Source organism: Haemaphysalis longicornis, unplaced genomic scaffold (genome assembly GCF_048455015.1).
Source record: "Haemaphysalis longicornis isolate Haplotype H1 unplaced genomic scaffold, Haemaphysalis longicornis Haplotype H1 scaffold_7, whole genome shotgun sequence".
NCBI lineage: Eukaryota > Metazoa > Arthropoda > Arachnida > Ixodida > Ixodidae > Haemaphysalis > Haemaphysalis longicornis.
In genome coordinates this window covers 8,585,156-8,657,049 of record NW_027526422.1, presented here as the reverse complement: position 1 = coordinate 8,657,049, position 71,894 = coordinate 8,585,156, and the positions used below count along the sequence as shown (strand labels likewise).

General features: G+C 48.3%; 2 protein-coding genes across 3 annotated transcripts; both read left to right on the top strand.

The window, feature by feature from the left end:
• Positions 1-11,270: 11,270 nt before the first annotated feature.
• On the top strand, positions 11,271-35,797 carry LOC144144983 (scoloptoxin SSD14-like). Its single transcript, XM_077676484.1, has 6 exons — positions 11,271-11,434; positions 26,524-26,646; positions 32,001-32,101; positions 33,459-33,651; positions 34,791-34,859; positions 35,617-35,797. The coding sequence occupies exons 1-6, from the start codon at positions 11,271-11,273 to the stop codon at positions 35,795-35,797; spliced, it is 831 nt and encodes a 276-aa protein (XP_077532610.1).
• Positions 35,798-43,946: 8,149 nt separating this feature from the next.
• LOC144146926 (glutathione hydrolase 1 proenzyme-like) lies at positions 43,947-69,326 on the top strand. 2 transcript variants are annotated; one of them, XM_077678886.1, is made up of 6 exons: positions 43,947-44,007; positions 50,368-50,440; positions 51,713-51,897; positions 57,818-58,055; positions 67,231-67,359; positions 69,136-69,326. In XM_077678886.1, the coding sequence occupies exons 1-6, from the start codon at positions 43,985-43,987 to the stop codon at positions 69,277-69,279; spliced, it is 792 nt and encodes a 263-aa protein (XP_077535012.1). In that variant the 5' UTR covers positions 43,947-43,984; the 3' UTR covers positions 69,280-69,326. The 2 variants fall into 2 exon arrangements, with proteins under 2 accessions (XP_077535012.1, XP_077535013.1); XM_077678887.1 differs by lacking the exon at positions 43,947-44,007 and adding an exon at positions 50,068-50,261.
• The last annotated feature ends 2,568 nt before the right edge of the window (positions 69,327-71,894 follow it).

Below are 71,894 nucleotides of genomic sequence, written 5' to 3'. Positions count from 1 at the left end.
GGAGAATAAAAAATATTCAGAAATGGATGCTTTTGGAGGGCTCAGGTGAGGTGCGACAATTAGATGCGAATATCCCGTTTCTGAAGCCCCAAATGTTAAAAGAGCTGGCACTGATAATGCCAACCCCAGGCGATGAAGCGGCACTTCAAGGAGCTGACGTCTGAGGCTTGAAAATCGTCGACAGGACAAAAGGAAATGGTCGACAGACTCTTCTTCATTACAGTACCTGCCCATGGCAGACTGCGCCAGACGAGACCTATGGAGGTATCTATTCAACTGGGGCACACGACATCGAAGGCTCGTTACAATCACCTCCAGGTCGCGTGAGGGGCACCAATTCGGTTTCCAGGAGAATTTTAGATGACAAAAATCTTGCAACGACAATAAGACTGATTCGTGCTGCCCTTGCCGTTTCAACAATCTACGGAATCTTACGGCGGCTAATAAAGGCGTTGTCTCAATGACATCGACAACAGGCCCGGAGAGTGCTACCCTTGCCAGTGAATCTGCGGTTTCATTAAAGGTGATTCCCGCATGCCCAGGGACCCAAAGAAGGTCAACTTCAGTAATATGAGGTGGCAGAAGTGATCGAAACGTCCGTAGAAGAGCTGAGTCTTTAGGAGAAGAAAGGGCTAAGCCTACAGATAGGGAATCTGTAATTATATGTGGAGATGGTGGTGGTGGTGATGATGTTTATTGACGGGTGGACCTAGCCTTGCGTGGTATGCCGGCAATTGCTCACCCGATCAGCACCTTTTTAAGTGCGAATGCACTTCTTAAGCGAGCCTGAATCGTCCGCCGCCGTCGTCCGCATAGCAACAGCTGCGGGTGCGCGCGCTCCTTGTCTTCCTCCTCGTCTTCCCTAGCAACGGGGGGAGATGGGCGCGCGCTACTCTCCTCCGCCTCTCTCCGCTCAGTGACTGCGGGTGTTGGGCGCCTCCTCTCTACTTCGGGCGGGAGAGCTCTCGCTCGCGTAGCGGGCGCTCCGCATTCCGACGCGTGAGGGCGCTCGTGTAGCCCTCGCCGTAACGGCGGGCGCTACTCTCCTCCTCCTCTCTCCGCTCAGTGACTCCGGGTGTTGGGCGCCTCCTCTCCACTCCAAGGTCACGATATCCACCGTAATCGCGCAATCAACAACCGTGCATTCGCACTTACACACTCTCCCCCTCGGGGAAGTGCGAGGGAATCTTTTTTACCTCTATGCGCGGGATTTCACCATGACTCGCTGAGGCTTGTGACACGTAAAAATTGCAGGATCAAACGAAAGATGTCCCTCCCCGTGATCCAATGGCCTTCCGGGAAAATTAAATCGTTCAAAGAGGCATGCGGAGCGGCCATCCTTCGCAGTTCTTTAAACAAAGCTAACCGCTCCTCCGCATGCTCTCGGCAGTCCATAATAAAATGACCGATGTCGCCTGTAGCACCACACGTTCCACACAGAGGTGAAGCGATAATGTTCAGCTTATGGAGCCACGCCGGTGTCCGCGCTGAGTTGGTCCGGATGCGGAACAGTAAGGTTGCCTCTGTCCTCTTCATTCCTTTTGTGACACAAGGTCGATGTTGTGGTCGCCAAAGAGAGCGGAAATGATCTTGTATGATTGTTTTTAAAATGCGCCGTTCATCTGGAGCCACCTTCAGAAAACGAGTACACGATGTCGCTTCACGAGCCAATTGGTCCGCAGCCTCGTTTCCAAGCACTCCTACGTGGGAAGGGACCCACTGGAAGCGAACGAAAAATCCGTTTTCCTTTATCTGCTGAAGAAGACGCAGGGTGCGTTGGCAAATTTTATCTGCTGGAAATCCAAGCTGCAAGAGCTGTAGGGCCGACTTGGAATCCTTAGAATGACCGCATGCTGCACCCGAAGCGATTTGATCTTTTTCAAGGCCGCCTCGATCGCTATGCACTCTGCCGTTGTTGATGACGGCAACTGGTCAATGCGAGCCGCCCAGGAAACGTTCATGCCGGGAATCACAAAGGCCGCTGCGCTGGTATCGGCCTCTCTGTCGACAGATCCGTCCGTGAACACATGAACACGATCTCTGTACGACCGGTCCAAGTACTCAAGTGCTAACATTCTCGCTTCCGCCACTGGTGTATATCTCTTCGAGCGGATGCCCGGGATGGTGAGCTGACACTCCAAACTCTCGAAAGACCACGGTGGCTCCAAGCGATGTTGGTTCTTCCGCCGTTGCGGGTAGAGAATGCTGAGAGTGTTGAGCGCCGCGTATATGCGAGATTCCACCCTTAGACGGAGACGCCTGAGCAAGGCCTTTCCGGCTGCAGACTCTCCCAGCCGGACAAGCTGCAAGAGCAACCGCTGAGACGCCATCAAACGAAGAGGTGGAAAATGGGACTCTTCCAGGACTTTTTTGTTTGCCGCCGCCTGGGGAACTCCTAGGGATATCTTAACGCCCTGTCGGTGCAGCGCTTCCAGACGAGCATACTGGGACTCCGAGGGAGACAAAACAGGTAGCTGGTAAAGAACCCGATTCAAGATGAGCGCCGAGTGGAGCCTAAGCATAGAAGATGGGTGACTCCCCCAGTTAGATCCAGCAATTCGTCGAAGCACATTTAAGCGGGGAACCATGGACGTGACAAGAGAATCCACGGCCTGCCTCCAGAATAATTTATAGAAGATGGTGACGCCGAGAAACTTCACGCGAGTAGCTTGCCGGATTGGCAAGCCACCTAAAGTTAACTTGAGGCGCGTCGCTTTCCGTTTCTTTCCGGGAAACAAAATAAAGCAAGACTTTTCCGCGGAGACTGTTAGTCCCACCGACGAGAGATACGCTTGTACCGTACGAATCACTCCTTGAGCAATCACAGCCAACCGCTTGTGTTGATAACCTGAGATCCAGATGCATATGTCGTCGGCATATATTGATAGGTGCACTGACTTGCAGTCCTTTTTTACGGCTCGAGGGAGGCCCGCCATAGCCACATTGAAAAGTGTAGGAGACAGAACACTTCCCTGTGGCACACCTCGCGATACACTTCTATACTCGGGGACAACTTTCTGTGGCAATGGAGCGAAAGCTACGGAGGGAGGGGGAGGGGGAAGCTAACTGCTCTGTATTACTGCGCAAAGTAGTTCCCAATAAACTAGTTTCGGTTTCAGTTTCGGCGAGACCGATACGCATTTGATACAGTTCATTCCTTCGCACAATCTCCGTAGTTAAGTGCGCTGAACCGCGATCACCGAGCATGCAGCGACATTAGCGTCTCCTTCCACACACTTCATTTGTTTCTAGACACAGGCCAACGCTTTGACTGGACACGGCCCGAGCGGCCGTGCTGGAGAACTCAGACCGACTGTGGACTCTGTATCGTTCAGAAAAGAAGTGAATTTTGTAAACGCTGAAGTTTTGACGGAATGCACCGATCTGCAAACTCTCCTACTGGGCAGCACTACCGGCATGTGCGGCGTACTTACATAACGCGGTCGCGGTATACCGAAAGAGCAGCATGCACACATGCTAACGCACGCGCTCGCTTACGCCGGGAAACTAGTTGACAAACGGAACGGATTGCGAAAACGGCGGAGAGTCCCGGTTGCATCAGTCTGACTTGGGCGTACACTTTGTAAACCACTCGCTCCGTTTGTTTAGACAGCGAAGCTTTACAAATCCTATGCGGAGAATGAAGTGGCGGGCTGCTGATAACCGTTAACAAAAACGCCATTTTTTTTTTCGAGAGGGAACTGTTGCGACGCCAGCGACGACAACCGCAACTAAAAATATCCGAAAATGTAAAAAAAAAAGATCTCTGTTTCATATATTCGGCCTAGCAATTTAGAGGAATTATCAATGCAAGTCTAAAACTTAAGAATTAAATATCCTTGAATTGCCGAGGTTACCGCTAGCCAATTATTTTTGTTGAACTACTTCCAGGTGCGCAGTGAAAAGGCGTGGTCCGGCTCCGTAGCCTTGGCTGCATTGCCACAGAACGTTGTCCCCGAGTATAGTGCTACTTAAAACGTCCCCTAATCGCACCTGCATAGAGCGACCTGTGATGAAAGCGTGCACGAAGCGGAGGAGATTTCCTGTCACGCCCATTTGTGACAGCTTTGTGATGATGCCGCTTTGTACGACATTGTCGTAGGCTTTGGACACGTCAAAAGATAGCGCCAGTGTTCATAGTCTATAGGATCGCTGGTGTTCCACATGACTAACAAGATCGAGGACGCTGTCTTGTGCGCATAATCGTTGCCTGAAGCCAGTGATGCATGCCGGAAGCTTTCTCTTACTTTCAAGCGACCACATCATCCTAGCATTCACCAGCTTTTCTATAAGTTTAGCGACACACGACGTGAGTGAAACGGGCCGATAAGAGGCGGTGTCTGCCTGGTATTTGCTGGGCTTTAGAAGCGGTGCTACCCATGCAAGCTTCCACAAAGCGGGAATATTACCATACCTCGTTAAAGTGCAGCAGCAAGTCTTTTTTGCGCTCTAAAGGCAAACTGACAAGCATTTGATTGCTTATCCTATCAGGACCCGCTGCGCACCGTCGGCGCAAACTCTGCATGGCGGTCAGTAGCTCCCGGAAGGTGAAGGGAACATCCATGACAGACGAACGCAGAGCTAGGAGGCAATGGGCCGGCCGGGCTCTTTGAATCCCCAGAAAAGCTGTCCACAAAATCCTCAGCCAAGACTTCAAGGGTCATGTTATTCCGTAGGGCTAGAGCAATGAACGGCTTGTGCGACCGCTGGTTTCCGGAAAGCCCATTGACAACGCTCCAAATGCGTGTTGCCGGGGTGAAGACGCTTAGAGATTAGCAAAATGCAGCCCATTGCGATCTCCATAACTTCTTTGTGTACCGCCTAATGGCCGAATTTAACCTATTGAAACATGTCTTAATAGAAGCGTCATTTTTATGTCGTGTTAGCTGACGTTCAGCCCTCCGCCGTGCGGCACACAAGTTCCTGAGCTTGAGGTCTGGTGCTGGGAAGTGAGCCGGTAGCTTGAGCGTAGTAGTTGCTGCTGCCTTTCCAGCGAGCATGGAGTGGAAGATATCGCCGCCCGAAGTGCTCATTTTTTCTCTATAGCAGTCCCAGTTGACGACACTGCCGACCCTGCGCTCGTTTGGTTGAAACCCGGCCGCCCCAATAAAAATGGGGAAATGATCGCTGCCCATTCGGTCTGGGGCAGTGTTCCAGGTGATATGTATATCACTAGTATGTAGTGATAAATCTATAGCGCTGGCAGAAGAGGGAGGCCGGAAGAAGGTGGGTGACCCATCGTTTGCAATGCACAACTCCAGTCGGTCGACAGCTTCAACGATGTGCTTCCCACGAATATCTATTTTCTTGTCAACCCACAGCGGATGGTGCGCATTAAAGTCCCCACAGATAATCCGCGGAGCTGGGCAATGGGCACACAACTTTTCCAAGAAATACCTCAAATTCACGTGTGATCGTGGGGACACGTACACAGAGGCGATGCTTACTTTCCGGGTGCCCATGCTGGAGTCTCACAGCTACAACTTCGATGGATTCAGTGCACAGGTCGCTCACACACAAAGATACGTGGGGGATTCCGCGCTGAAACGTATAAAGCAGCACTCCCGTCTGGAAAAGTTGGAATGCTAACGTTCTTATGACCAACGTATCCGGGTAGCGACCTTTTCATGAGTAATCCTGCTTCTGACAAAGCCAATACCGGTATGTGGGATTCCTTCAAAAACAAGTTTAGCTCCGATAGACGGGAATGTAGGCCGGCACAGTTCCACTGTAAAATCAAGGGCACTTTTGAGGAGCGAGTTTTGTTCTCAGAAGGCTGCATCGAGGGATGCTCTGAGCTACTTAATACCACAAATTCTAGGGCGAGTATCGCTTCAAGCACAGTCTTGCTTACGCTTGGAGGCATGGTTGCAACGTGGGACCGCAGGGCAGCAAAAAGGACTCGAAGGATCTCCTTGCAGTCATCCACCTTGTCCTGCCGGACATCATTGGTTTCCTTGTTTCGTGTGCTTTGGGCCTTCACTGCACCGGCGTAGGGTTCTCGCTGACGTTGCACCGGTGCCGATGGAAGCTGTTCAGCAGAAGAGCAATTGCCCTTGAAGACACCTCGTTGGTCTGGTATCCGAGGACTCTTGGGAGTTTGGGCGTCGTCTGCCTGATTAACAGGTGCCTGGTCATTTAATGGTGGAAAGTCCTTGTTACAAGGGAGCCGAACATCGGTAGATGGTGGTGTTTTGGGTCCCGTGATAAACTGCATACGTCGATGTAGGGCACTGATCCGGAAGGGACAGCGACTGAAGCTTGCAGGGTGGTCACCATGGCAATTAGCGCATACGATGTCTCCTTTGCACTCCTTAAAGTCATGGGTACCTGCACATCGCTTGCAACGCTGTTCACCTTTGCAAACCCTTGCGACGTGGTCGAAACGTTGGCACTTGAAGCAGCGAGAAGGCGATTCCGTATACTCAACAACTTCATGCCTCGTAAACCCAAGATTTATCTTGTCGGGTCGTTCACAGTTTGGCGCAAATGACAAAACCACGCGGTCTGTGGGCTTTGTTTTCCACTCCTTCGGACTCCCGGTCGATACGACGGAGGACTCTTCTTACATGAAGAACCCCTTGCGGCTTCAGGTATGCAAGTAGCTCCTCCTCAGTATGCCAAGTCGGGAAGACGAAGATCAGCCCTGAATAGCTGCTATCACTTTCGGCTCTTCAGTTTTGGTTTTTCTAGTGCTACCGACGACTTTTTCGACAAAGACGGCAACGCACTCAAGAAGGTTTTCTCCGTATGCGCCCCATGGGTCGCAATCAGCGGCCAATTTGACGAGAGGGCATCGGAAATCAAGCGATGGTACCACCTTAGACCCCGACATGGCCGCTCAGAGCGAGAAACGGGTGGCTCTCACCGTGGAGGACTCCCCAGGGCGACAAGCAGTTAAGGACGGCACCAAGCGTATATCGGACGGCGTTACGTCTGAGGACGGAGAATCTACCTTTGTTGGAGACGGCGAAGTAGTGGCAGAGATGACTGATCTTGAAGACCAGGGCTTCAAGGTGGTGAGTCACCGCAAAAAGCGAACTGTTGGCATTCCTGTCATTATCTCTACTGTTGACGGCGATCAGGACTTGAGGAAAGCAAACCCCATTGCTTTTTATTCGGCACTCGAGACTTTACTGGGCAAGGCGCCACTACGCAGCCGTTTCACAGCACAGGGAACTTTGCTTCTCGACGTGGGAACCGAAGAAGAGGTGAATACTCTTTTAAAATGCAATCGAATCGGAGGCATTGCTGTGGTTGCCCATTTACCTCACTCGTACCTGCAGAACACTTGTATAAGTGGAGACGATACCAATATGTCAAGCTTTCGTAGTGCCAAGACAATTGCCAAGAATTCCGCGTAGAATATAGGGATAAAATCCACCAGACGAACCGTGAAGTACCAATTTAGGGAAGGGGAAACTATACCTATTTCGGATTTTTCATATCGTTGAGAAGCATCTGTATAAATGATAGTATCTTGCTGAATTTAGGCCAGATGATCTTGTAGGATACCATTGAGCAGTCGGGCAAGTAGCATTTTAGTATTTTGTGGAAAGATGTTCCGGAAGTTGACCGTTATCGTATGACCCCTATCAAGAGATGGAAGTACGTTATTGAGCGCAACCCCTAATGGAGACACTAAGCTTTGTGCTAGAATAACTTGCGGTCGATAGGACCTGGGCCACTGGGCCGCCAGAAACACAGCTGGCTCAGCTACAAAGATAAATTGGGCCCTGTTAACCGCCGCGCCATAGGCTCTCAGGAAAGTATCCACAGTGAGTATTCGAAATCGGTGTATCAGAGGGGGAACTCGGGCTCCCAAATAAAGTAACCCATTAGATGCATTTTCAGGTTGCCCTAAACAGCAGCGAAGAGCCTGGCGTTCCAGAAGAATCTGGCGTTCCAGAAGCTTATACGTAGCCACTGGGTACCGCTCCGTTTTCTTCGTCTAGGTCATTTATCCCGGGGAGTTTTCTTCCATGGAAATATTTCCCCGTCTACATTTTTTTGCTGCCACAAGCAGGAAGACGAAGTGGCACGTGGCCAACTTGCCAAGCTATTAGGCGCCATCCTCATCGACAGCATCAGCAGCAGTAAGAGCAGCTGAGTTCAGGGCTGGGAGGACGAAAAGAGAAGCTTGGCCATGAGCGAACTGCTGTCCGAAGGTGCCGCACCGTTGGGTATATCGGGGTCAGGCGGGGATCAACCGCTTGTTCCGCCATCGCAGGGAGCAGCTGCAGACGACGAGTGCGGCTTACTGGGGACGTAAGTTCTTAAGTCTGAGCAAACGCGGGAAGCGCTGTTTCTAGGGTGCCGTCCCATGACATTCGAAATCTGGAAGCCTGGGCTGGCATGGGTGTTGTAGCGATGCTGTCTTAGCTGCGTGGTACCGAAGGTTCGATTCCGACTCTTGCCGCCGTTATTCTTTTACAGCCTTAGCCTGGCTTGGGTTAGTGATCAGCGTGTTAAATGACTGGAAGTTTCTATTATCCCGGCAACCGTGAGAATTACCGGCAGAAATTTCTCACGGCAGTCGCCTCTCATTGGCTAAGCATGCTACCCGGAGTTTCTACGGTAAAAATGTTCCCTTCAAAGGAGTGTTTTCAGCTGCCCTTGTAGCGCTCAGGTATGGACCTATTTAACTTCTTCGTACTGCCAGCTGCCATTTTATCAGTGGGCTGTGCTAGCGGCCCTATAATTGGCGCAGCCGACAGGAAGCAATGACTTCGCATGCGCAACACAACCCGGAACGTGCCCTGATCTTATGAAAGATTAACGGGTGATAAGGATTAAAACGAGACTGCTCAGGTTCGAGTCCCACATTGCGATGTTCTTTTTTTTTTAAGTTTTCAGAATTTTTTGGTCATCGTGATTTTGTTAATACTTTGTTTACTCTGGTTTTTACGATATCAAGAGATCGACGCACAGGACTTCTAGAATGGGTTGAGTTACGTTTAATATAGGCTGTGTTGTGTGTCGTTGGGCTGGGTTAGATTAGGTTTGTTGCAGTTGGGTTGGATTTTGGTAGGTTATGACGTGTTCGGTTAGGTTACGCTAGCTTCGGTGAGGTTATGTTCTGTTAGGTTACGTTGGGACGTAATATTATCTCAGCAAATTTTTGGGCCAGCCAGCTTTTATGGAAACTGCGTGAGGATTCCCCGGAGGTAATTCTCACGGCTGCCGTGAGATTAGACGCAGCCTAAATGACTGTTTGCTTTTCTTTAGGATAGGTTGGGCAATATGCGTTACGCCACGTTACGTGGACGCGACATTTCATTGCAAAACACCAGTGGATTGAGCTTTAGTACAGTGCTTATAGCACGGTTTGGGGCCACTCAAGACACAGCGAATCAAAAAAGGTTTTCGAGAATATTCGACTACAGTTTCAAGTTTATGTTATTCGCAGATAGTCTTTATCTTTTGTAAGGTGCGCGCTCTGGGTACAAAAAACCGAGCTATCATCTGACAAACTTGGTTTAACCGCGTTCAACCACGGCAATTTTCTTCATTATGCCTGAGCGATTCTTCCGGACCTTTCTTGCTCACGAACAAGTGACTTTCTACGCGGCCCTTTCACCGGTTAGCGCTCTACGCGCCCTATGCCTATGTGTGACGTCCGTGCTTCGCGTGTAGCTGACTTCATCGCGCACCAGCGCAGTTCCAGGCCAAAGAATTCCACCTCGCCAGTCATCCGATGTTTGCTTTTAGAACGAAAGCTCTACTACACTGCACCTTTCAAGGTCGTTCGCTGCGTTGCAAGCGGCCTCTAGCCGCTAGCCCGCAAGCTGCGCCTTTCTTTTTATCGCTTCGCTCGTTCCGGGCCTAGCTGCTGCGCAAGCACGTGACTAGGCGAAGGTGAAACGGCCGGCTCGTCTGCGGCTGAGCCCTTAGCACCGGCTGTCTCTACGTGCCCTTCAGCTCAAGCGAAAGGCTGAATCCAAACATCCAGTGAATACAGCCAGAGAGCAGGCTGCGAAATCTCAAAGGCACCCTTTCACGAAATACTGTGTGCGTAGGCGCCGCTTTCGCTCGGTAGCACTAGACTCGGGAGTGTTAAAGGAGCCATGAAGAGAAAACAGAAGTTTGGTTCATTCAAAAGATTGCCTCGTTAGAATCATGCTGACACCACTTTTAACGTAAACTTCCCTCAAATAAGCTACATAATTAGGAAAAAAGGGAATGGCCATGCGACCCACCAGTTCATTTCCCGCAACAGAACCTATGATGTCATTCGAGCCAGCTCGGCGATTGGCGGAGGCCGGCAGAAGCAGGCGCAAATTAGGTAGAGCGTATAGGGTAGCCGAACGAGCGATTTGCGCTTAAATTTAGGGCACATTCTTTGCAAAGCAATAAGAATGGTGAAACAAACAGTGGAAGTTACGAAAGCACATGTAAACATAGAAGTACTGATGCGTACTGCTGTTGGTACCGCGCGCACTGTGCTTGGTTTAGCTGCACAGCACTGCGGGGCCGCGGGGCTTTGGGGTTGTCTCAAACGACACTGGCCGATAGACGCAAGCAACGGTGTCTTACGTGACCATATTTGTCGAGCGAGCACTGTTTCAGGGAACGATTATTTTCTCCCAGAACAAAAACAAGCCAGGTTTAAATACGTTCGAAAACAAACCAAAGGCAGAAAACGGCTTGCCACGGTATGGTGGCGCCATCTAGGTTGCAGTAGAATACTTCGTGCAATACTGCTGTACAGGGTAGAGACACCCTTTGAACGGTCCCGTGCCACCACAATTGGGTCAACGTGCTCAACACGTTGTGGTTTTCGTTTCCCACGAGACCTAGCAACGCGAAACAGGTAAGATGATTCAAACTTCGCTAGTAAACCGCGTTGCGGCGATAATTTTAGCGCGGTTTTGACACAATGACTTGCTTCGGCGGCGAGCCAGCGACCCACAATGGCGGCGCCAGCGTATGCGCGTCTCTACTTTGTACGGCGGTCGCGTGAATCAAGGTATTCCAGGCTGCAGAGCAGAGCGGTCGGTTCCTGTGATCTCATTGCAGACCGCGAAAACAAACGATTTATCGGGAAAATCGAAATTTTTACTTAAATTGAATAATTTCTCAGTGAATAAAGCATCGTTTGTATTCAGACAAGCGCTGGGGGCACTATAAAAAAACGAAATCTCTCGATTAAAACAAACTCGCATTTTCTCTTCATGGCTCCTTTAATCCTGAACCATTGTCATCCGCGCGTCGCGGCGTGCCAGTGCCAAGCAGTGCTGATGATGCGCAGGATATGCCTTTGCCCCTTCATGGCGGCGATATGCGCCTGCTGCTGCTGCCTGCTGTGCGTGGTTGTGGTCATTGTGGCCATCCTGATGGCGCTGGGCATCATCACACTCCCTGTGCCCCCCGACGCCCCCTTCGAGAAGTGGGCAGCCGTCTGCGATGCCCCGCTCTGCGCCGACGCCGCCACGTAAGCGCCCAACTATAACGGCGTCAGTCACTCTGCCAGTCGCTATGAACAGATCGTTTATTAGGACAGAAGCTGTATACGTCTCGGGCGGTGGGGCCCTTTAACGCCCTTGAAAACGTCGACCCAAAACTTGAGGAAGGACTCGAAACGTACCAAAAATACCACTCCTGCACGCGTGAAATGCCAGCCGTGTATCAGAGTCATTATAGAGGGTCATAGGAGCACTAGTGACAATGATACTATTGACTAACTCAGCATTATTACTAAATTAATTACAAAATAATGATGGCGTAATCACAATAACACCAAATAACAATTGATGTAACATGGGTGATGGGTGTATACATGACTTAGCACAATGATAACTATAATGCCAATAACTCGGCACAAATTACTTAACAAAAGGAATATTGGCTGTACTCATGATTCAATACATCATAAGGACTAGGACAAGGACAAAAAATCATCGAAATCGGAAGCGCGTGACTCAGCAGAAATGCGACCACCATCATGGCCGTGACGTAAAGGCTATCACCTTTGCCTTTGGCGGGTAGCTAAGGACCGCTGTGAATTTTCAATTAATTAAAGAAAACATTAATAGCGCTAGAGAACCGATAGACCAACTTACTAGTAGTTTCACGAAGCGTAAAACGTTTAATAAGAACGCGCTATAGCCTGCATATTGAGTTACCGTGCGTGATATGAGCTAGAACGCAAATGATGCGATGGTGAAATGACGTGATGATGAACTTTGCTAATGCAGATGGGCCACTACGTGACAAATTTGCCGTTTCTGTGAAACGGGCTCACATATGGACCCGACACTAACCAGCTGCGTTAACACCAACGAACAATTCATTAGTTGGGTGATACTGCATAAAGGTTCGCGTGTAATGTCCGTCGGAATTTTCAAATTACAAACGAAAATTAGATCAGTGCATCAGCCATAGTGAAGTTTAAAATGTCTGTGTACAATGACTCGAAACCTTCCGTTACGGAGGTACTTTGAACAAAAAGTGATTGCCCATTAGGTAAAATGTTAGCCTTTCAGATTCACAAAATTGCGTGCAATTAAAAACACAAATTCATTTGGTGGTGACTTGTGGACACACGTACCTCCAGATTGATTGATTGTAGGGTTTACCGCGCCGACGAAACGCAGGCGATGAGGCGCGCCGTAGTGAAGGGCTCCGGATTAATTTTGTCCACCTAGAGATCTTAACGTGCGCCGAAATCTCGTACACACGGGCGTTTTTGCTTTTCGCCTCCATCAGGAAAGCGGCCGCCGTGGCCGGGAATCGAACCCGTGACCTCGTGCTCAGCAGCACAATGCCTTAGCCACTGAGCCACCGTGGCTGGTACATACATACATACATGCATGCATACATGCATGCATACATACATACATACATACATACATACATACATACATACATACATACATACATACATGCATGCATGCATGCATACATACATAGATGCATGCATGCATGCATACATACATACATACATACATACATACACACATGCATGCATGCATACATACATACATACATGCATGCATGCATGCATGCATACATACATACATACATACATACATACATACATACATACATACATGCATACATACATACATACATGCATGCATGCATACATACATACATACATACATACATACATACATACATACATACATACATACATACATACATACATACATACATACACACATACATACATACATACATACATGCATGCATACATACATACATACATACATACATACATACGTACGTACATACATACATACAACGTGTTACATCGATAAATTGGACAGTTAAAAACTCCGAGGCGCAATTGTTGGAACGGTGGTATTGCAAAGAAACAAGCCAGGGTACAAAAGAGCAAGACTCCTCGTAGGTTTGCGAAGTAGACGCGAATATGGCTTACGATAGATTTTCAAAACTGCTTTAATTAGCCTGTGTTAAAGGGACCCTGCAACACTCTTTGAGCAGTGCAAGTAAACCTGCGCAACGTTTAGATTACACTGCCAGGAATACCTGAGCCAAATATTACACGTGCACGTGAAGCGGTGAGCGTGCAAATCGATGTGAAAGACGCGGAAAAACAAACCGCTCTCTCTTCAGTTGTCGTCATTATGCATGGCCTGAGGGACGTCACATAGGCCATGGCTGCCCGATCGGCTGTCACTGGTCAACTTCGCGGGTAGATTCTCCCATTTCCGTCGTCGTAATCGCTGTGTACGAACCTCTTCTATGCCTGAACCTGTAGGCACAGTTTTGCCGTTTCTTTTGTGTTTTGAGTGCGCGCGGAGTTTGAGTGATGAGCTCAATACCTCCCTTTCAACGGGACCACTCGACTACAAACGTTTATTGCTTCAAAAACGCCCTACCAGCCCGAGCGCGCACTTGCGAGCAGGCACCCATGCCTGCTTTTTTGAGGCACCAGACCGGAAATAGGCCCCTCCGCGTTGCGGAGAAAAGGAGAAAACTACCCGGCATGTGATATATCGAAGGCCGCCGAAGAGAACGCCGCGAGCCGCCCCCCTCTCCGGGAGAGAGCGCGCAGCTTTCGTCGCGTTGCCCGCGGTCGAGTTGAGAGGGAACGATTATGCGCGATTTCTCATCGCGCGTATTTTCATTAATTGTGAACGGATTTTCGTAATTCTTGCGGGAGGAGATTTCTGGGACAATAGACTTTATCCCAAAATACAATAATAGTAGTCGATGGCAAGTGTTGCAGGGTCCCTTAAAGCTCGAGACGTATTCCGGCAGAGCGACATACGTTTCCGTTCCAGTTTGTCCATGGATGACGGAAAGAATTATCAGAGTTATCAGGCGCAAAGAGCCCTGGCGGAATAAAATGAAAGAAAACAAAGACTATCAAGCACAATATCGGTTTGCGCTCAACTTATCACTGGCCGTCGTGCGCAAAAAGAAAAAAAAAACAAGAATACTACAACCACCTGGTCCTTAAAAGTAATTGCAATTCAAAGAAATATGGCGTATAATCAGCTCGGTCACAAAATCGTCCCAGAAATGAACACTCTGCCAGATTTTCGGATATTCCACTGCAGTCACGGTGGTGTCGAGGAAACTTAAAACGATTTCTTTATTAACCTAGCGAAGTACCCCCTACCAGTAAGAGTGATGAGCACGACCCTAACTTACCTGCCCCGTAAGCCGACACATTTGTATTTAGTGATATACCAATAATGGAAGTTATAAGCACGGCAAGACAGATGAAATCAAATAAGGCCATAAGAAATGACGCAATTCCTGCAAAAATTATAAAAGACAACACCTGCGTCCTTGGTCCAGCGTTAGCAACTATGTTTATTCAGGCATTTCTTTCTGGAACTTACCCAGTAACGTTGAAAATTGGAAGGGTTGTGCCCATATGTAAAGGAGATGATCGTAATGACCTGGCCAACTGCCGTCCCATAACAATTTTCTCCTGCATCAACAATATATTTGTTAAACTATTAGCGAAGCATGTAATGAACTTTCTAGAAAAATTCGACACAATAGCGGAGCACTAACATGGTTTCAGGAATAAATACCCACTTAGTACCGCTGTTACCGCAGTTACTGAAAAAGTAAACCAGTCCCTTAAAAGTAATAACATAGTAGTTGGTATATTTTCGGATATCAGAAAAGTGTTCAACCATGTAAACCATAACATACTACCACAAGAATTAGAGCGTTAAAGTTTTCGAGGTTCAGCAGCTAACTTCTTCCGCATTTGTTTGTCCGACCGGAAACAATATGTCCACATAGCAGGTAGCAAATCTTCACTCAAAGATGTCAAAATGGGCGTGCCTCGAGGTTTTGTATTAGGCCCCAGTCTTTTTTCTGTTTACAGTAATGGCTGCGCGCTAGTTGAATGCTGCTCTGTGCGCGGACGATACAGCCCTTATGATCGCTAGTCAATCCTGTCCAGAAGCAGAGTTGCTTGCTAACAGAAGCTTCGAAACACCTTAAGGTGGTTCAAAGCTAATAAGGTGGAATTAAACACTAAAACAACCAAGATTATAGTATTCGTGTCGAACCGCATGAACCTCGCAGAAACAACAACACAACAGGTCACCACCCATAAATACTTGGGTCGTCTTTGCACTGGGCCCGTCATATAGATCAATTAACAAAGAAGTTAGCATTTGGCTGTTCCTTACTGGTAAAGACATTTTTCCGCACATGTTTTACGCCTCATTTACTTTGCCATGTTTCACAGCCTAATGACCTATTGCATCGAGTCATGGCGGTTCACCTACGCGTTTCAGTGCCGATCGCTCGTTGTTATTCATAAAGCACTAACCACATGGAGCGATTTTGCTAGCGACTTGGGGAGCGACGCGACTAGCGACGAACTACTTTTCGCCGCGGACTAAGTCGCTCATCGAATCGCTCGGTTCTGGGTCGCCAGAAACAGTCGCTCGCCTCCCGGAAGTGGCCTCAGAGAACGCGGGGAAGGGGGGGGGGGTAGATTTGGCGCGTGCGCAAAATACGCGCAGACGGCTTTTGCGATGGAGCGGTAAAGAAAGCTTTGCATGGTAAAACTTGTGTACATGCTGAAGCAGAAGCGAGAAGGCTTCTGCACACACTGGGTGATACCCGTGGGGCAAAAACGACGTCAAGAAAGCGAATTCTTCACGGCGTTCATGTTGGAGCCGAGAGACGAGGCGCAGAAGCAAAAGCGCGCGCTATCGCTAAACCAAACCAGTTTTAGAGATGCAATGAAGTGCAAAAAGCAAGGAAGAAAGGCGTAATACTTTTAGATGCAGAGCATCTGATTCACTCGCCTTGTCCCTCCGGCGTCGTCGTCGTCGGCGTTGTCTGCCCCTCCCCCATTCTCCTCGCCGCGCCAGCTGCGCTCTCCGCCGCTCACCCCCTCTCCTCTCCGATAGCGAACACACTCTCGCGAGGGGCATTGGATTGGATTCGATTGGATTGGCTTGGCTTGGCTTGGATTGGATTTGGATTGGATTAAAGTGGATTGTGTTGGATTGTATTGCGTCATAGCCGCGGCAGGGGGTTCACGGCACGTTTCATGCGATGGGAGAATCAATCTAACGGAAACAACAACGGAACCCCCTATGCGTCGCATCTACACTGGGGTTCCCGCGAGGGGAGGTGGGAGTTTTCTTTCTAGTCATGTTTTCTATGACAAATGAACAAAAAAAAGTGTTTGTAAACAACCAGCGTACCAAGCGCGTTACTATGCGCAGTGCGGCAACATTGAAATCGCCGTCCTCAGTCGCTCGAGCCGTCGCTGTCATGTGGTTGCCTCGGCGAGCGACTTCGGATCAGCGACTGCAGATCCTTTTTTTTTTATCAATCAACCTTTTATTTAGCCATCTTTTTATAAAAGAGTGCTGGGACAAGAACAAAAAGCCGCAGTACAGCAGCTTGACGAGGTCCTTGCCCCGTTGTCTTGGCAACGGGTACAGCGTATGGATTCGTCGTAGATACAAAAAATACAGTAAAACTACAACAAACGTGTACAGGTACAGCGTATGGACTCTCCTTCATAGATACAAGAAATACAGTAAAACTACAACAAACGTGTGACAGATACTACAGATACAGATACGTCATCGATGCTAGGCTTTGCACACTAAGGGCAGAATTGAAAAGCACATACATTATATATAATGCACAGCAATACTTCACGAAATATCAACCAGAGAAAATTGGGTGTTTGAAATTATACAAAGATACATAGGCCGCAGCCCGAGTCACAGGTATATAGGCTTGAAACGCCGAAATACAAGCCAATGACAAACACACAAAAGATTTTAGGCAAGGCCTCCATTTTTAATCATATGCGATTTCAATCGTTTCCTCGAAATACTACTTAAATCTACGCCAATTCTGTGTAATTTGTTTAATAAACACGGTACACGATACTGCAATCCTGAAAATCCGTAGTTCGTACGCGAGAAAGGTTGTGACCACACGTTTCTCTCCCTAAAGCTATACGGTACTAGAGTTGGCTTATTTAGGTTACACAGGTCTATAAAGGCTTTGTTGTTATATTGGAAAAATTGTTTGCATTTGAGCATGAGGTTAGTTTCATATAAATGCTGAATCGGTACTACATTAAGGCTGCAAAAAATTTCGTAGGTATGTGCATCATATGGTACGTTAGCTATATTTCGGATTGCTCTTTTCTGCAGTACACCTAGCTTGTGTATGTTGGTTCGTGATGTTGTTCCCCATACAAGAGAACAATAACTTAAGTGAGAGGAAAATAATGCATGATAAATTAAAAGCTTAATCTTGGACGGTAACACCTGTCGCAATTTGCCCAATACACCACACGTCCTGGCCAGAAATCTAGCGGTGCGCTCAATATGGTCATCCCAAGTTAAATGGTTATTAAAAATTACCCCCAAAGTTTTAACTTCTGTCGACAACTGTATGTTCTCCGATCCAAGATAAATTGCAATATCTTGGTTAATACATTTTTGCGGTGGCGTAAATAGAAGAGCTTTTGTTTTTACTGCATTTATTTCCAGGGAATTGATTTTACTCTATTTTAATAATTTACTCAAGGCATCATTTGCTAGATTTTCAAGATAATTAATATCGCTAGACTGTAGAAACATACTTGTATCATCTGCATAAACTATGAAATGAGCATGTTCAGTAATATTGACAATATCATTTATGTAAATATTAAACAAAATTGGACCAAGAATGCTTCCCTGCGGAACACCTTGCGTTATTCTTTGCATGGTCGATTGTTCAGTTTTAATTGAAATGCATTGCTTTCTATGCATTAGATACGAACGTAAAAGGTCGAGTGAAACGCCGCGAAATCCGTAGTGTTGCAGTTTAGCAAATAGAGTTAAATGGTTGATCCGGTCAAATGCTTTTGAGAAATCCACAAAGATACCTAATGTTAGTTTTTTATCCTCAAAGCCGTTCAAAATTAATTCTTTTTGCGCCAACAAAGCTAACTCTGTCGACATTCCTTGCCTGAATCCGAATTGTTGCGCCGATATAACGCAGTGTTTTTCACAAAATGAAGTAATGCGCTTACAAATAATTTTTTCTAAACTTTTGGATATAGCAGGTAGCACCGAAATTGGACGGTAATTTGATAGCTCGTTTTTGTTTCCGGACTTAAATAAAAAACTACTTTTGCATGCTGCATTTTTTCAGGAAATACACCTGTGGATAAACTAAGATTAAAAATGTGGGTAAGAACCGGTAACAAAAGATCAAGCACGAACTTAATTGGTCTTATTTGGATCCCGTTTATATCACGTGCCTTACTGTTTTTCAATGACATAAAAGCAGTATAAACTTCTCCGGGAGTGGTTGGTTGAAAAAAGGCCGTGTGTGAGTTGGGTGTGTTTAAAAACGAAATTGCTTCTTCATTGTGATGGCTTGTTACTAAGGATGTGAAGTAATCATTAAACTTATCGGCTAATTCTTTTCCTTTGTGTAGTTTATTACCTATCGTTAACTCAAGCTCATCGTTATTTTAAGCGTTAGGTTTTAATAGCTTGTTTATTTCACGCCATAATAAATCACTGCGACGGCTCACTTCTGAGAACAGACCTTCGAAGTATGCATTTTTCGTATTTCTCAATAACTTTGTCACTCGATTTCTATACTTTTTAAAATCAGAGAAGTCAGCGGAATTCCTTGTTTTAAGAAACTTCCTATACAACGCGTTTTTCTCGCATCGCTCGTCACGTCGCCGGGAAAATCGCTCCATGTGGTTAGCCCTTAAGAGAGTCGTTAGAATATTGGCCGTAGCGCAGAGAAATGAGCTATCAGCTGCCCTCTCCACCGAATTTAACACATTGCCGTTTGACAGAGCCATGGACTATAATACTGCTGTAATTATTCACAAAATACTTACCACAAACAATACGTACCACTCGTCAACGCTAAGCACACCCAAGCGAGATACAAGGCATGCTCAACAGAAAAAAATATCTTAACCTGCCGATCGTACATTGTCTGCGCCACTTGTCTTTCGTGGGAGCAGAAATATGGGATAACATACCAAGCTTTATCAAAACATTGCCAAATATGTTGCCGTCCCTAAAACGTTACTTCATAACTCAAGTACAATAAACCAGAACCATTAATTTTAATGTAAGAACTGTGAAAACACAAGAGTGTAGCGTGCTGCCAATTATTTTTACTTGTTTACTACCAACCATTTTTGCGCAGGATTGTGTTTTTGAAAACACTTTTGTAATGGATTCAATGCTAGCCGTACAGGCTATGGATCCAGGTGCCTCATCGATATGTTTTTGTGATGTATGTCGATAGAATAAACTACTTTCTTCTTGTTCTTTCTTGCTATTTAGCGAACTGCTGCTCTGTTGGCGCTTAAACTTTACACGAAGGTCGTATTTTGTGGTTATTTTATTTGACACTGGGAACAACGACGGCACTTACCTGTTTATTTTGAAAATAAATAAAAAACGTTTTTTGCCTAGGGGAAAATGGGGGGCCAATTTGGACGTGCCAGCTGATCTCGGAACAACGGCGCCACCTGAGATACTCAAAACGTAACGCGCGATGGCGATTCACGGTAGGGAGGAGCCAAATGGGGTAGCAGACGATCAGAAAACCTATTTTGTCGATAGTTTATCATGGCTACAAATAGTTACAAAAAAGTTCATACAAATCATAATAAGATATGTCCGAGCATCATTGCTGTCAATACCATTCATCTGGTTTGAGATCATCTGTCGTCTGCTGTGCCAGGTTACCGCGCTTTCCAAAATAAGGCTATCATGATTACTTCTTGACGTTTGTTGCTTTATTTCTCCTTTTACTTTTATTATTTTGGGCGTGCGTGTCTGCGCTTGTGATGTGCATGGTGTCATGATATCATTCTTTTCGTCTTCAGTGAATGATTTCGTGACGCCATGTCACAAGCGCCGACATGCATGAACAGAATGATAAAAGTAAAACGAGGACGAAATACGTGATCAAAGAATCGTGAGCCTTATTCCGGAAAGTGGGGTAACCTGGAACAGCAGACTACAGACGATCTAAAGCCAGATGGTTGGTATTGACAACGATGAACCGCGTGAATTGGCTTCGAGGCCATACCGTAACGCCACCTACGAATGACGTCACTTGTTGGACGCCGGTTCGCGTTGTCGTCTGCTACAACGCATTTCCTGTGCGTATGCGACCTAGTGATGTTTTTTAGGGGCGAAGCTCCTAAAGTCATGGGTCTGTCCATCCCTTGTGTCTCGTGGTACGTGACCGCCGCATGCTTTCGGAGATGTCGCAAAGTGGGCCGCGTTACACGCGCAAGAACCGGCTGCAACCGGCAGCGCAAACTCGGCACCGGGAGCGCGAGCTTGTCTGTGTTCGCCAACGGAGGCGCGAGCGCACGTGCACTGCGAGGGGGAGATCACGCAAGAGATCACGCCACGAACGCAGGCAGTCGTTCTCGGAGATCGAACGAGACGCAAGGACCTTTGCTCGTTTCCTCTCGTCTTGTTCGGGCACAAGTTCGCCCTAAATAAAAGTTCTTTCTTTACCGTTGAGTCCCATCCTACGTGACAAATTGTGAGGTGCGGGGTAGTCCTCGATGGCGCGGGGTCTTTCACCAGGTCTGGGCCTAGGAGCATTGACTCCGAAGCCCCGTATCCCGAGTTCCCTGTAGGGACACCGACAGTACATGTGTCCTGCCTCGCCACAGTGGTAACAGAGGGGGAGTTTATCGGGCAACGAGTCACCGGATGGAGGAGGTGGTTGTTGACAAGGCTGCGGAGCGGACGGCGCGCAGGGCGGCGGCAGCGCGCGCTCGCCGACAGGATCCCGCCGTGCGCGAAAGAGAGGCCGAAGCATCTCGTCTAGAAAGTCGCGCTTAAACCGCGCGTCGGCAGCTTCGGGCTGAGCTCGCTTGATGCGTTTTGCAGCCGCCTCGCGAGCTCTCACTGCATCGGGGTTTGCCTGCCGATACGAGTGCTTGCTTGCAGCCTCACGAACCCTACAACAACAACAACAAACGAACAAGAACAAAATAAAAGAACAAAATAAAAGTTGGTTTGTACAATGTACGCACACAGTCTTACGTCTTTCTTAATGATGTAATGGGCGAACTTTCACGGGAGAGTTACGGTTACCGATGATCTCCCCCTCTCGAGCTTCGCCCCACTTATCATCATTCATTCCGTGGATATGGCGTGATTTTTGTGGTCACCGTCTCCTCTCCTTGTGGATTTGATGCAAATTACCCAAAAAAGTGGTCTGCATATCGCATAATCCCGGCCAGCAATCAGCGACTCGCTTGTTCCCGGCGACACCGCCGCGTTTAGGTGGTTGCTACCATCGCGACCCACAGCTTGTACGCAGCCAGCCAACGGCAAGGACGATGCAACTGATGCCGAGAAAAGTACGCTGTAAATTCATTATGATAATACCTGAGACGTGACATGTACCAGACTCTGTGTGCAAGGAAACACCTTGTAACAGGCGGAAATGCGCCGCTTACTTGTGGTCTCACCGCGCGAACTGCTCGCATTGCCTGGTAAATGAAGGACTACGTGAGAACGGTAATCGGATTGCTCCGCCGCACATGCTTAATAGTGCTGCCATGATCTGCAGTTTGGATTAAGCAGGGCCTATTGCCCATACAATGTTTTTTATAGTTATGCCCGGATTGGATTAATGATCACTGCCGTAGCCTGCACTCGCCACTGCTGATATGTTTACTTTTCGCAAAAACTTGTCTGCAATGTATGAATCGCACCATCGCGCAAAAATTAAACAAGGACAAAGAAGAAAACGACGAGGATGAGCTCACTCTAACAAAAGTTGTTAGAGTGCGCTCGTCCTCGTCGTTTTATTCTTTGTCCATGTTTGTTTTTTGCGCAATCGGTGCCATGGATTAGTAGAACGGAAATTTGAGCTAGTTGGATCTGATTCATGCTTGAAGCGCGGACAGACTAAACACAAGAAGAGGACAACACGCGGGCCGGCTCACGGTGTTGCTACATGTATAAATGGTATGAACGCGAGTTTTCAACGCCTTCGAACTGGTTTAGACATGGCTATATTTAGTTTTCATTAAGACCTCGGCGTGTGAATTTATAAGTGCAACGTGGGGTATTGTGTGTTTACACTGAGCCTGCCTTTCTGTAGCATCAATTTCGAAACTCACGACTGCTCACAGAAGGCGAGGCTGTGTACGAGGCGAAACACGTCGTTAATGATTTGGGGTAATGGGGAGTTTTAGAAGAGGACAACCGAACATTGGGGCCCCCAAGGAGTTAGGGAAACCCAAACGCAGCACGCGTGCGCGCGCGAGGAGGTCTTCTCCAACAGCTCGCCTCAGGCTTCGGGTGCACGGAATCGAATGTTAAAGGGACACTGAAGTGAATTTGTCAAGCTCCCGTTTTTGCTTGAACTGCGTAGACTGGCTCAAATTAGCACACTTTTCATCGTTTATCCGGTTGACAAATCGGTAATTATTTTACAAAGCGCGAAAGAAGAAAAACTACCATGCGCGGTTAGCGGCGGCCGCACCAACTAAGGCTGTGACGTTGAGAGGAGGGGCGCCGTGATTGGACGATGCCCAAGGTTAGCAATCACACAAGTTTCGGTTTCGGTTCTGTAAAACATAACCAATGGCTTTGTTGGATGGGCATTCTCAATATCTCAGTAATCATCGTACCGCGCTTCTGCCATGTTGTCGGCTGTAAAATGCACAAGATAAGCCTCCCAAATAAAGTCCTATCCAGTCCAGTCCAGGACGGCTTGTAGTCGTAGCATTCACTAGCCGAGACCTACGCAGTGCATGAACGCCCTCCGCGTACCCGCAGACGCCCAAATGTCATGCGCTTTTCCCCCATATTTGGAGCTTGCCTCCCTCATGCCTGTATCGTAAAAAGCGTGTCGCACCAGGCCAAGGGTCTGTTCATTCTGGCCTGTGCCCACTGCCTGCAAGCAGTCGGTGCTTATGGCAACAGCACGCCAACGAGAACTCGCTAGCGCGCCAGTGCCAGCCTGCGCGCGTTTTGTGAACTAGTTCGTGTAGCCATGAACGTTGCGGCCCCCAAAAAGGTGAACTCAATATAGAAAACATCGGCGGAAAACAAAAAAAGTTAACTTACAAAAAAAAAAAACACGTACCCGCGGGGATTCGAACTCGTGACTCGCAAAACATTTGCGGTAAATTCCGAGCGCCCCTGACCGCTAGGCCACGGAGCGGGACGCAATTGCTTTGCTAACATAGGGTATATATTGTACAACCGGTTTACACTTTTATTTAGTTTTGGCATTTCAAGCCGCTTAGGTGACTATTTGTTGTACTGCGATCGTGCAGTAAGCATCGCCCGAGTTTCCACAGTAGCTCACGTCTAGCAATTGCATTTCGTAGACAGAAAAGCGTTCGCAGATGCGTAGTCGTGCTGCTGACCGCTGTGCTTGTTCGCCCAGCGCAAAAAAGTGCTTCCCGCGCCCTAGTTTTACGCTGTACGGTAAAAATATCAGTTGATTTTATTTGCTTAGTACCTATATTGACTTCGCTGACTCTTCTCCCGCCTTCAAGAGGCCTTATATTTTCCTACTGGCGTACCAGTCAGCGAAGCGTCGCATGTGCAGCGCTTGTGTGAAGCGACCTTGACTTGGAGCTAGATACAGTGTACAAACAAACCAAGTAAAGAAAGGCACATTCTTCCATTCACAAACGTGTCCTGGCTTCGTTTCAACTAAGCGAACGAATTGCGACCAAGCAATTTTTTTTTAACCTCCTTGATTGCGACGACCCGCCGGCGGCCGGCGGACGAAACGCTGGGCCGACTGACTCTGTCGGCCGGGGAGCCGTGCAGTAGCGCAGCCGTGGCGCAGCCAATTGCCAGCTCATCCCCTCCTGACGTCACACGAAAACGCCACAGAAAATGGGCGAGCGTAAAGAGAGGAGGACAGCGTTTTCGAATTAGTTTTTCTACTAAATAAAATCGCGTAAACGCGCCTAGAGTGGTCGAAACATGGCCTGGGGACTCCGGACTACAATTTGCGCTAGTAATCCCGCAATGTTTACATATCACTTCAGTGTCCCTTTAAGAACTTTAAGCTTAGCGTCGCGGCAGATATTTTATCGCCGCTACCGTTACTCTTGCGAATGACAGTCCCTAACACAACTTCTCACCGAACTGTCACCCCGTTTCTCCTATGCGGAACTTCGTATCCGCGTTGATTGCTGTTTAAGCGATCAATAGTCAGCATACCTACCACAGCATCGGCCGATTCTTGCGCGCAGGCATCGCCATCTTTCGTCCACTCGCCACACCGCGCGTGAACGGGCCGGCGGTGCAAAGACCGACCTCCGCGGCCGGTCGGCATAGATCGCAATTCGCGTAGATATTTGAGCATAGCTTTGAAAACCACAGCGGATGACACTACCTAGCACAATTTTTCATCACACTAACATCCATTTTCACCAATGCGGAACTACTTTTTCATGACTAATGTTATTTTAAAAAGCGGAGACAGGTTGTTTCTGCCGCGATCTGCGTCGGGTCGAGCCGCTCTGTCGGCCATGCGAGCAGCCACGGCGGGTGTGTGTGCGGAGTGTTTCTGCGAACAGTTAAGGCTTCATGATTTCGTGCTTTACACCTTTCTTACAAACAACGGAAATCTAGATACTTAGCTCGGCGGTCACCGTAGTCTACATGGTTTATCGGGAAAAGGACCCGCGGCTTACGCTTCGGTCGCATATGTCGTACACCAAACACCACGCTCAAGTTGTTTGGGGAGAATGTACCACAGTTGATACGGTAATAAAGTCCCCAGGAGATCAAACTGCGCTGCACGCAGTGAGAATGAATTTCAAACAACGGTCATTAACATGAAAATACTTTCAGAACGCGCTTCCTAAGCGAAGTGTCACGCGCGCCAAGCGAACTACGCAGCAAGATAGGAACGGTGATCCTACAAGTGACGTAAAACGATCGTAGCGCCGGCCTCTTCAGTAGTGGTGCCTCGCGTCCATATTATGGTTCGTATGAGCCCTTGTATAGTTATTTGTGGCCATGATCAACTATCGGCAAAAAAATTTTCTGATTGTCTTCTAGCTCATTTGTCCCCTTCCTACAGTGAATGGCTACCGCGCATTTCATTTTGAGTATCCCAGGTGGCGCCGTCATTCCAAGATCAGCTTGCTCGTCCAAATTGGCCGCCATTCCCCGAAGGCCAAAATAGTTTTTATTTATGTTCAGAATAAACAGGTAGGTAAGTGCCGTCGTTGTACCCGGTGTCAAACAAAAAAGGCCACAAATGCGACCTTCGTGTAAAGTTTGAGTGCGAATGGACCAGCGGCTCGCTTAGTAAAAACGTTTAATGTTGCATTTATCGATGTAACATGTATACATACATGCACGCGCACACACACACACACGCGCGCATACTCACTCTCTTTGACCCTGTAATAACCCGCAGAGAGATTTTCCGCCTTTTGTAGCGTGAGCTACACTGGCCCGGGTTAAGCAGTTTCGCGTGGCTCCTAGAGAGCCGTGTTGCGCATGCGCGAGGAGCAGTGACGTCACACGGCGCACAGAACGTTGCTCCCTCCCCGGCGTCTCTCACACACCCCAGGCGCCCAGCGCCTTCGCCGACCTCCGTTCCGCACGTGGCTGCGCGGTCCACTTGACGATCATGCGAGGTGTGGCCGGGTGTGAAACCGATGGCTTTTGCGTCGCAACAACACCGGCGTGTGGCTGTGGAACCAGCTTAGCTCTGGGGCAACTGGTGACGCTGCGGCGGAGCCTCTTGATAAATATACATGTCACATGATTCGCATACCGTGTGTATTTCATTGAAGCAGCAGTAAGCATGATAATCAAGGTAATCCTAGGCAACCAGGAAAGCTAAGAATAACCAGCGGAACCTTAGCTCACGCTACGTATGTCCTGGCATAGCCGAGCTAAGCCACGGCTTTTTTGCTTGGATGTTGTTGTTGTGGCCACCCTACTCGCGCTGGGCATTGGTCGTCTCAAGCACGGCCGCTCGATGGAAACTAGGTCCTAGTTTCCATCGAGCGGCCGTGTCTCAAGTAAGCCCTGTTATTGCCCGCAGAGAGATGTTCAACAAGAGCGGCATGGTAGGAGACGCGGCCGTGGCAGCGCTGCTATGCATGGGCGTCACAGCGCCACACCTGACTGGCCTGGGTGGAGGATTGATCGCCCTTTTTTACGAAAGGTGAGGAAGTGCATTACCCATGTATGGTTAACACGAATGACTTCACGCATCGCGACCACGGTGCTGCGATTGGCGCAAGCCAAACTCAACAAGATCAGACGTAAAATGCATAAGCATCGACTAAATGTGGCTTCGCAAAGCAATAGAATGTTTCGGCCACCCAACAACGAATCCACGTTGTACGTCAACAAACATAAATGAGACGGCGCGTATTAAAATATGCTTTCCATACCCGCCCTCTCGTGGTAGAGGTTAACTGTGACGATTTTTCGCAGCACTGTGCATGGCTGCGAAAATATATAGTTGGACGAATACAACGTGCTTCCTTCAACTCATGGATATAACACATCCCGTCCAAGAAAACAACTCCGAGGACGCATAAGCACTTCTTATCAGTTGTGAATCCGGTAGCATTTATTACCCATCTGGCGAAAGTCTATGGCGGTGTTGTGGGTGCCGCATTCCTAGACTTCGAGAAATGTTGAGAGCAGAAGCGGCCACAGCGCCGGCGGGAACGGTGGCTGTGCGCCGCGCAGAACACATTGGTTTGCCGGCGACTTCTGAGGCGCTGGGTAAGGTAGCGGCGAAGATGCCAAGCTTGGGGCGGCTGATATCGTCATCTTCCTTCTCGTTCTCCTCCTCCACGGGAGCTTATATATCATCACAATTCAAAAGTATATCGTCGATTAAAAAACAGTAACCTTCCAATCTGTGAAGAAGGATGACCAACGAAGCTGGCCGCAGTCCAGGGAGAGCACGAAAGGAAACACGTTTGTTCTTAATTTGCGATTAAGTATACTTCCTAGCTAATTAGCTGAATGAAAATTGGAAAAAACTCGAGCTATATTCTAGCGGACAAGCATGGGACTATCCGTTTCCCCCCAGTGTAGAAGTCTTCTTACTGTCCATGTAACCTACTAACCCAAATCGCTCTACCACGCAGGATAGCAGATAGGTCGCATGGGGTCGTCAAACGCTGTTTAAATCTTCCACCAGCACAATGAAGATGCCATCGGTGAGGGTATGAAGCGTGCCTGCGCGTGCTCACCGTCATCCCCCCATACACGCATAAACCGGCAACCGGTGATGTGTACGTGCTTAAACGTAGAAGACGAGATGGACCTTCAGGCGGCAATGGCGGCGGCTGCCCGTTCTGCGGCAGCGGCTTTCCGTTGTTTTCGCGCATTCACGCTTCTGTGCGCGCCGACGCTCCTCCACCTCCCGCTCTTCTTCCTCCGAGCTGACGACACGCGTCTATGAACGTTGACGCGTCCCTCCCATAGGGACGGGGTGGCCGTTGTATGGCACCACCGTCACTTCAGCGAACAGCGCTGCCCGTGGCGAGCCGCTCGTCAGTGGAATGCCGGTGGCGGTCAGCGCAGCCTTGTTATGCATGGCTTTCTGTCGTTTTTCTGCGGTGCGGCTTGCAAAGGGCACATAACCACAAGGACTTTTTTTTCAGATCGGTAAACCTTGAGCGTGGATGTGACCTTCACAAGGCACGCCATGCGTGTGATTTACGCCCATACTCAGTATTTACAAATAGCAGACGACGCATAATGCGCCAAGCTGGAAGTCAAGCTGGAAGTGAAAGTCCGCGCCTTCATGCAATTTTTCATGCCTGCATGCAGTTTCGCGTATCGAGGAGTATATTGCAGCTAAATGCTCCCACAAAGCCGGTGTGTACAGCCTATCCAGGAATGCTGCGGCGCTGGCCTCTGGCAGTTGATGACGACACGGTGTAGTGTACAAGCGAAAGAGAAAGTTGCGGGGTGCCTTCTAAGATTTACCTCAAAACAGAAATTGCCATGAACGACGCTTCCGTAACTTCATTAACTACGGCTGAAACATGTTTAATTTCACAAAAATCACGCCATATCCACGGAATGAATGATGATAAGTGGGGCGAAGCTCGAGAGGGGGAGATCATCGGTAACCGTAACTCTCCCGTGAAAGTTCGCCCATTACATCATTAAGAAAGACGTAAGACTGTGTGCGTACATTGTACAAATCAACTTTTATTTTCGGAGTCAATGCTCCCAGGCCCAGACCTGGTGAAAGACCCCGCGCCATCGAGGACTACCCCGCACCTCAACCACAATTTGTCACGTATGATGGGACACAACGGTAAAGAAATAACTTTTATTTAGGGCGAACTTGTGCCCGAACAAGACGAGAGAAACGAGCAAAGGTCCTTGCGTCTCGTTCGATCTCCGAGAACGACTGCCTGCGTTCGTGGCGTGATCTCTTGCGTGATCTCCCCCTCGCAGTGCACGTGCGCTCGCGCCTCCGTTGGCGAACACAGACAAGCTCGCGCTCCCGGTGCCGAGTTTGCGCAGCCGGTTGCAGCCGGTTCTTGCGCGTGCAACGCGGCCCACTTTGCGACATCTCCGAAAGCATGCGGCGGTCACGTACCACGAGACACAAGGGATGGACAGACCCATGGCTTTAGGAGCTTCGCCCCTAAAAATGCTCTTACTACAGTCATCGGTAATCGTTTACAGAATAAATACTGCGTAATAGTAGCACGTTATCGCTTGTCGTGGAAAAGCATCGTTTTACAATAATTGCAATGGTTGCTGGCTAATTGGTTAATGGTTTTCCAAAAAACAATGCCTGCGTGGCTGAAGGACGAGAGACAGGAGGGGGCCGAAAATCTGCCCTCAGTTTCACAAGTGAATGCTGCGGTCGAGTTTTACAAGCTGCCACCTACGCTTGAAAAATCATGCACTCTTCCGTATAACTACGATGATGGATTATAGAAAAGCTTTCTCGTGCGGGTTTTCTTGGTTGCCTTCTGGATTTAAACTTTGACTAGTTGAGCTTCGAATTTGATCAGCACGCAGTTTGGTCTTTTGATCGCAGCGTCTGTGACTTTGACCATTTCCCATTCGATTTCGCACGAAGAAAGCATTGCGTTCAACCATCGTAATCATTAGACGGAGGGATAAATGATTTTGTTGTTTAATTTTGAACTTCCATGTACCCCTCTCCAAATCTAAACTTTTTCCAGCGTTTCGGAAATGTGTCTGTGCTGGAGGACTCGGGCTGATGCACCCATATTTGAGGCAATTAATCCCGCGTTTTTGGTGTCTTCACAAGGCATTACACGATTTTTTTAGGTACTCCGTAAAGAATTCGTAAGCATTAAAAAACACCGGCTGACGTTAACACTGCCTTATTTTTTAACTGCAGGTGGTAAAAAGGGAAGGGGAGGAGGGATGGTTGTAGCTTGGGCTGTCGGGTGGGGGAATAACTTTGGCTCTTGATAAAAATGACCACCACAAACGTGGGAGTTCCACTTCGGCTTTCAGGCTCCCATGCTGTCGCAGTGTCGCTCACCAAAACCGAAGGCACAAAGCTCACGGTTACAGAAAGTATAAACTACCGCAACATTTCTACGGCTACGCGGTAATCCATCTTGTACGCAAGTGCCTTTCTCTTCAAAGCACACGTATCGAGGTATCTCAGCGGCTGGTTTGGAAATCGTAGTCATTGAAACCAGTGAAGATAATTTAAACTAGAATGAATACTAATATTCCTAATAGTTTTATTCCTACTCATATCGCGCGGAGCCATGCGCAGAGCGCTGCAAAAAGCGCTCATGTCAGTGTAGCCCGTTCCCAAACTTACAAGCGTCAAATAAGTTTATGTAGCCGTTAGCATAGAGTTTCATACAATAATAACTAGAGGGAAAACTGGCGCTAGTGTCAACGCGAACATGGCAGCGGCGCTTACGCTTCAATGGGAATGATGGGTAGTTGTGGAACCGGATTGCGTAGGATCGAAACAAGCTTCTGGCTGCACAAATTGTGTTTTTTGACAAAAAAACTCATTCTCCGGTTCTCCGTTTACAAATTACATGGCGAACAAAAAAGTTGGTGACAAAAAACTGGTTTTGTGTGAAATAAAACGCCGCGTTAAATAAAAAGTAGACGCGGATCCGAGGAGGTTTGCGGAGCAGGTTTGCCATTTGCCGCCAAATACAGCAGGACGCGGACATCTTTAAAAACTACTTGTAAAAAGTTTCGGCGATGGTGGTTTGTAATAGGAAGTGAAAAGTTTTGTGCTCAAAAAAAAAAAAAAAGAAACCGCTTACCTTTGGAGAAGTTATTCTTGCCTGAATTAGTGACATTCATCAAGCTGCGTTCCTATCAACCGCCGATACTGCTGGTCTACGTTGTAGGAGCCGGCGTTCGCACGGTAGGTGTGGCTCTTCCAAGCGATTCGCAACCGCCGTTGGCTTCGACAATACATTGCTCTGCCGAATAAGCAGTGCCGCAACTCCTTATTCGCAGACAACTTCGCCGCACAGAGCGCCGTCGTTTTGTGTTTTCGTGCTCGCTGCGCCGGCAACGAATTGATAACCCACCCAATTCGCAACTCTAGTTATAAAACTTTCTACTCAGGGTGGCGTCAGTGCGCGCGCGGCATGCAGTTCAAGGAGAAACGTATTTTTGATAGATTCTTCCAACACACCTCATAGGCAAATGCGTTCATGTAAATCCAAAACGAAAACGAAACTGCCTGCAATCCATAGTAACTTTCGCAAGCCATTGAGCGTCAATCCGAATCCACAACTACCCATCACGCCCATTGAGGCGTACGATCGCAGCGTCAGTTTCCCCTCTAGTTATTTGTATGAAACTCTATGGCCGTTAGTACATTTAGGAAGAAATGAATACTAATAATAGTAGTTTTATTAGTACTCAGAACGGGTGGAGCAAATCGCTGCAAGAAGCGCTCATGCCATTGCAGCCGGTATCAAACTCTAGAAGCGTCCGACAAGTTTACGTAGCCGTTACTGCATCAAAGAACCCAACACATCTGTCTAGACTTCGCTTCATCTCACATGTCCGCTCATAGCACCACCAAAACATTCAAAGCACCGAAGCAAACACGACAAAAACAACGTGAGGCTGTGTAGTCCAATGCACCGGCTCATTCCACTAACGAGAGGAGCGCCGAGTGGTGGCGCTACCCATCCAGCTGCCCGGTCCCTATAGCGAGTTAGTGCAACTGCTGACAACGATGCTAGCTCTGTTATCAGCCGATTGCGCAACTTGAGGAAGAAGCCTCGGTGGTGGCGAGGGGTGTAAAATTTGTGAAAGAGGCGTCAACGATGGCAACGAGGAGCGGGGAACAGGTTCCGAGCAAAGCGGCGTCACCGGAATGAAAACTGGGTGGGTTGGACATATTCAGCCTCGCCGTAAAATATCTCCACAGCGGCGCTCAAGTTTTGCTTTTTAGGAGGAGTGCAATCATCGGTCAGCCTTTCTCGTGTTCCTTGGCAACCTCAAGGAGACGCAAAAAAAACGGTCGATTATATTTTTATGTGGTTGTTTGTGCTGCAGTTCTACACAGAAAGTTCAAGCTTTGGATTCTCTGGGAGTGTCTCCAGCAGGCGTGACAGCGTCAGACATGTTTGCCGCAAACGTGTCGGCATTAAAACACGGTAGGTGATTGCTTTCAAGATCATACTTGATTTGTAAATATTTCAGGACACGGGACAGTGTACGCGACCCGCATTGTTCTGTTTCGACGTCTGTCGTCTTGGCGCTGTTTGAACAGAAGCACCCACAGCTCTCCCTATTCACCGAAAGGGATTTGTCAGTTAAGATGGGAACTGCAGTCGGAGGCCGTGGCTTATTGATCGAGTGCCACTGCATAATGCTTCCATATTTAAATCTCGTTACCATTGTGGAATCGTAGAATCTTTTAGCAGAGGTCACAACCGTAGTGCCATCGACCGCCATATGCCTGGTGCGGCCAGCCATTGTCTTCAATGAACTGAGGTCAACCGCCCTTGGCTAGCACCACCGCCATGCCTCCTGCTTCACCAGCACACGCACAGCTTCTTGCTCTTTCCTTGCTTCCCACTTGACGTTGCGCAGGTGACCGGTAAAAAGCGCAAAGGTTCATGGGTACATTTGTCTGCTCCCGCCACTTCCGGTTCAGGAGCCCTCCTAATAACGTGTCCAATGTTGTACCTGAGCAACTCAGTGCGTACCATAGCGACCATAAGTCCCCGTCACCACCATCACGACCGAAAATAATGATCTACAGATGGGAAACATAATGGTCACCTGTCAGGTCAATAAATGTGCGTGCGCACTTTTCATTACGGTTGCCACCGAGCTATCTATCTTTCTATTTATCTATGTATCGATATATCTACTTCATCCTTGGTGCACCTTGCTTCCGTGTCGAATACAAGTATGTCCCTCCGACCCAACGTATACTTAGAAAACAGTCAGCTCACTTCTTTGGGTGGCCTTGGAAATAACAAAAAGGAAGGGGTGAGAGCTCCAGAAGACGGTAGGTGGTTACCCATTGAGCGGAAACGCATAAATCGAATTTCATACCGCATTGTCATGGAAACCTAATGGAGACATTGAACATTGATCGCGCGTTTTGGTTCACGTTTCGTGGAAAAAAGGTCGATGGTGCAAACGGTGAGGATGGTGCGTTTATGTCGACTGGAGAAAGGGGCCGAGAGCAGTGGGGCGTGATCTGATCTCTGTAGCAACCTCGTGCATCGTTTTTTTTTTTTTTTTTTTTGCGGCATTCCTTGAGCATTGCGTTCAGTGTAACTCAGAAAACTATAAATTTGGAGCATTCAGACGGGGAACATTTGCGAGGATATCACTTCAGTTCCGTGTCCGGTGAGTAGTCACACGCCGCGCTAACCACGAAACGCATTTACCTTCGGAAAACGTCCCATCACTTGGCATAAAGTAATGCCGTACAAGGTACAACTTCCTCTATTTCGTTTGCACGCTGGCGTTAGTAAGTTGCACTCGTTGTTGCAGGCGCCAATGCTTTCATTGTGCCTGGTGCCATTGCTGGCTACAAGGCGATCCACACCAAGGTTGGCAGGCTGCCCTGGAAGGACCTTTTCGCCCCCGCCATCCGCCTGGCCAAGAATGGCTTCGAAATCGGGCCTCACTTGGCCGAAGCCATAGCCAGCAACCAGCAACTGCTGAGAAAGTCGCCTTCGCTCAGGTATGCACACGAGACGCTCTTTGTAATGCAATGGAGATGAGATGCAATGAAATTTCGTGGTGGGATCTGGCCTTGGACTCGGTGTCGACTAAGGCACGGGAGTGATATAGCAGGGGGCGGAGTATCTCTCTCGCGTTTATTCTTGCTATTCTCAAGTTTTAGTAGTACGTTCTCTTTTAAACTCGTGGTGCACCACGTGTACCAAAGTCATGACAGCCCGCAAGCAGTTTTGGCCGCACGCTAATGAGCAGTTAAGGTTCAATGCTTGGGTGTTCTACGCCCGCCCGCTCGACAAGGAACACAGTCCGCTTTTCTGGCCATCGGTGTGTCTGGCAGGCGACTCAGCAGGGTGATGGCCAAGTTCTTGGTGACGGGGCCGAATGGAATGACGAAAACAAAAGAAGATTTTGTGCAACCATTTACATTACGGTAGAGTGTACAAGGCAGGGGGGGACTTTCAACTGAAGAGTCTAGCTCCACGTGTGCATAACTCATATAAGCACCTTCAACTCGACATGCCGCTCTTCTAGCAAAGGGTGCGCATAAATCACCAGATCATCATCGAACGACAACTTTTTCTTTCCGTGGAACCGCCCAGCCTGCGCGGATGCGCATACGCCACCAAAGCTCATGTTGGAACGCTTTTCGTGTCGCCGCCGTTGTATGTCGTATAAAAATCTAGAGTACCCCCCCTCCCCCCCGGGGGGCGCCCTTCAGCTTGCCTCCCTGCAGACAGGTTGGACCGAAGTGCTGCCAGGGCAGTTGTCAGTCATACCCTGGTATCTCAAAATCCATTTCTCTATGTATGGGCATTGCGGAATCCTCCCCTCAGCCGAGTGCAAGGAGCAAATGAAGTGGAGGAGGGACTCAGAATACGGCCTATTGTCTCCTACCAGCAATTAACTGCTGCGGCCGCCAGAGCGCGCTGGCTCCTCGGGGGGAGGTGTGGCAAAGCAGCCAGCCTCAGCGCGCTTCAGGATCATCCCGTAGAGTTGCACGTTGCAGTCAACGACAAAAGTGACGGACGACAGACTTCATATTTCTAATTTCTGAGTTGGAGCAATCCTCTTTGCGTGCGCATCGCTGCCGGGAAAGTCGCGGCCGCCCATGTGCTGCGTGCAGTGGTAATTGTCTCTCAGCTCATCCCTGGGCATTCCCTTCACGCACCTCCAGGGCTTGGGGAAGGTGGGTGGGGGCAGCATCTCATGGTGGGGTGGACGCTCGCATTTTAAACTTTTCCCCCATATCCATTCAAAGGAATTCCACGACTGATTGAACGCGTAGCTACGCAGCTTCAACAGCGCCGTGCATCCAAATACAATGTAGGCGTGTCTTTTGAAAAGTGAGGACCGGTAGGACGCTGCGCATAACAGAGAAAAAACGGGCGGATGGCCTATGGCAATCCGCGTTTTCTTTTTTCCTTCTGTGCTGAGCGTCTTACACTGGTTTTCAGTTTCCAAAAATCATGAACCAACTGGCCCAGCAATCTAGCTTATCGGCGTATCCCCTTTCCCACTCCGGGCTGGCCTCGTCGTAGAACACTCCAAGACCTTGTCATCGCTGAAATCATTAAGCCATCTCTGAAATGTACATCTCAAGGTTCACGAGAGGCTTAAAATTTTCCTGCGGTGAGGTTAGCTGTCCGAAGCCTAGAATTTTGTTTACAATTTACGATAAGTCTAGAATAAGTCTAGTAGAACTTCCTGCTGGGTTAATGGTGATTTGTTCCCATGGTTTGAAGCGCAGCAAAAAGACACGGACGGTGAAAACAAAGTGTACAGGTAGTGCCTGTCCTGTATACTTTGTGTTCGCCGTGTTTCGACACTTTACCGTAAGCAGTAGAGACGAAAATTGTAGAAGGCAGTGATGTATGTTCTTGCATTCTAGCACCTTGAACAGCCTTCAGTTGAGGGTGTTATTCGTGACCTACCGGCACAGGCCAACCTGCGCACTCTCTTCCTGCAGGGACCGGTTTACGATCAAAGCGACCGGCGCCTTCCTTCGAAAGGGAGACATTCTGGTGCAGGCTGCACTGGGCGATCTCTTAGAAAAGTTGGCAGAGAATGGCCCGGATATTTTGTACAAGAAGCAACTGGCTGATGAGATCCAGAAGGACGTTGCCGCTCAAGGTACGGGAGACTCTTGAGCCCTCTTGATTTTGAAAACTCGAGAAGAAAACGACCGCCATTTATGTGTTTCACGTGCTCTGTATGGCATTCATCGGGTTTTAGACAAATCGAGCATAAAAACTGAGGTGGCTGGGGAATGAAGCTTTTGTCTGAAGCAGAAATAATGAAACTTTTTATTCTATCGGCGAAACAGGAACGTAGGGGCGAGAAGAACTTGAGGTAAACACGAGTTTGGATGGGTAAGAATGGCTGCTCCTGAACGGAATTGCCTCTACGACAGCAATGGTCAGTAGGATGCACATTTGGGTAGGTGGGATAGTAACGTCGCCATGAAAAGGGCGAGAATTGCTGGAAGTAACGAGAGTGAACAAAATACTCTGAACTCTACTTTCGACGTTAACAAGCTCGCTATTAAAGAAAAGTTCGGGGAAGCGTGCACTCACCCGCAAGACTTGAATGGCGAAGGTGTATAGGTGTGCTTCAACATTGTGAAAAGCGCGACAAGACGGGGGCACCAGAAGAGACAGTTACACAGGACGAGTAACTGTAACTTAACTGTGTCTTGTGTAACTGTCTCTTCTTGTGTCCACGTACTGTGGCACTTTTTACCAAGTCGAAGACGTTTCACCAATTAACCCAAATTTCTGCGTTGCATAAGTGAGCATTGCTGGGCACATAGGTTTGAGTATCATTGTTTTTTTGTTTTTTTTTTTGCATAGTTGCGGTGCTAGTAATCGTCGTCATATGCATAGAAAAGTTCGTCGTCTTCTTTGCGGCGAGTGGTGTATTTCAAAGTCATCCTCAGCATTTTAGACTTCCACCAGCTCTTCGTCACCGACTCGAGGCAGCGGCGCGGCGGGATCTGCAAGTGGTCTCGCGAAGGGTTGGTACTCTCGTGGCCCTGTCTTCAATTGTCCATAATGGCTTCTAGAGGATGCGGCGGCCGCAGTGATTTCTACGAAGCAGAGTATCTTTTCAGCTATAGCATTAGCGCAGGAGCTTTTTACATGCGCGGTAGCGCTTGACTACAGCACTGGAGGGATATTTTTCGCTAAAGCCACTGCGCGAGCTGGGGACTCGATGGTCGCCGCGAGGCACGCGCTTACGAGCTCTCGGCCTTTTATTGGTATTTTAACGTGAAAGTGTTTTATGCCCGGGTACACCAAGATATGACCTGCGTCATATCCATCTCGGTAATGACGTCGCCACAAAATGTTCCGTTGACGCGGCTGCGCCCGGATTCGAGCCACGAACTCTCTCGCCGCATCGGGAGCTACACAGCGCTCGGCCCACTGCGCTACGAATTCAAGCGCAAGTAGGTCTACGAACGCGCCTTATATCTTTCCCACTACTTACTTGATTCAGATTTCAACTTCAACTTTATTTTTCACATTTTTTTCCTGTTACCCAAACAAAGTAGAAAAATTACGTCTAGTAGATGCCGCCGTCTAGGAGAAGTGAGGCGAATTAGTTCATCATGACACTAATTAGTGCCGACAGTTGGCGACTCGATGCCAGCGTCTTCGTGTACGCGGGACGCGGGTGAATTTAGGCCCCCTCCACCACCTACTGCTTTCGGTTTCGGTTTCGTTTCGTTCGCACGGTTTTCAAGGGTCTGTGGTTCCAGTCAGATTTCCGGCGCGTACAACCCATTGTCTAACGTTGGTGCGCCTGACAGTGCCAAACCGACGTAATATAAATAGCGATGTGCGAGTTCATAAGAATGTACAAAAAATGCTCCTGTGAAGGCACATTTCACTTCCGTGTTTTACGGATTCCTAAGAAAGAGGCATCAACCACATTGTTTTTTCCTGCAACCGCGAACTTATAGCCAGTAACAACAGCTCCGCTGTTAATAAATTTGCACGAATAACTACATTTCCACAATATTCAAGAATGAAACTACTGAAGGTTGCCACAGCTTTAAGCAAATGTGACACCGATCAGAATCCATATTTTGCCTGCAGGCGGCATCCTGAACAAGTCTGACCTCGCTGAATACCAGCCTTCAAGCTGGCACGATCCCGTGTCTGTGAAAATGGTGAGTGGAATGGGTCTACACTCGGCGCCAATACCGGGCTCTGGTGTCGTCGTGGCGACGGCTGTCCAACAGATAACAGTGAAGTACGCACCCCTTTTGCTTCGGCGATCTACTTCGCTCTCGGCACTAGGCTAAGACTATTAGGGAGAGACGATAAGATGAGATAATAACGTTGTTTACTCTGTAAAAATTTCATGTCAGGTCTGTACAAGCCAGGCAAGGGCTTGTGCAGCACCTGGAAGTTAGGCGCAGAAAAGCAGCAAGATAACGTTTGGAGGACACCTAAATATACTGCTATGACAAGATGTACTTCGTGTAAACGCAAGTTCAAACAAATATCCCACAGTTTCCTTTTTACTGATATTCCGCTATTAAAGCGAGAAAAATAATTCAGAACTTGATTAAAAATTTCCGGCACAGATTGCATGCGACTTTGTTCGCCATATCGAGTGTGAACTCAGGGTACCATGAAGCGCTGTAGAGGCCGAAGTTCCTGATCAGGAGCGTAGACGCCACAGAACTGTTTTGAGAGCCGGTATTTTGATACAACAGTTTTTCTGTACAAATGCTTAGAATCATGCATCAATAGATGTGAAAACAGGCATGTATAAGCCTTCTGAGGAATACCCTATACTAATGCGTATACCGTCAACTTTATTATGCCAAAAAACGAAACAATAAAAAAACAATTCTTTACCGCAAGACACTGTATACTGTAGAGTATACTATTTATTTGCCCAGTTGTAAGGGGCATAACGATTTAACCGAATACAACAGGCAAGCAATTTTACGAAGTTCAGCGCTTAAGTGATATAAATGTGTTCCAGGATATGCCAGCATCAAAAGAGATACCTATGCATTTTAATTCTTCGAGAAATTCGAAAAAAGGGCTACTGCAGTTGTTACAGGGAGGCGAGGGTAATGCAAAAAAGGGTAAACTGGACCATTTTAAAAGTGGTTTATGAAAGCAAATAGCCTTTGTTTTAACTTAGATCACGTTGTTGTGATACCACATATTAACTTGAGGAAGTCTGAATGTTATTGATCGCCCTATAATAGCTGGAGTGTTGCAAGCTGGGCTAGTTGGAAAGATATTCTTGGATAAAAGCAGCGCGAACTCAGACGAAGACGAAGGAAGTGCAAGTGAAGGAAGCTGGAGTGCCTTCCACTTGGAGGGTGTCATTTGCGCATTGGAATACACTCAAATCTGAAGGGGAGTTGTTGAAGGGATTAAAATATATGTTAAAGAGGTGATAAAATAAAGCCCTGGGTACGCCTTTGTGGAGAGTAAGGACTGAACTGTTAGTTTTATCAATGATGAGAATTTCTAATCAATTACAAAGATAATTAACAAGAAAAGACAAATGTAGACGTCGTAATTTCCAACAAAACAGCTTTTCGCGTAGCACCATATGGTCTACCGCACCGAATGGCTTAGGAGCATCCAAAGACAACGCACGTCCGAAAAATCGAGATTAGCCAAGCCTTTCAGCCATTGTAACAGAGAAGCATAAAACGCAATCGGAAAAGGACGCGATGCTAACAAAAAAATTAGTGCCCTTCCACTGTATGAAGAAGGACGACCTGCTAAGCTGGGAGTAGTCCACGTGGTGCAGGAACTTTGCGATTGAGCATACCTACCCGCCGCGGTGGCTCAGTGGATAAGGCGTTGCGCTGCTAAGCACGAGGTCGCGGGTTCGATTCCCGGCCGCGGCGGCCGCTTTTCTGATGGAGGCGAAAAGCAAAAATGCCTGTGTGTACGAGATTTCGGCGCACGTTAGAGATCCCCAGGTGGTCAAAATTAATCCGGAGCCCTCCACTACGGCGCGCCTCATCGCCTGCGTTGCGTCGGCGCGTTAAACCCTACAATCAATCAATTGAGCATACCTCCTGGCCAATAAGCTCAATGAAACTTGCGAAGACCCAAGCTTCAGTCCACCGGACGAACATGGAGCTGCCTGTTGCACTTCCGCGTCGTAGGCATCTTACTGTTTGAGCAACACATTTTTAAATGCAGAGCATTTCAGTAACTCACGATGTCACCAGCGTTGACGTCCGTAGTCGTAGTCCGCACCCCTCCCCCTACACTATATAAAAAAAATACTATCCGGCGCCTGGTTTCGATCCCTCGACCCTGTGGGCGGAACGCAATGTACATGGTGCTCTACCCACTGCGCCACATAGCTGACACAGAATGGGAGGCTACGAACGCGCCTTATATCCTTGACTCATTCAAACTACGTCAAGAAGCTGCTGATACAACGCATTCACTACCACCAACTCCCCAAACACTAAACGTTAACGCAATACACCCACCCCCTATGCGACGCATTTACTCGAGTCCCCCTCGCGGGGAGATGGCCCCAATTTTTTTCTCCCCGCTCGACCACTGAGAGGACACCGGATAAGTCGCATTGGGCCCATTGATGTCTGTGTCTAAACCTTCTGCGAGCACATGCGACATGTCCTCAGTAAGGGCATAAAACCTATGGCTTCGCGTACAGGCCCCCCTCCCAACCCGTGCATGCCAGCAATATGTGCGTGACCTTAGAAGTGAAAGAAACCGTCTAAAATGTCGCTCCAAAGGGCCTTTAAGCTGAACAAGTAATGTTGCCCCACGTCGGCGTTCCAAGCGGGCAAGTCACCATTCATCCGGGAGGGATTCGAAGCTACTTGACAAGCTGGAACTAGAGGACGCAACGGCGGCGACAGTGGCTTTCTATTGCTTTCGCGCACATTCGCGTTTTGTTCGGGCCGACGCTTCTTCAATTTCCGCTCTTCCTCCAAGCGAACGACACGCGTCCGTCCCATAGCGAGTTAAAGCTAGAAGGTCTCGAGCTGTATTCTAGCGGACAAATATGACTCCATTTCCCCCCCTTTTGGTAGACGTCTTACTGTCTGTGCAACACTCCAACGCAGACCGAAACCGCTCGATTACGGGGTAAATCTGAAGGGAAGCATTGAGCCGTTAGACTTCCACGTTTAAGTCTGGAACCAGCAGAACGAGCATTATAGTTGGCAGCAAGGAGCCCAGCTATGTGTGCACGCCCCACTTCTCTCCACCCCCCCCCCCCCCGTGCACGCATAAACCAGCCACCGGTGATGGGGGCATACTTAGGCGCATAGGTCGGCGTACTCACTCGTGAGTACACTCATTTGTACTCATTTGTACTCAAACTCACGAGTGAGTACGATGATGAGTGATCACACACCCAGAAAAAAATAGTGAGTACGATGACGAGTGAGTATAGGGGTAAGTCCACTACTCGTGAGTGCAGTACTCATGAGTACACTACTCATGAGTATGAGTACTCATGAGTACAGTATTCATGAGTATGAGTACTCATGAGTTTGAGTACTAGTGAGTATGAGTACTCATGAGTACACAGCACTCATGAGTACACAGCACTCATGAGTACACAGTACTCATGAGTACACATCACTCATGAGTACACAGCCCTCATGAGTACAATACTCATGAATACTGTTTTTGCGAGTGCTTGCACTCTTGAGTATATGCACTCCTGAGTACAGTAGTGCAAACAGTAGTGCAAACAAGAAAACGGACGACAAAAGCTGCCACCCGAAGACACGCAGAAAAACGCAGTTTACGGCCACGGCTGCACCGACAACCCCCGAGCTCCCCTGAGCCCGACCAGACCTGAGAACAAGAGGAGACACCAGACGCGACGCGAGTGCTTACGTTCCGTTTTGCTTTGTCACATGTACTTGCCTTCGCGCAGTAAGTCGCCCAACGACAGTGCACCGTGTCAGACGTTTTCTTCCTCTGTCCTGATTTATATGTAACCTGTGTTTTTCTAATCAATTAAACAATTTATTTTTTCTACGTAGTCTTTAATTCGAGCTACGACCTGGCTAACAGTGCAGATAAGTTGATTATTCGTGAGTAATACAAATTGAGTACTCATGAGTACAGATTGAGTACTCATGAGTGCAGAATGAGTAGTACTCATGAGTGAAAAATGAGTAGTACTCATGAGTATTACTCATGAGGAGTAGTACTCATTGAGTACTCATGAGTACAGAGTGAGTACTCATGAGTACAGATTGAGTACGAATACTCGTGAGGACAAATGAGTTTGAGTACAAGTGAGTACGATTACAAATGAGTATTTGATGAGTGAGTACGAGTGATTTTGTGAACAGACGAACTTTTTGAGTCTGAGTTTGATTGAGTACAGCGTGAATGAAAAAAATTGTGATTGAGTTTGAGTGAGTTCTTTCTGTTTTGCCGACCTATGCTTAGGCGTGAAATACACTGGTGAAAATGTGGCTTGGAAAGACTTTCAAGTTGAAGAAGAATTATAGGCTCATTCAGGCGTTCCAACTGGGCAAGTGGCTCTTCAATTCACACCTACTCGGCGAGGTGGAATTTGACTGAGGCGGTTTTCGAAGCCACGGTGACGGCGGCTTTCGGTCATTTTTGCTCCCATTCGCGTTTCAATGTGTCAATCATCTGATAACGACGCTACCGCCGTTGTCAGCCGATAGCGCAACTCGTGACATCAATAATGGTGGCGAGGGGAATAGCAGTTGTGATAGAGAGGTCGGCGGTGGCCGGTAGTAGCCCCTTAGCGGCGCCGAGTAAATCGGCTTCACCGGAATAAGAACCGGGGTGTTCGACATACACTGCTTCGCAGTAAAAACAATCGCACCACTGGGGCCGTTTCTGTGTGCTTGTGTTGCCTCTACTCGGATGGACTCAGAAGTGTCTAACTTAGCGCCGGCTGTGACATGGGGTCGCCAATGAAAGTACGCCTCCGACGAAGATTCAAAGAAACAAAAAACGCCGCACTGCTAGCACGGGGCAAGAGTTCTCTGCAGTTAAACCACCGCCAGTTGACAGAACCGCACCCACTACTCCGTGAAGAACTTTTTTTCAGTTGCCGAAATAAGATATACAATGTGCGCAATATACAACAGCGAAGCGAAAGTCAGCTACAGTAATCCCTCGTTAACTGGAAGTCGTAAAATCCGCTGAAACGTTCGAGATAACAGAGTTTCGAGTTAAGCGAAATGTCCGAAGTTTGTGGCCAGGTGAGCGAAATCAGTGCTCAGAAAAAAAAGCTCCACTGCACAGAGGAGCTTTAGTAATAAAGGAAAAAATTTGCAAGAAAAACAAACTTTTATTATTGCTGAAGAACGAATTGCGTGATGCTCGCCTATTCTTTCGCGTTCGCATTTGGTCCCAGAAAAGTGTTCTCTAGCTGCTCAATGCATCGCGTTCATTGTTGGGCGCCACCGCTTTATTCTACCCTATTGCGAAACAGGCGCGGCATCTTTGGTGTCCCTATCGTTGTAGGCACTTCTCGAGGCTCCTCTTCGCCCGCATGACCAGCTGCATCGTCAACAGCTATCTAAACAATGTAGACGTCGGACAGCATTCCGGTAACGAGGACATCGGCCTCGTATACGGTAGATTTGCCGTTCACGAGCGCGTTCGGCGCGTTGTGGGAGCTAAGCGACCGATTATCAGCTGCTTGTAGCTGGCTTTGCCTCGTGTCCTCGCCGTCAACATTTCGAGACATCCGGGGTCCCCTGAAAAACTTTTCGAGATAAAAAGTGGCAAATATATGGCGCCTATTGGAGGTAAATTCACAGCGAAAAAAAGTTGCTATTTAACCGATATTTCGAGATACCCGAGTTCGAGTTAACCACGGATTACTGCATTTACAAACGCCTCTGCTGTGGCGACGGAATCGCGGAAATTGCGGTAAAATCGCGAGGAGCCTTTTCTGCTGACGAAATTTAATGTTGTCATTTAGTGCTTTTTCTTAAAAAGAAAGCCCGTTACTAGCCACGCTCCGAGCGCCCTTAAAGAAATCTGAAGCCTAGATGAAGGCAAGATCGCATTAAAAGAAAAACACCGTCACTCTTTTGCGTAGACATGGCACCGACAGCTCTTCATTTTAGCAAAACTCTCTCCGTTCAACTATTTAGAGAAAATTTGCTGACTTCCCAGCCGTCTTTCAGGCTGTAAGCAGACGCGTTTTCGTACACAAATGGCGACAAAATTGCGCCCGTCAGCTGAAAGTAAAGCTAGTATCAAAGTAATGTGACTGCACCAACATAGTTACGATTTCAATTCTGTTACAGGAAAGAGGACTTCGAGGATGAAAAGAGAAGGAAGAGCCTGCCCATCATGTCCCCGGGGAGGCTGCATCAGTGAGTAACTCGTGCCCGTTCAGCCGCATTTTATCGTTCTCAAGGCCCGATAGCCCGGCAATATAAATCGGAATTCTAATTTTTATATGACCCATGAAGACAAAACACAAGTTTGGTTCATTCAAAAGATTGCCTTGTTAGAATCATACTGACACCACTCTTAACGTAGACTTCGCTCAAATAAGCTGTATGATTAGGAAAAAAGCGAAATTTTTCATTTCTCGCTGGTTTCCCACAACAGAGCCTATGATGTCATACCAGCCAGCTCTGCGGTTGGCGGAGGCCGGCAAAAGCAAACGCAAATTAGGCAGAGCTTATAAGCTTGCCAAACGGTTTATTTACGCTTAAATTTAGGCCACATTCTTTTTAAAGCAGTAAGATTGGTGGGACCGACAGTGCAAGTTACGAAAGCACACGTAGACATAGAAGCACCGATGCGTACTGCGATGCTTGGTTTAGCTGCACAGGACTGCGGGGTTTTGGGGTAGTTTAGACGACACTGGCGGATTGACGCTAGCAACGGTGTCTTACGTGACCGTATTTGTCGAGCGAGCACTCTGTTGAGGAAACGATAATTTTCTCCCTGAACAAAAACAAGCCTGGTTCAAATACGGTCAAAAACAAATCAAAGGCAGAAAACTGCTTGCCACGGTATGGTGGCGCCATCTAGGTTCAGTAATGGCAAACAACGCTTTCCGATTGGCTGCAGAACGGTCGGTCCCTGTGATGTCGTTGCAGATCACGAAAACACACGGATTTTAACTTGAATTGAATAATTTCGCAGTAAATAAAGCATCGTTTGCATCTGGACAAGCTCTGGGGGCACTATAAAACACGAAATATTTCGAATAAAACAAACTTGTATTTTGTCTTCATGGCTCCTTTAACACAAACCTAAACGTGCAGTACCCCCCCCCCCCCCCCCAAAAAAAAAAAAAAAAGTGTCCGCCCAATGACTTTGCCCTGTACTTGACGAAGATAAAGGGCAGCGCCTGGGTGCATACTCTTTATGGGTGATATAAGGTCGAGAGCAGAGTAGGCTAAGTATTGGTGCGTGTCAGGTTGCCATACAAAAACACTGCTGAAAATACCAGAATTATATTTAAAAAAAAACAAATACAGTTTAATTGCTCGAAGAATGCGGTGTTTCTTCCTAATCGCTAGGTGAGCGAGTAGATGCGAATATTTTGATGGTAAGCACTTTTCGCCCGCTACTGTAGTTTGACGGTGCGGTTGGCCTCGTTGCCCAGCGATCGGCGGGACACCGAAGAGAAAACGCACCTCACAGACACGTACAGGAGTACTACCGCAGTTTCAATGCCACAACTGCGTCGGTGGATTGCCTCGAAAGCGCGTCATCCCTATTTCATATTTGCCGCGCTTTCGAGGCGCTTTTTCAAAGAAAATGATAGGAGTTGTGCCACGCCTCCGCCAGATGGCGCCACGGGTCCCGCGACCGAGAGAAGACGCAGTGAAACATCCCCCTCGCGAGGGGCACGATCAAATGCAGAGCATTTCCGGGGGTGCACGACGTTAAGTAGTTTGCGTTACGTTAATGTTGTTGCACTTGTGGCAACTGCTGACGAGAGAGCGCTCGTCAGCAGTAATTTGAATGAGTCAACGATATCAGGCGCGTTCGTAGCATCCCATTCCGTGTCGGCTTTGTGGCGCAGTGGGTAGAGCACCATGTACATTGCGTTCCGCCCGCAGGGTTGAGGGATCGAAACCGGGCGCCGGATAGTATTTTTTTTATATAGTAGGGAGGGGTGCGGTGCGGACTACGGACGTCAACGCGGGTGACATCGTGAGTTACTGAAATGCTCTGCATTTAAAATTGTAACTTGATCAAAGTGGCAAAAGGGTAGCCTTACTAGCGTAGTTTAGGTTGAGTATTTTTACGCAGGGAGAGCTTTGCGCACAGGAGTGCGAACTGCAGAGTAGTTCACTACTACAAGAAACACTCGAGGACGCCCCGACGCTTCGTGGATACAGAGCTCACTCTAGTCCGGCGGAGGGCCGAGACGTCTGTTGATGATCATAAAGAGGCGGCTCGCACGGGCACGGGCATGGCTCGCTCCTCGCGCTCGTGGCAGTGGCTCGTGTTCTGCCCCAGGAATCGGGCGATCGGCTGCTTGGCTCTTTTCTCCGCCGCTTTCCGCGACATTCTGGTGCCAAAACCCGAGACCGAACCAGGGACGTTTAGCGTCTTCACCTTCGTCAAGAAAGGGCTCCCCTTCATAGAGCACGACTACAAGAATACCAAGATAGAACATACCTTCATCGAACTAATACCAACAAGGAAAAGTAAGTGCAGCATCTTCATCCTCCATATATATAGCAGTCCCACACAAAGACTTCAACGCTTCAGGTCACTCCTGCACAGAGCGTGCAAACGGCAGACCGGCATAGACTCCTAATCAGGGGAGACTTCAATGCCGCTGACCGGCGTGGGGCTACAGGCACAGCCTCGCCAAAGAAAGAAACTTATCACAAGATGCACACTAGCCCGAGCTCGTCCTCATTACAGAGCCGGCTCACCCGGAAAGGATAGGCAACATAGCTTTGGCTCGCAACCAGCAACGTGGCACAACACATCCACGGACCTGGGCAGCGACCACCTGATCATAAAAATCAAGATCCTTCTTCCCGGGACACCAGGCCGGCACGCGTAAATTCGAATGGATTGGCTGGAACGACTTTAGGAAACTAAGAGAATCGCAACACGACGATAACTCAAGCCACAGCACGGACATCGATGCATGGTACCGAGACCTCCCCGGCAGCGTCGAGTCAGCAACTAAGGAATTGAGACTGAACTTGAAGCAGACAAGATGGACAGCCGATTGGCACACATGATCGAGGCCAAAAACTCTCTACTAGCGCGTTGGAAGAAACAACGCCTCAACCGCAAACTTCGCAAAAAGATCGAGGAGCTAAATCTCAACATGGAGGACCACTGCCGGGAGCTTTGCAAGCAACAATAGCACGAGCTCTGCAACGCGATCAACGGCCAAATGCACAACGGCAAAGCGTGGGACATCCTAAGGCAGCTACTAGACGACACGAAGACGAAATCGCGTCAGCGTGACCGACTGGCTAAACTACTACACAAGGAGACGATGGCCAAGAACGAGACGGCTTTCAAAATTCATCTACTGAACAAGTACGTGCCACAGTCGACCACGTAACAAAACGGCTCATATACTGGCGAGACCAATGAAGCCCTAGACCGCGACATTAGCGTCGAGGAAGTATGAACGGCACCCCATGACCTCAACAGCAGATCGGCGCCCGGCCCTGACCTGGTAACGAACAGAACCGTTGGGAACCTCGATGACCAGTCAATAGAAGCCGTAACAGATTACTACAACGAATTCTGGAGAATAGGCAAGCTTCTCCGACAGTTGAAAAAGGCCAAAATGATGCTAATTCCGAAGCCGGGCAAGCCCCCAGACCCGAACAACCTCAGGCCTATATCGCTGACGTCCTGCGTTGGAAAATGAAAAGTTCTCGAACACGTCCTCCGCAATCGGGGGCAAAAGTTCCTCGAACAAATAGAAGCCTTCCCCCACACGATAATTGGATTCAGGCAACACCTGAGCACCCAAGACGCCATGCTTCAGCTCAAACACCAAGTAATAGACGGCCAGACCAGCGGCAACAAAGCCATATTATGTCTCGACCTACAGAGTGCATTTGATCAAATCGAACACACTACAATACTAACACAAATATCGAAACTCAGCCTGGGAGGGCGCAGCTACAACTACGTTAGAGACTTTCTAACGGACAGAAGCGCTGAACTCGTGTCGGGAGAGTTAAGAGTTGGCGAACGTACCACGGGGCACAAGGGCACCCCACTAAGGACTGTAATCTCCCCAATGCTCTTCAATCTAGTCATTATCGGAGTGGCCGAGAGACTCTAGCAGCTTGAGGATGTCGAACAAACGATCTACGCCGACGACATTACCCTATGGATATGTAAAGGCAACGACGGACACATCGACTCAGTACTCCAGAGAGTGGTCAACGAGATCGAAGATTACCTCCGAGATACTGGCCTCAAATGTTCACCAAAGAGGTCAGAACTACTCTTGCCGGCAAGAAGACACAAGAGTAAACCGCAAAGGGAACGGGACAAGATCACGATACACACCAAAGATGGTACCATCATACCCACGGTACCTAAGATCAGAGTCCTCGGAATGATCATCTAATCTCATGGGAGGAATGGGGACACGGTCAACCGCCTCATATACAAGACAGCCAACGCCACCTGGCTACTCAAACGAGTAACCTCAAAACGGGGTGGCATGAAGGAGGACAATATCGTCCGCCTAATTCAAGCTTTTGTGATCTGTCACGTAACCTACGTGGCTGCATATCACCACTGGTACCAAAGTGAGATAAAAAAGGTCTACATACTGATGCGCAAGGATCACAAGATCGCCCTCGGCCTACCGGACACCACGAACACCGATCTGATGCTACAACTAGGAATCCACAACACGCTCGAAGAGATAGCAGAAGCACAGAGAGTGTTTCAACTCGAAAGGCTATCAGCAACAAAGACAGGCCGCAAAATCCTCGAAAAACTGCAGATCAGATACCACCGACAGCAAGGAAACAAGAGCATGCTCAGCAACGAAGTTCGCCAAGCCCTACGCGTATACCCAGTACCTAGGAACGTTCATTCAGAACACAACAAAGGCAGTCACCAAGCCCGAGCCACGGCCCTCACGGACAAACACAGCGAGGACCCCGGCACTTGCTTCGTCGACGCTGCAGAATACGCTGGCGGCAGTCGCTACGCCATGGCAGTAGTTGACGTTGCAGGTACTACAAGATACGCTGCAAGCATAAATTGTGTAAAGTCTGAGGAGGCCGAGGAGGTGGCCACAACCCTGGCGCTTGCCGACCAAGGCTGCGCCACAGTGCCCCACGGCTCACGCCAAGCAGTGCGGAATTATGCCAGAGGGGAGGTCTCATCCACAGCCGTCCGCATCCTGGAGCGAGCCAACCTTCATAACCAGAAACACATCACTTGGTTCCCAGCACACGAAGGCAAGGTCTCAGATACAAAAGAAAACAGAAACGAGTCGGCCATGTCGCAGCGCGCGCTCTATATCTCCCCGCTGGCAACGAAGAGGCCACATAACTCTGGTTCAGCACTAAGGACAGACTCGTCAACTACAACGAGATCACCAAAGTGTATCGCCTGACTCGCAGGACAGAGTCCAGGCCGTAATCTTCCGACAACTGCAAACCGGAATCTTCCTAACGCCACTACTTCTGCGCAATATATGTCCCGATGCCTACCCGGACAGCAAGTGCAGGGTCTGCCGAAGGGAGACGGCTACTCTAACACACATGCTGTGGAACTGCAACGAACACCCTGAAGAAACAAAGTCAGGAACCCTTCCGCCGCGACTAGCAGTGACTCTGACATCCTACAACCAAGTAGAACAACTCTGGGCCGTCCAGCAAGCCCAAGAGGCGACAACGAGGCAGGCTTCCGACACCCCGCATGTGGGGGAGAAGAAACCAAGCCAAGATGTCCCCCCGACGGTGACCTAAGCCCGGTCTAGTAGCGCACGCGCACGCGCACGCGAGTTTTGCCGGCTCATAATAAAGTTTATTCCACTCCCCTCCCGTTGAAAGTGTAGCTTATCCTGGCAGTGCAATGGGGAAAAAATGTCCCGCCCGGAATATTATGGACCCTCAGACGCATAACTTTCACAAATGTACACTTAATTCCAGCAGCTCTTACAAGGTACAGGGCGAATTAAAAGAAATGCGAACAACAGAGCGCACAGCCTCCGACTCATGCTGCACCATCTGGCTGCGAAGTCAGGAAGCTGCGCAGATGCGCACTTCTTCGAGAGCGTTCCCCGCCTTTTCCCGCTGCGTCGCCACCGAGCAGGGTAGTCATTGAAGGGCATCAGGTTAGCTGCAATCAGCCTGCTGCGCGCTTGGCTCCAGAATGTTAGCAGATAGCAGGATGCTCAGTGGCGACAGAGAATAAGAAGACTCCTCAATATAAGGGACCGGTGTCGCTTCTTTACCAAGCATTTCCCTTAACTGTGGGTGACACTCTCAAACGCTCTGAAACAACTACGCATGCGCGAAGTTCACTGACAGTGCAGACAGACGGTGCGGCATGCGTCGGAAGCTGTGTGCTCCGTTGTTCGTGTATTTCTTTTAAACCCCCTGTACTTCTCGCAAAGCTGTTCCGGAAGGCATATACGTAACGAGTCGGTACCAAATGTCACACTTTTCTTTCTGCTTTGCCCCGATGTGTCCACTGCGTTGTAAGTGTGCCCCTTTAAAATGCCTCGCCACGCGGTGATTCTCACGCAGCACCGTGGAGAGGCTGAAGTTCTCCTTGGCGAGGAGGCCCGAACTCGGCGACGACGCTAATTTTACGCTGGACGTAAGTAAAGCTCGAACCCGATTCGAACCGCAACGGCAAGCCGTCGCAGTTCGAATTAATGAAAGTTCTATCTAAGGAAAGCGGATAACAACAACAGTACACCGCGACTGGGAGGCGGTGGATCATGCCCAACAAGTTAATGCTTTATAAAGACCGTGATTGCAGTCTGCGACCTTAAAGGCGACGACAGCCAGCACCTTTTGCACTAACGAAATAATGTGGCGGAATGTCTCTTCTTTCCGTTCTGCGAAACTGAAGAGAGAGGCTGTACCCAATCCGACCTTGACTTCCGCAGCCGAGAGTCGCACTGCTGCTGCTTCGCCCTCCTCCCACCCGTCGTTAAAGGCGGCGCTTCTGACCGGAAATATGATGTCCGCATCTACCAGCGCACAACACACCACGCCACTCGCGTCCCCATTGCGTAGTCCGCAAAGAAAACTAGGGTTATTGTATTAGCCGATTTTAGATGCAACGCATCTCTTTAACTCGCCTTGTCCCGCGTCGTTGTCGCGGCGTAGTCCGCATCCCTCCCCCATTCTCCTCGCCGCGGCAGCTGCGCGCTCCGCCGCTCTCACCGCAGCGCCATCTGTGCGTCAGCGCGGTCAGCGCACAGCTTGCGCTCGGCTGCGCTCGCTCCCGTCGCCGTGCCAGCTGTGCGATAGCGCGCAGCATGCGCTCGGTTAAAAATTTACACCATCTTCCCGCGAGGGGAACCATGGGGTAGATGCGACGCATCGGGGGTGAACATGCTGCGTAAATAGGATACACAACAACAGCAATCCATATGCTGGCATCGCTAACATAACGGAAACGCAACGGCAACCCCCGATGCGTTGCATCTACCCCATGGTTCCCCTCGCGGGAAGATGGTGTAAATTTTTGCCCGGGATTTCACCCCAGAACATCAGGTTTTGCCCCATTCTACATTCCGTTTCCATTCTTCTCTGCATTTCAGAGGTTTTATTGTGCATATCTATTGTGCATAGAACGAATCAGAACGAATTCTGAATCAGGACGAATTTTAACGCTTGGTGAGGCGTGTGTTAGCATGGCCTCTATCACCTTGTCTGAGAAAGAACGAAATTTTCTACGCATGCGGAGCTAGACTTTAGATTGGACGGCTCTATATATTGTCTCCCTTTCAAAATAAAACCAGTTGATAGTTCAGCGCTGTCCTTGTCGCGTTTCTCTCTTTCTGTCTTGGTGTTTTTGTGCGCTGTTTTGCCGAGAAGATCGGCGCACAAAAAGAGCGAATTCTTTCTTTTTCAAAAGCAACAAGCCCTTGTTACCGAGCTCCTCGGACTCATCACCCAGAAGATGGACAACAGGAGGGCGCTACCCAGACGCGCCGACTACGGCATTAAGTATGCCCCCGAAGAAGACTTTGGCGGCGCCCACCTGACCATAGTGGCGCCGAACGGCGATGCGCTGTCTGTGACCTCTGGACTGAACGGAATGTGAGTGAACCACTGAACGTGTGCTCGTTCACAAGGTGAAGGTGCGAGCAACCGATTTTCTGGAGTGTATGCCCTGTGTCCCAAAAGAAAGGGTATCACTTAAAACTCCCTGAACCGAAACGGTTTCCCTGATGGGGTCCTAGAATATTTGAAAGCGGTATTTTTAGATCTACACCAGCAGCCGCTAGTGTGCCGCCAAAACGAATTCTGGCTACCATGAAGGCGTGCCACACTGCAACGCACTTTTAAGTGTACGCATGCAGATGAAAAGCGGCATTCGAAAACTTCTCCCCAGCTGTAGCAATTATCAAATGTGGTATCTCGTATTCCTTTACGCGGTTTTTAAATGACGCATAGTAACCAACCGAAGAGAGAGAGATAAATAAGAGTTGGCAGCAGAGGTCGGCGAACTCACTCATGAGTCCACTCACTCAGACTCATTTGGACTCAAACTCACGCGTGAGTTTGAGTTTGAGTGAGCGCGAGGCTAGTGTGGCATGGTGAGTTTGAGCTTGAGTGAGTTTAAGCCGAGTGATCCCGACTGAGTTTGAGTCCGATTGAGTTTGAGTACGCCTGAGACCTAGTGAATTCTGAGTCCATTTTGAGTTCTGAGTACATTTTGAGTTTGAGTCCATTTTGAGTTCTGAGTACATTTTGAGTTTGAGTCCATTTTGAGTTCTGAGTACATTTTGAGTTTGAGTCCATTTTGAGTTTGAGTCCATTTTGAGTTTGAGTCCATTTTGAGTTCTGAGTACACTTTGAGTTTGAGTCCATTTTGAGTTCTGAGTCCATTTTGAGTTTTGAGTCCATTTTGAGTTTGAGTCCATTTTGAGTTCTAAGTACAATTTGAGTTTGAGTCCATTTTGAGTTCTGAATACATTTTGAGTTTGAGTCCATTGTGAGTTCTGAGTACATTTTGAGTTTGAGTCCATTTTGAGTTCTGAGTACATTTTGAGTTTGAGTACATTTTGAGTTTGAGTACATATTGAGTTTTGAGTACATTTTGAGTTCTGAGTACATATGAGTTTTGAGTCCATTTTGAGTTTGAGTACATATGAGTAGCCTAGCAGGCAGCTATGGTTGGCTGTTAAGTTGTAATGCGTCACTGTGGGCTCGGAATTCAGGTTACCTGAGGGTACGGCACCAATCGCAATCTGCATGATCGGTTGGGAGGGAGGGGGTGTCTGATTTTTTTTAGTTTATTGTTGAATTTTCATGGCCATAAGCACTTGCTGTATACCTAATTTTCGCGGCTGGGCGCGTGAGTGATAATTGACTGGTGAGGTCATAAAAAAGGGTTGTCTTAACTTTTCCTCCTGACGGATCCACTAAGAGCGTGGGAAAGGGTGGTGGGAAAGCTCATGGCGGCGATGGCGTGCTGGTGGTTCGCCTGCTACTGTTAACGGCTTGATATACTAGGGGTCACAAAGGAAGAGGTGAGAGCCGGGGGGAAATGTGGGCCGGGGCTGTCCTTTCTGCTGTTTCAAATGAATTAGCTGAATTGACTGGGCAGCGCCCCTTAAGACAGAATAATGACCACATTAGATTGGGTGAAAAGTGAAACTGATGAGGCTAAGGCGTGTAAGTTATCAAATGAAAGGTTCGGATTAACGGAATCACGGGGGGTAAATAAAAAAATGCTTCCTGATTGTAGTCATCAGGCAGTCATAATGAGTCATAGATTGGGTTAAAATTCAAAATGACGCTGCGAGGGCATGTGGGGAATCAAATTCAAGGTCTCGATGTGGGGAATCATTCGGGACGAAAATGCGTTATGGATATATCATACGTAGTCATGGTAAGTCATAGATTCGGTTAAAGTTCAAGTTCATGACACTAGGGCGTGTAGCGTATCAAATTAAAGGTCTCGATGAGGGTAATCACGTGCTTCCTGATTATTATCATGACATAGTGAAAATGGGTCATAAATTAGGTTAAAATTCACAATGATGCCACTGGGTGTCTGGGGCATCAAACTGAAGGTTCCGATAAGGAAAATCACGTGGGATAAAAATGTGGTAGGGCTATATCATGAGATAGTCATGGTTAGCCATTAATTGGTTTAACATTCAAATTGATTCCGCTAGGATGTGATGGGTATCAAATTAATAGTCTTGATGAGCGGAATCACGTGGGAGAAATACAAAAACGCTTCCTGGTTATAACCATGAGATTGCCATGGCGAGTCTTATATTGGGGTAAAATTCGAAGTGACCCCGCTAGGGCGTGTAGGGTATCAAATTTACGGTCTTGGCGAGGGGAATCACGTGGTACAAATAAAAAAAGGGCTTCGTAGTTCGAATCATGAGATAGTTATTATGAGTCATAGATTGGATTAAATTCAAGGTGAGGCCGATGAAGCATGTGGGGCGTCCATTGAAGGTTCCAGTTAGGGGAATCACGTCGGACACATAAATACTGCGCCCTGGTTACAGTCATGAGAGTCATGGTTAGTTTGACTGGTATGAATTCCATATGACCCTGCAGGGTGTGTGGGGCATCAAATTAAAGGTCTCGTCGAGGGGGATCATGTGGGACAAATATAAAAATGCTTTATGGTTATAATTATGAGGATATAGCACAAGGTACACAATCACACTCACACTCACACTCACTCACACGCTCACTCACTCACACTCACTCACTCACACTCACATAACACACTCACACTCTCACTGTCACTCACACTCTCACTCTCTCACACTCACACTCACACCCTCACTCTAACTCACACTCTCACTCACACTCACACTCTCACTTTCACTCTCACTCTCACTCTCTCTCACACTCACACTCTCACTCACACTCACACTCACACTCTAACTCACTCTAACTCACTCTCACTCACACTCTCACTCTCACTGCACTCTCACTCACACTCACACTCTCACTCACACTCACACTCACACTCAATCTCACTCTCACTCACACTCTCACTCACACTCTCACTCTCACTCACACTCTCACTCTCACAATCACACTCACACTCACAATCACACTCTCTCACGCACACATTCTCACTCACACTCACACTCTCACTCTCTCACTCTCACACTCACACTCACACTCAACTCACACTCACACTCAACCCATACTCAACTCACACTCTCACTCTCACTCACACTCTCACACTCACACTCTCACTCTCACTCTCACTCACACTCACACTTACACTTGCACTCACACTCTCACTCTCACTCACACTCTCACTCAGACTCTCACTCACACTCACACTCTCACTCTCACTCACACTCTCACTCTCACTCACACTCTCGCTTTCACTCACTCTCACTCTCACACTCTCACTCAACTCACACTCACACTCAACTCACACTCAACTCACACTCTCACTCTCACTCACACTCACACTCACACACTCACACTCACACTCTCACACTCACACTCACACTCTCACTCTCACTCTCATTCTCACTCACACTCACACTCACAATCTCACTCACACTCTCACTCTCACTCTCACTCTCACTCACACTCACTCTCACTCTCACTCACACTCAGACTCAGACTCTCTCTCACACTCACACTCTCATTCTCACTCTCACTCACACTTTCACTTTCACTCACTTTCACTCACTCTCACACTCTCACTCTCACACACTCTCTCTCACTCTCTATCACTCTCACTCTGTCACTCACTCTATCTCTCTCACTCACTCTCAGTTTCTCACTCACTCCTCACTCTCACTCTCTCTCACTCACACTCTCATTCTCACACCCTGTCACTCTCACACTCTCACTCTCACACTCTCACTCACTCTCACTCACACTCTCTTTCACTCACTTTCAATCTCACACTCTCACACTCACACTCTCACTCTCACACTCTCACGCTCTCACACTCTCACTCTCACTCTCACACTCTGTCTCTCTCACTCTCTATCACTCTCACTCTCTCAATCACTCACTCTCTCAATCACTCTCAGTCTCTCACTCACTCTCTCACTCTCACACTCTCTCTCTCACTCTCACACTCTCTCACACTCTCTCTCATCTCACACATTCTCTCACATTCTCTCACTCTCACACTGTCACTCTCACATTTGAGTGAGGCCATTTGAGTTCTGAATTCATTTTGAGTTCTCACCCATTTTGAGTTCTGAGTTCAATTTGAGTTTTGACTACATTTTGAGTTTTGAGTCCATTTTGAGTGAGTACATTTTGAGTTTTGAGTGCATTTTGAGTTTTGAGTTCATTTTGAGTTTTGAGTAGATTTTGAGTTTTGATTACATTTTGAGTTTGAGTACATTTTGAGTTTTGAGTACATTTTGAGTTTTGAGTTCCATTTTGAGTTTGAGTACATTTTGAGTTTGAGTACATTTTGAGTTTTGATTACATTTTGAGTTTGAGTACATTTTGAGTTCTGAGTACATTTTGAGTTTTGAGTCCGAGTGAGTTCTGAGTTTTGCGCTCAATGTGAGTTTGAGTTTGAGTGAGCGCAGATGTGCTGCTCAGAATTGAGTCTGAGTTTGAGTGAGTGGTGATTCGAAAAAAAAATTGTGAGGGAGTTTGAGTGAGCCGCGCCAACTTTGCCGAGGTATGGTTGGCAGTCAAAAACACCTCGGAAAGCAAAGGGGAGGATGTGCTAGTTCATTGAAGCAGATAAGGAAATCGGAAAGAAAGAAAGTGTAGAAAAAATGCCCGCCGGGCGGGATCCGAACCCACAACCTCCAGAATACCGGTCTGATGCGATGACCACTATGCTACCGGCGGGGCTATTCCCCCCTCCCCCCCCCCCCCTTTCTGAGGTATTTATGTTAAGGTATCTGTTTCTTGCGGTCAGTCTCATCGCAAACAGTCTCATAGCAGTCTCATCGCAAACTTCAAACAAATAATTGAGCTTGAAAGTATATATAAATATATAAGAAGCGGCACCAGCCACTTGTCGGCGACTTCTTTGGGGCGTCAGGGAATCAGAAGCAGAAGCCCGCGCCAAGAAACGCGATCGACGATAGTGTGTGGGCACTTGTTCCTCCTGATCGTATCACTTAGTGCTGGCGTGCAGTTAACACACTGGCAACGGTCCTTTCAGTGCTGGGCCATATTGAATCACTCCTGCCCATATTCTAGCACTGTCACGCTAAGTTTAAAATGTTCCTTTCTTGTTTATTGCGTTTCATTTTGTTACAAAGACGTCTTCGTGATTGGAATAGAGTTGAGTGAAATTGAAGAAAGTTGGCTCTTGTCTTCATGTTCGCTTTAAAGCACTATATTCGGTGCGTGGAGGAGCAGAAGCGGGCGCGGTTCCGGCGATGAGGACGGCGATGCGCCGCGCAGAGCGCGCTCGAACGCTAGTGACTGGTGCGCCACGGGTGAGGCTGGCGTTACAGGCCCGCCTCCCCACTTCCCGCTGTGCCGCCAGAAATTCGTCTGGCTCCTTAGCAGCGATATGACGCCGTTGTTGCGGGACGACATGACGTGGCGCAGCAGGTGGGACGTTAGGCCTGTGCCGCTCTTCCTAGGCTATAGTAACAGCACAAGTGGTCAGGGACAGATCATATGTTGGCTGCCTTGAACATATAGTATGGACGCGACGAATATTTTTTTCGCGGCAAACTGACTTCATGCAGAGAGGAATACGTTGCAGTACCGCTCATAAGATGACAACTGAAATTGGAACGGAAAATGTAGTTACAAAGAATCAATTTCACAGCCCTGGGGAGAGTAAATAATCCACGACCAATAATACCAGTGGTCCTACCCAACTTACTACGTAGCTTCGTGCTTATCCGCCAACGTTTTCGCAGATGACTCCACATAAAAGCATTTAAGATGACTTTCCACGAATTCTGTGCCTCCCGAGATTAATTTTTGTCATTTGAAACGAAGATATAAGTGGCATTCAGTGCGCATTTACGAGCATGCCGAAAGACAAACCGACGCGTCCGGCTGAACTGCGCAGTTTCGGCAGCGGCTTCGCGACCACGTCGGGCCTGCTGCTCAACAACTACATGGACGCGTTCGCCAAGCCGGGCAAGCGCTTCGGGCTCGACCCTTCGCCGGCCAATCTACTGGGGCCCCGGAAGCGGCCCATCACTTCCATGGTGCCCACAATGCTCACCAAGCACGCGACGCCCTCGAAACTGGTCGGCGCCTTCGGGGCCAGCGGGGGCCTGCCGGGCATCTCGGCCATGGCCCAGGTGAGCCATATGGAAGAGAGAGAGAGAGAGAGAGAGAGAGAGAGAGAGAGGGAGAGAGAGAGAGAGAGAGAGAGAGAGAGAGAGAGAGAGAGTTACCGGCTTGTAATAGTAAACACGGAAAGCAAGCGTGACGAACAAATAACGTGGGAAAGCGGTAACAGACAATCCAGCATAGACTAGTTTAGTATCCGAGACAGTATACGGAAGGCTGCGGAAAATGAGGATAGATGAAAATGGAACAGATAGCTTAGGAACCGACCACAAGCGGTTTAGCTTGCACTTTGGAGGCGCAACCCGCGCAAATGTAGAATTAGGTACAATAGGAGAAACTAATTTGAATAATGAGCAGTTAAAGATCATCGCTGATAGATTGGAAAATGAAATCAATAAATACCCATGCAAAAATTGTGATTACAACGAAATGATTGCGTTCATAAAGGGTAAGATGAATGAAGCAACGCAACGAAACCGATGGAAAGGGAAGAGAAAGCCGAGAAGCTGGTGGAATAAGGAAATAAAAGAGGCTATTGACCAGCGATGAAAGGCGTCGAGAGAACATAGAGAAGCAAAAAGAGCTGGTATGGAACCGGAGGTAGTGAAGGAGAAATGGGATATCTACCGGGGGAAAAAACTAGAAGTGCAGAAAATGGTGCAAGCAAAGATCAAGCAGAAAAGCGAGCAATGGATGGCAGAAATACGGAAGAAGGACAAAAGCGCATCCAAGAAGTTTTGGAACCATGTGAAGTCACTAAGCTCAAAAAGCGATAACCATCAAAAATTCCTGATTGATGAGGAGGAGGAACATTTAGAAGGAGAGCACGCGTTGGCGCATATTCATCGAGTGATTAGTGAGAAGTTCGGGACAATAGTGGTAGGAAAACCTGCACCGATAACATCAGCGCCACAGAAGACTGCGGAAAGGGAAATAAGTTTGAACAACCTTGATTGGAAAAAAGCAGAGCAAAAGGTTTCCCCCCAGACAGCAGTGGGCCCAGACGGAATACCAATGCAACTGATCAACCTGCTTGGACCTAAAAGCAAGGAATCGTTTATAAGGGCAATAGATAAGGTGATAGAAACCAAACAAATACCAGAGGACTGGCTAGAAAGTAGGATGAATTTATTATATAAAGGCAGAAGAGACAAAGCTGGTATTTATTCATACAGACCACTCACAGTAACGTCAGTGGTGTATAGATTCGTAATGCAGGCGATAAAATCAGAAATTCAAGCATGGATGGAAGAAAATGAAATACTTGAGGAACTGCAGAATGGATTTAGACAAGACAGGCGACTGGATGACAATTTGTTCGTGATAACGCAATGCATTGAAATTGCGAAAGCTCAGAATAGACCACTATGGATTACGTTCTTGGACATTAAAGGGGCATATGACAACGTAAACAGAGAACGGCTGTGGAGAATGCTGAAACTCCAGGGATTAGATGAAGAGTTGGTACAGTTCCTTATAGCAATCTATAAGGAACTGTGCAATCTATAAGGAAGTGCACCTTACTTGGGAAGGACAGAAATGCGCCCAGCAGGTCAACATCCATCGGGGACTGAAACAGGGATGCCCTTTGAGTCCGATACTGTTCATGCTTTACATGGCAGGGTTAGAAAAGAAACTGGAAAAAAGTCAAGTAGGGTTTAGCCTAACCCAAATGCTGCAAGGCGAAGTGGTACAACAGCATATTCCGGGAATGTTATACGCAGATGACATTGTTCTTTTAGCTGATAACCAAACCTATATGCAGCGGCTAATAAATATTAGTGGCCAGGAACCCACCGAACTCGTTTTAAATTTCAGTGCAGAAAAATCAGGAATAATGGTTTTCAATGACGCTACCACTGACGTAGTGTCTATCCAGCAAGGCGAATAACCTAGAGTGAAGGAATATAAATATTTGGGAGTGTGGATAAACGAAGGGGATAACTACTTAAGAACTCACGAGGAGCAACTTAAGGTTAAGGGAAAGCGAAACGCAGCTATAATGAAGCATAGAGCTCTGTGGGGGTATAACAAATATGAGGTAATAAGAGGAATTTGGAAAGGAGTAATGGTTACGGGTCTCACGTTTGCGAATGCTGTACTCTGCGTAAAATCAGACGTTCTATCAGGCCTTGAAGTAAACCAGAGAACGGTAGGACGTTTGGCCTTAGGTGCGCATGGAAAAACAACTAACGAAGCAATTCAGGGAGATATGAGCTGGGCGTCGTTTGAAGTTAGAGAACCTCAGAGTAAAATATGCTTTGAGATAAGGTTGAAGGCAATGGATCAACGAAGGTGGGCAGCTAAGGTTTTTAGGTACCTATACTTGAAAAGCGTGGACACGCAGTGGTTAATTTAAGAAAGACTAGAAGGCTAAAGATGAAATACGGAAAGAACAGTGGAGAATCCAAAACAGCCAAGGTAACCAAAAAAGAGGCAAGGCAGATTGAAACGAATAAATGGAGGGAAAAAATGGAAGCTAAAACGTCGTTAGAGATGTACAGGGCTGAGAAATTGAACATCAGAAAGGAACATTTCTACGATAATTCCCAGGGCAGCGCTTTGCTTTTTGAGGCTAGAGCAGGTTGCCTGCGAACTAAGAGTTTTGTGGGGAAGTATTCACAAAAGGATGGGGTATGCGTGGTCTGCGGAAAAGAAACAGAAACTATGCGGCACATAGTGTTAGAATGTGAGGGTATCCATCCAAATCTACATGAAGGGAATATTGGGCTTCCAGAAGCCTTAGGATTTGAGGGTATCACTAGAGTGTACTAGAAGTTTTAGAGTGGCCCAAGCGGCGGCCTCTCCCATTGCTCCGCCGGGTCGACTTTCGCGCAGAAAATAAAACCGGTGTAGCGGCGGCGCTGCTGTCGTCGACAACTGAACAGCCGGCGCTCCCCGGCACCAGCTCCAAGCCTGCGCGCGGCAAAATTTGCGTTGCTCGCGGCGGTGTTTTGCGCTTGCGAAGCTGATTTATTTTGGATTATGAAGTTTGACGCGCCGGCGTTACACAGGCGATGAGGCAAGCGGTACTGGGAGGCTTCGGATTAATTTTAACCACCTAGGGATCTTTAACGTGCGCCGAAATCTCGAAGACACGCGCGTTTTTCGCTTTTATCCTCCATCACAACAGCGGCACCGCCGCCGCCGGGAATCGAACCTGCACCTTCGGTCAGCTGATTTAGAAAGTAGACGCAGAAACGTTATGACTCCGCTTGAACGATACTTTCTCATTTTTTATGCGTTTTCTGAAAACGTAATTGTTGATATACAGTAACCTCTCGTTAACTCAAAGTCGTAAAATTAGCTGAAAATTTTGAGATAAGCGCAGAATTTCGAGTCAAGTGAAATACAGAAAATTTGTAGCCCGGTCCCTGTAATAACAGCTAGTGGTGCTAACAAAAGCACTGTTTCACAGGGGAGATTTCGTAATGAATGCAAAATAATTCGCAGGAAAAAGAAACTTTTATTATTGCAGAAGAAAGAATTGTGTTGCGCTCGGCTGTTTCGCGTTCGCATCTGCACCCCAGAAAAGCGTACCCGAGCTTCTCAATGCATCGCGTGAATTGGTGGTCGCCACCGCTACATTCTACCTTGTTACAAAGCAGACGCAGCATGTATACGTTATTTCTGGCGTTGTGAGCACGTACTTCTGGAGGCTCCTCCTCGTCCGCATGATCAGCTGCGTCGTCCACAGCAGTGATGTACGCTCCAGACAGTTTACGCGGACTACCCGTCCCCAGTAACGGGGACGGGTAGTCCGCGTAAACTTGCACTTCACGACCGCGCTCGGCGGGAGTAATCATTCGAACGGGGACCTTATCAGCTGCCTGCAGCGGACTTTGCCTTGTGTCCTCTCTGCCAGTATTTCGAGACATCCGTGGTCCTCCGAAAAAAACGTTTCGAGATAAAGCGGGCTAATGCTTAGCGCCTATGGGAGGTAAACACACTGTGAGAAAAAGTTTCGAGAAGATATTTTGAGATAGCAGAGTTCGAGTTAACGAGGGATTAATTTGACGGACAGGCACCAGGAATGCTTTTCCCTTCCCCTTCTTGACTCTGCGCACGAAGCAAAAGCGGCGGGCGCACATTCTATACAGGCTGTCTTGTTTTTACGTTTTTTTAAGTTCTCATTTGGAACAAAAATACCAAGAGCCTTCTTCTGGGCTTCTCCTGCCGTTGATGCTTGTACTGTCGTTAGTGGGCTTTCTTAATTATTTTATTAACCTGCTATGTCGCATATTGCAGGCACTTGGTAAGGAAGTGTGTACTGAAAACGAAGTGCAAAGTCTGCATGACCAATCCTGCATGCCAGGGGAAGATGCCGCTGTGTTTACTACCTCTTGTATTTTAGGGGGGGGGGGGGGGGAGCTTCTGAATCCTTCCGTGCATTTTTGAAAGTTTATTAGCGATCTCTGGGACATTTTTACCGGTTGCTTCAGCAACAAGGAGCTCCACCATGGCAGCGTTATGGATGTGCCGCAGCCCTTATTCACAGCAAACACCTTAACGGCGTTGGTTGCGACCAGCACGTGAGACCTTGACAGCAAATTTGGTTGGGTTCTGTATACATTGTGGCACGGATTCATTTCTATATAAAAGGTTTAATCAAGTTCCGTGATTACATTAGAAGGTGGGAGCAACACCTTAAACTTAGCCGTCGCTAATGATCGAGGGTGAGTTACGAAAATGCCTTGGCCAAAAATGTCAATTTAAACCTTCATGTTAGCGTTATTCCTAAACCTTTACCTGTGTAGACTTTGTGCATGATTTCCCACGTTACATTTCATTTTATGGGCTATCGAAAATGAAAACAAAATGTGTATTTTGTTCCAGTTCCGTTTATTTGAACCTCCATGTTAGCGTTCGTGAACCTATGGAGGATCAAGAACGCTGTTGTCATTGTTGTTGTCAAGAAAGCTGTTGTCACGCGCCATCTGGGAGTTCATTGTTGTCGCGGTCAATATATTTTCTGATCTATGTTTTGCATTTGTTTTATGTGCGTGTAATTGTACCATAAGCATACTTGTGAATTAAATTTGTGTTAATTTGATTCAACTCCTTTCTTGACCTAATCAGGTGAAAGGTGGTGCGATTAATAGAACGTCGCGGGAATAGTTCTATGAAAGACGGTCATTGGGACAACTGAGCTAACCGCTGGGCTAACCCCTTTTTAGTTAAAAGGATACCTCGCTTGCGCGTGTCATTTTCTGATCGGCCACCACGGTGACCCGTAATTACCCCAAGCGGGCCACTGCTTAAATACTGCTATAATAACAACTCACGCAATAAAAAACAAACGCAACTAATGATATTAACCCACATAACTGCAGTCCGAGCGTAAATTGCAAGACAATAAATAAAAAAATCATCTGAGAAGCTAGGATACCTCGCTTGCGCGTGTCATTTTCTGATCGGCCACCACGGTGACCCATAATTATCCCAAGTGGGCCACTGCTTAAATACTGCTATAATAACAACTCACGCAATAAAAAAACAAACGCAACTTATGATATTAACCCACATAACTGCAGTCCAAGCGTAAATTGCAACACAATAAATAAAAAATTCATCTGAGAAGCTATCATCCCAGTCCTCATATATTTTTTCATGTCCTTAGCGTCGACCAACTATGTCCATCAAGCAGCACAATATGGACACAATCATAAAGCAATCATGAACTGGATCATACCAGGCAATTTCACGCAAAATACCTTGTTATGGGAAATTGAAAAAGCGAAAATGTCGCTGCAATTACTTTATTTACAATCCGCTACGAATGCTGCAAAGGAAAATACGTAATTTTCCTTGTTGTTGTCGAGCGGGAAAGGCAAAACTAAAGCAAAATGAGCTGCAGCATTTATTTTTCATTTCGTTACCCACAGTCCACTGTACCTACAGTATATTTAAACAGTTGGACTACCCGCAGAACAAATTTCGAGCGCTCCGCGCGTAAAGCAGCAGCGTTTCCTGGCCCGCGCGTGGCCGTGCGCGCGGCCAGCCGCCGCTTTCGCTTTCAGTTGCCGTTGACTACAGCGCCGCTGCTATTTTCTGCGCGAAACGAGCACCTCTCCGGGCGGCCGGTCGGGCCACTCTAAAACTTCTAGTACACTCTAGTATCACAGAGGAAGTTAACTTCAAGGCTGTCGAGGGGACGAAAAGAAGATTAGAATGCTGGTGGACGAAAAGCAGAGAGGGGAATATTGCCTAGGACAGTTACCACCTGTAACAGGGAAAAAAAAAGGTATTTCGTGCCTAATAAGTTTTAGTGCCTGCCCTAAGCAGCGCTAGAATTAAACCAAGAGTGTAAAACATGGTTATATTAGTCCTTTTTGGTAAGATGACATGTCATCACCCCACTTCAAAGGGGAAACCAATAGCAATCAATCAATCAATCAATCAATCAAAATGGACGGCTGACGGCTTGGGATAAAACTGGCGATGCAATAGCCAAGCGAAAGAGATCTGGCTTGCTACATCAGATGTATAAAAAAGAAAAAGAAACACAAATTTGATTAATATGATGGCGATGGCGGTGATGCGCCCCTTGCGCGGAGTTAATCAGAGGCACGGGTCGAGCTTTTAATGCGTCGGAAAACCAGCAGAGCTTTTGTTGGAGTGCGCCATTAGGACATGACCGGGGGCCTGACACGTCGCTAATTTTCGGGAAACCTGGGTGTTGAAGGCCACCTTAAATATAGCACAAGGTCAGTTCAATGTTACGGGTTAAAGAAGAACTCAATACGTGGAGGCTTTTAATCATTAGTGGCATGTATATTGCTTGTATTCACTGGTGGGTCGCGCATGCAGACACCCGTGTGAGTGCGCCGTCACTCATTACGTCGGGCTCCGCGGGATGGCGGCACTTGTCCGTGCTTAGCACATGACTGTGTTGCACGTTACAAACTCTATCTCACCGAACGAAAAGTATTGCCTCAAGTCCAATGTGAGTGCGATTAATAACATCTGTGTAGACACCATGCACCATTGAGAATCGGGTTGAAACGGGGCAGACGACGCACGCCGGTGTTTTTTTCTTCGGCGTGCGGGCGCAGTGGTTCAAGCCACTGATCTCCACCAGAGTTGCTGGATGGCCCTTCGAGCTCTCCGGCGCACGGCCGCCGGAAGTTCAAGCGCTCGTCCTGGAAGTCGGGCCGTTCCAGCATAGCGCATGCTACGCATGGGCTGGTTTCGCACGCATTCCGCCAAAAATGCCTTCTTGTTGCGCCGTCAACTGCACAAGCAGACCAGAGAAGTCGTCCGGGAAGACGTTCTACTTGGAAGTATTAGAATATTCTGAACGACATGCGTGATACGCAGCGAAACGCAAATGTCATATCAGTGTCGTTTTTAAGCTGGGGCTCTTGTTACGCAGATTCCCTCGCTCTAAGCCGGATTTATACCGGCGTTGGGTGGCAAACTTATACCCTAGTTACACGGCGAAAGTAACCGCAGTTAAGTTTAACCGTGGTTACTAAACTTTAACCGCGGTTATCGCCAACTGCGGTTTCGGATGTTGCACGCGAAATTGCAAGTTTGGTAACCGCAGTCACTTGATTATGAGCGCAACAAAAATAAATTACCACACTTTTAACTTCACGATAAAAAAAAAGAGAAGCAGTGTAGACAAAAAGAAATATCGTTAAAGCATTCGCTTCTGACACAAACGCAACGCACTCGTGCGCGGCGAGAAGAGGGGCTTCCCCAACAGCTCGCAACCGGCTTGGTTTGCTTAGGTCTGTTCGGTGTTGGGAACTTTCATCTTAGCATCGCGGTAGATATTTGACCACCGCTATCTCTACAACTGCGAATTACAATCCATAGCACAATTTTTCACCGCACTAACATCCATTTTCTCGAATTCGGAAGTTCTTTTCCGCGATCAGATTGATTTCGAAGAGCGGCGATGCGATAAGCTGTTGCTGCCGTGGTCTGGGACGGTTCGGGCCGCAAGCAGTGCCGTGCGGGCAGGCGCGCCGGCGTGTTTACAGGCACGGCCGACGCGCGCGCCGATCGTTTCCGTGTGCTGAAAACGCTTCAAGATTGCCTGCTACATCCATTTGTGGCGGACGACGCGCGGAATTTACAAATCTAGCACGGCGTTTGTCGTAGTTGTTCGGGCGGATCGGGAAACGAGCCGCTGCTGACGGGCAGTCGCGCTGATTGCGAGAGCGATGCAAAGAACGTAAGAGCGTCTTGGGGACAGCTTTTGGGCGCCCGCTATTTGGGAACCTTTGTCTCTTCCGAACGCCAGGTTATTTTTTTTTTTTTTCGCCTCCGCTGAAGCGCCGCCACTTGCGTCCGAACTGAATTGTGCGATTTTGAGCACTGCGGCTGCAGAAAGTGCGGTTAGCGTGACCGAACTGAGGTGCCAAGCTCAGTTTGCGCTAACCATGGTTAGCAACGTAACCGCAGTTTCGTCTGTCGAGTAACGCCGCAAACTGCGGTTTTGTCTAACCGCGGTTTGCTTAACCGTGGTTAACTGTGCCCGTGTAACTAGCTCTCCATCCCCAGGCAGCAGGCTCTGCAGTGACCACTTTACTGACAACTGTCTTGACAGAACGGGCGCACGAACTCGGCTGCAGCTTGTCGCCGTGCCCACGTTGTTTTCTTTCTAGCATAAATCCCTAGCATAAATTTCTAGCATGAATCCCGTTAGAGCTGCGTCGTCTCTGAAACCAAGACCCAAGTGACATTTTCGTTCTCCTTTGCAATTAAATTCTGCTTCATATTAACGTCGCATATTTCGGTATAGCATATGTTGCGATCTCAACGCAATGTGCATAGCCAAAATGCAATAAAGTGAGAACAAAATGCCAAAATCCGCCAATGGGGACGCTTATCAGCGGTTGAAAAGCATAGCAGACGCCCGACTTCCGGGACGAGCCGTTGAACTTCCGGTGGCCGTGCGCGCGCCCGGCCGCGACAGCGGCGAAACGCCATCCAGCAACTAAGTGGAGATCAGTGGTTCAAGCCGCGCCATGTCCGTGGCGCGTCGGTCATGTCTGTGGCCATTTCGAGCGTTGCCAATCGAAGAAATTCACAGCTAAACTTTTCAACGAATACCACCTACAGGCAAGCGAAGTGGGAATGTTCCTTCCGTTTCTGGGCGCTGAGTGCGTGCCGAGTTCGTCGCGCTGTGTCTATGACGTTCTGGCGCTCTGGCTTGTGACCCCTTTGCAGTTGATCACGTGTCTGCGGACTTATTCACTGCCCCGATGCGTCAAGGATGATGTGCGCATGCAGCCGACCTTCCGGGACGTCACGGACAACCGCGTGTTCGCAGAACCAAAGAGCAAGAAGTTTGATCCGGTGAGGAGCATGATGGCACTAACCAACGTCCCAACATACAAAATTCATGCGCGTCCGGCGCACAAATCGGAGATACAAATGAAGAAAAAAAATCAAAGCAACTCTGTTTCTCATACTCAACAGTTTTAAATATCGCCGCAGGTCGGCTTCACTACAACACTCCAGAACGACCTATCATCGCGACTAATTGTGCAAATTTGGCGAATGACGAGGTCCAGCAAGCGGTTTGAGGGAAAAAATCCAGGTCCATCTCCACTAACGTGAAACTAGGGAGGAGCGAAGCATGCAGTGTATAAGTGTATTCAAAGATTGTAAGTCTCTCTTGCCACACGGCGTGCGCTGACTGGGCGCCAGAGAAGCGCCGGTGGGAGGAGCAATCGCGTGCTCGCTGAGGCGGTGGCGCCGTCTATTGCGTTGAACCGGAGTTAGGTGAAGAAATGAGAGACAGAATGGCCGCAAGTTGTTTTGGTGTCGCACGCCGCAGCATGCTAAGACGTATGGTCAGAAGTAGCGCGAGGCGTTCGAAAACGAGTGTCCCGGTGGGTTTTTTAGTACGCGTTTTTGCACATGGAGATGAAACGTTCTAGCGCGAGACATTGGAAAACGAGCGTCCCGGTGTTTTGGTATTGTGACTACGTGAGACGACAGGAGACGCCGACAGCCCGAGCCCGTAAGGTGCTTCGCCCCGATAAAATTGGCGCAGACTGCCCTGGGGATGCATGGGTGGAGGAACAGCGGAGCTGGGGGTCGACGTATACTATAGCTTCTCCCCGCACTGACAGCGGATCCCAGGAGAGAGGGAGCAGCCAGACCCCAGCAGTGCAAAGCCGTTTTGAACGGTACCGTAAAGCAAAGACCATTAAAGAGTGTACAGCGTTTTATTCAGTAGCAATCGTCGTCATCCCTTTCGTCGTCGTCTTCCGACGTCACAGCCACGAAGGGCAAAAACAGTCAGAAACGGCCCTGCGTTGGTTCCTGTCATCCTATCCAGGCGGCACACCGATGCAATTCGGCCACCGCTCCCGTGCTCCGTTTACTTCTGCATAGACCTGTACTCCTAAACGCATATGCATTCCGCTTTGCCTTCCAGGCCGCCTTACTACGAGACGGAAAGGCAAATGCACACATGGGTTTGGGAGGACGGAAATAAATAATGAAAGAACGAAGACAGTGATAACCTAGCCGGCACATAAAACATAAAGAGACGAATCAGGGGAAAAAACGCTTCCCGTGGTCGGCATTTAACCTGGGTCATTTGCATTATGAAACCATCTCCTATGCGACTGCTTTCGTAGCGCGACCTCCCGCGTGCTGTTCCTATCACCAGTTCACGTGCGTTCGCACCTTAAGTGGACAGCACAGACGCCGAGTTCGCGCTACAGACGCCGAGTTCACGAAGCCGGTTGCCGCACGTTCTAGAGCGTGCTGACGCGGTCAACTTTGGGAGAGGTGTGAAAGCCTGCGCACAAGACGATCCGGGCCCGCCAGTCATGGAGAACTGTCAGCAGCGAGTTCGGAAATAAATGTGAGGCGCAACAGCCGGGTCACCGACGGAGGAAGAGGGGCCGCCAGCTGTGATGTTGTTTCTTCAACCGTGCACCACTAGTAAAAGCTCTGCCTTTTTTTTTTTTTTTTTGCTTAAAAAATATTTCTGGGGGTTGGAATGGTGGTGGGGCGCTGAAAGTTGCCAAGGGCTTGTTCTTTCAAATTGAACGAAGTTGTAGTTTGTCTTGATGGCCCTGTTAATGGGTGCTCTGCCCGGGCGCTATCGCTCAGGTGACCGGACTGCGAAAGCTGGGCAACAATGTGCTGGAGAAGCGGCTTCCATCGTCGGCCACGGGCATTTTCATCACCAAGGCTTCCACATGGATGGCGCCAAACGACACCGTGCATGTCGACGGAAGCCGCGCCGGAGGCTGAACCTGCGACGTGCTGTCCCCGGTGGCATGGACAAAAATAAATGACACGACTTCCCATATAATTCAAAATTAAAGTGGGAAGTCGATTATTCTATCCCAATACTATCTTTCGCGCCACTGGTCGCTTATTGAAGCTGTGGCGAAATTATTGTTTCGAAACGCGAAATGATATTTCGGTAATCTAAGAAATAACACACGGAAGCTTGCCGTTGGCGTGTAACTTATTCGCAGTAGAAGCTTACGCGGAACTTTTTGGGACCAGACACACTTTTTTGGGACCAGATGCGAAGGCGAAACAGGCGAGCATCACGCAGTTCTTTTTCCGCAATACCTAAAAATATTGTTTTTTTCTGGTAATTATTATTCCGGAAGCGTCCCTGTGCATTGGAGCGTTTGTTAGCAGCACTAGCTCTTATTCCAGTGATCTAGACATACATTTTTCGCATTTCGCTTAACCCAACACTCCGCTTACCTGGAAATTTTCAAAAATTTGGGTAATATCAAACCTCTTTTGCGTGCCTGTACTTTTCGTGAATACCACGATTTGAAACATTCGCCAGCATGGGGTACGTGAAACTTATTTTTAATAACACCCGGCTGCAAATCAGTAACTTCGCTTGCATTCCTCATTGCACAGGTTAATTCTTTTTGATCACCCACACACTCGAAGGGAATTGCGAGGCGCACGCGGGGAAAGCAAAACGGGAGAATATTTGTGTTATGGCCAATCCTTATAATCGCGGCTGTTTGAAACCAAGGAGTAAAAATATTGACGTTTATTTATACTGTCATGACCATATATACCTCGCTTGATCCCCCCTCCCCCCGCACTCTGCCCAAAGTATATAGGAACAAGTTTTTGCTGGCACATTTTACTCAAGCTTTCGCTTTTCTTTTTGTCAGCCTACCAGCCGTCTGCGTTCTTGTCACCGTCAATGACGTTCGGGAATGACCCGGTAGTTTCGATGTGGAACAAACGCAGCTTCTGGTGCCGCAGGGAGCTCTTTTTGAACGGGATCTCACTGTGTGAACATTGATGGCTGAACGCCAAGCTTTCTTGTGAGCGATTCCTTGTCGTCTGAGTTTTGACTTTGACTCGATTGAGCTTTCACTTTTACTCGCATGCATTTTGGACTTATGATCGCGCCGGATTTGACATCGACCCTTCGCCGTTTGATTTCACGCAAAGAAAGCTTCGTGTTCAACCATCGTTGCGGAGTGGATACTTTTTCTGACTGCACTCCTCTCTAAATCCAAACTGCTTTGACCATTTTGGAATTGCGCATTGAGATAGACGTCGGCTTCAAAACGTGATGGAGCCAGCTTCGATTCTGACCACGGGAAGCGTTTTTTTTTCCTCTCACTTTACTCACAAACATCACTGTCGTCAGAGACAGTTGGCTTTCTTGCAGTGCTTTTTCGAGGCGACATAGGCCATCAGTGAGACATAGAAAGCTTCACTTTAATAATGGTTCAAGCGGTGGTATAGTGAAACGGCTACGCTGGTTGCTGAGGTTTCATCCTTCGGTCTCATTCGCGAAATTCAGCGGCCGCAAAGAGGCTCCGTAGCCCAATTCGCGAAAAACTCGGGGCGTGAAACTAAAAGGTCTTATAGTGAGCTGATTGGGAGCTGATGTACCTCGTACCATTAGATTTCACCGCTCTAAGTGGCCGACAAACCCAGATGCGCGCTCGCGCTCCGCGGCAGTAGCGCGCGGCACAGGCCGGCCTGCGGCCGCTCTCACTCCGGCCCTCCATGCTCCGGCCGCTCGGGCGCTCCGATTGCTCGCAGCGCTGTGCGTGCATCAGCGGCGCGGACACGCCTTCCCATAGAGAAAGCGCGCGGACGGCAGACTAGCACAATTTCTAGGGACCCTAGCCGGCGCGTCTGCCCACGAGGTGACGTCACGTACGCGGGAAAGCGCGCTCGTTCGAAGGTCCCGCTCGCGGGAAGAGGAACAGGGGATCAAGGGGATCCCCACAAGTTCGAACGCGACTTCCCGATACTTGGCTCGCTGGCTGCGCGCAAGTCGAGATCTCCTTCTAAAAATCGCTGGCTGTCTAGAGACGCCAGCAAGCAGCGACGTCAGAGCCGCAGCGCTAGCGCCGGGAAGACCAGAAGATCTCCGTCCAAGGAGCGCGTTAGCTGGGCTGATGCAGCCAGGAGAACCAAGACCAAGAACCAAGGATAACCCAGAACCAAGACCAGGAGAACCAAGACAACAGACCATCGAGATTGGGACTTTACACTACTTTATGTCACATTTGCATATAATTCCTCCCGGCACGACACTGCTGGATATTCTCCTTTCTTCCTTCTTTTTGGCCGTGAGCCTCCTTTACCGTTCGACACCACCCTACCGACTTCAAGTGAGCCGACCACTGCATATGCTCGTGTCGTCATCACCCACGCTGAACTGGTGCGCCAGGTTGCCCGAGAACGACTATCGGCATCACAAGCATCCCAGAAGTCTCGATACGACGAGCGCCACCGCCCTGCACACTTTGTGGACCCCTTCTCGCCGAGTTGGACTGTCCGAGAAGCTCATGTCCCCCTTCACTGCCCCCTACCGCGTTCAGCCTGCCGTCACCCCCGTCACCTACGAAATTGTGCCT

Bases quoted from the DNA above. Each gene is read 5' to 3' on its own strand.
- LOC144146926 (XM_077678886.1), top strand. From the start codon at position 43,985: ATGTCCCCGGGGAGGCTGCATCA. The intron at 51,898-57,817 runs GTGAGTGAACCA...TGAACTGCGCAG, and splicing joins ACCTCTGGACTGAACGGAAT to TTTCGGCAGCGGCTTCGCGA. The intron at 58,056-67,230 runs GTGAGCCATATG...ACCCCTTTGCAG, and splicing joins GCATCTCGGCCATGGCCCAG to TTGATCACGTGTCTGCGGAC.
- LOC144144983 (XM_077676484.1), top strand. From the start codon at position 11,271: ATGGCGGCGATATGCGCCTGCTGCTGCTGCCTGCTGTGCGTGGTTGTG. The intron at 11,435-26,523 runs GTAAGCGCCCAA...TATTGCCCGCAG, and splicing joins CTCTGCGCCGACGCCGCCAC to AGAGATGTTCAACAAGAGCG. The intron at 26,647-32,000 runs GTGAGGAAGTGC...TTTGTGCTGCAG, and splicing joins ATCGCCCTTTTTTACGAAAG to TTCTACACAGAAAGTTCAAG.